This window comes from Jaculus jaculus, chromosome 2, assembly GCF_020740685.1.
Source record: "Jaculus jaculus isolate mJacJac1 chromosome 2, mJacJac1.mat.Y.cur, whole genome shotgun sequence".
Lineage (NCBI taxonomy): Eukaryota > Metazoa > Chordata > Mammalia > Rodentia > Dipodidae > Jaculus > Jaculus jaculus.
In genome coordinates, this window is record NC_059103.1 from 161,959,012 (window position 1) to 162,031,100 (window position 72,089).

Sequence of the window (72,089 nt, forward strand, 5' to 3'; positions counted from 1 at the left end):
TTTTCAGTGTTAGGGCACAGGACTCGGCAATCTCATACTCCATAAACACGCTAAGCAGGGAGCGTTAGGCAGAACTAAATCAGCACCAAGGACAGCACCAAATGCATCGCCTACTCTTGGCTACCAGAAGGTTTTATAATCCTTTCAAGTTATCAGGTCAGGACTGGCTATAATGTAAATCTGCAAACGTTAGATGATTCTAACTGGATCAAGAGTGTTGATCATGTGTGGGCTTTTCAAACAGTTTGCACATTACACCTCAGTTCTTTCAAAACTGGGTAAAAATACCAGAACATTTTTCTATTTTTTTAAAGTTTTTTTTTTTTTTTTTTTTGGTGTTGTTTTGTTTTTTGAGGTAGGGGCTTGCTAGAGATTGAACCTAGAACTTTGTGCATGAAAAGCAGCTTCTCTACTAATGAGCCTCAAGCTCATACCCTAAGTACAATTTTTATTTCATAAAATGTCCAGATGCTTCTGTTGCACAGGAAGCACTTCATTCTATGATTCTCAACCCTGAATGTATATCAGTCACAGGACTAAATTGGTATATTTGTATTCCCTGGTCACTCTTACACAATTTCTGCTCTAGATACATGCTAGTGGGATCTGAGAATTTGCAATTACAGTAAGCTATGAGGTCTGTCTTCCCAAAGGAAGAAATCTGTTTTTTTTTTTTTTTTTTTCTTTTTGGTGGCTGTGTGAAACTTTACCTGAGAGTTTTTTTTAGTAAAGATGTGAGTACAATGTCCTTGTTTTCCTCTTGCCCAATTTTTGCTTCTGATGAGCAATTTTACAAGTGAAGTGGATTTGATTTGTGCTGTTAGGTTCTTAGAGATAAGGAGGCTAAAAGTTATCTGCTAAATTGAAGCAAGCCAATTATCTTGGCATAGCTCTCAGCTTCCCACAACTCTTAGGCATAATTTTAACTGACAGTTTTTGAGGGCTGGTTGTAGGTATGTGTATAATGTGGTACGCATGTGTATGTGTAGGTGTTGGGGTCTAAACTCAGGTTCTCATGCTGGTGTGGCAGGGACTTGACTGACTGAACCATCTACTCAGGCCTTAGAGATAGAGACTTTCTTCACATTGATAGTCCTTTCATACTTGGTGTGTTAGACATCAGTAAGGGTGGTTGCACCATGAGGTTGCACATAGTACAGCAGCAAGAAAAATCTAAAGTTAAAAGATTGTCATCACCTATCTCTAGAAACCAGCTCATCACTTTAAACCCAGACTCAGAGGAATGAGCATGGTGTAATAAATCAAAGAAACCCATGCTTCCATTGTATACCTCCCCAGGTATCATAACAAAATGTTACTATTTCAACATTTAAAGATCTATGAGTTTGCAGCTAAGGTCTTTGATGGCCTGAGATGAAGCATTAAAGACCTGCCTGTAATCCTAGCAGTTAGGAGGCAGAGACAAGGGGAATGTGATATTGAGACCAGGTTGGGCTATATCATGACACCCTGTCTCAGCAACAAACTTAGCAGATGCCTTGCATTTCTAAAAATATTTTTGTATGTGAATAAGAACACACCCAAAATGATATACCACCCTATGATTCCTTGGGTGGAAAAGACCAAGAAAGAAATATCACCATAAATGAGACCAAAGCCTGACAGGTCACTAAAGAATGTGTCATTTGAAACTTACAAATAACATTCAAAGCATTCAAGGACTATTTCTCTATACATGAAATGGTGTGACTTAAGCATGGTAATGATTGGGTTGCTTCAAAAGCAGAAGACCAGCAATGAGAGACTGACATTTTGAAAATGAAGAAATGCAATGAACTTTATAGTGAAAACACTCCACATTCTTTCTCTGCTAGTTTTATGTAATACACAGATTATTATCATTGCTACATTGCAATAGCCCACCAAAACTGCTTACCCTTGTCTAGACAATAAGTGTAAAGATAGATATATTTATTCTGACTTAAACTATGCATTCATTTAATAGAATATCATGTGATCCCTATAATGTACAACTCTAATGCTTCAGCATATCAGTTAAAATAACTTTAAATATAAATTAGATAATAAATTAGTATTAATTTGCAAATGGGTTAGCTTTTGATGTACAGTTTCTAAATAATCTCCAACACAAACTCTAGGCACAGTGGCAGAGGGAATAGATTGTTAACTACTGTGCTGAGTAAAACAATGTTCTTAGCAATCATTTCATTATTTCTTTTTTAATATTTTTATTTATTTATTTGAGAGACAGAAAGAGGGAGAGAAAGAGACAGAGAGAATAGGTGAACCATGGCCTCCAACCACTGCAATCGAACTCCAGAAGTATGTACCACTTTGTGCATCTGGCTTATGTGCGTCTTGGGAAATCCAACCAAGATCCTTTGGCTTTGCAGGCAAGCACCTTAACTGCTAAGCCAACTTAACTGCTAAGCCATCTTTCCAGCCTCTCTTACATTATTTCTGAGGGTTTAGGATAGCTTTTATATGAAACTCTAATTTTAATGAATCTGTATTCTTTGATTATTTCAGCTCCATGTTTACATGTGTGTGTGTTACATTGTGTACTCATGTTAGTGCATATGGTTATATATGTGTATGCATATGCAAATGTGTCTGCATGTGTGTGTGTGTGTGTGTGTGTGTGTGTGTGTGTGTATTTCTACATGTGAAGGCCTGCAGTCAATATTAGTTATCTCCCTCCATTGCTTTTTTACTTTTTTTCTTTCTGGTTTTTCAAGGTAGGGTCTCATTCTAGCTCAGGATGACCTAGAACTCACTCTGTAGTCTCAGGGTGGCCTTGAACTCATGGTGATCCCCCTGCCTCTGCCTCCCACATGCTCTTTGCTTCAGGTTTCTCCTGTAAACTTAGGTGTTCTGAATGCTAGGTTCCCAAATGATGGAGATTTGGGAATTAACATCTCCTAGAAGCAGTGTATTGTTGGGGGCAGGCTTATGGGTATTATAGCCAGTCTCCCCTTGCCAGTGTTTGGCACACCCTTCTGTTGCCGTGGTCTACCTTATGTTGGCCAGGTGGTGATGTCCACCTTCTAACCATGCCATCATTTTCCCCTGCCATCATGGAGCTTCCCCTTGAGTCTGTAAGCCAAAATAAACCTTTTTTTTTTTTTTTTTTTCCACAAGCTGCTCTTGGTTGGGTGATTTCTGCCAGCAATGTGAACCTGACTGTAACATCTTCCTTCCTATTTTCTGTTTCAAACCAAGGTCTCTCACAGATGTAGCTAGACTATTGGCCAGCAAGTCGCAGGAATTCTCCTGTCTTTGCAGCACTGGGATTACAGGCATATACCACCAAGCCCAGCTTTGATTAAGCTGGTGGGTGTCAGAAATCAAGTTCTCTTGTTTGGATAACAAGTAATTTATTCACTAATCCATCTCCTTACAGCTTATGCTCCCACTTATCAACAAATCATTTCACTTTTACAAAAAATTTTTGGTCATTTTTTCCAGTGTTTTACTGTACATTTACAAAACAAGTTATTGGCGAAAAGTAATATGACCTTTAATCTTTCTGTTTTATATAACATTACCATATACCTCCTCAAAAATACACTTCAGTATATTTCTGGAACAGTCTACATAGTAACATATCATAACTCTAAAATATTCTACTAAATTATGTCTTTATATTTTTCATGTGTGTGTGCAGCATATGTAGAATGTATGCACATGAGTGCATGGGGGCCAGAGGAGAACTTGGGGTGCCCCCTCTTATTGTTTTTCCATGTTCCTTCCTTGACCCAGTTTCTCACTAAACCCAGAACTGCTGGTCAGGCAGTGGGTCCTGACACTGTGATCTCTGTCCCTGACAGGTCTAAGGAGACACATGTAGGTGACAAGGCCTAGCCTTTTTACTTAAGTTCTGGAGGTTGAATTTGGGTCCTCTCAATCCTCTCATGTTTATGGACAAGTGCTGTTATCTGCTGAGCCATTTTTCTAGCTCTTGATGTTTTTTTTGAGTCCTGTATTTTTTTTTTAAATAATGTGAAAAACAAACAATGAAATAAATAAAGGAAATAATGTTGTGTTGAAGGAGGCTTGGGCATAAATGACACTGTTAGCAATCTTGAGGAAGCTCTTGAATAAGTAGGTCAAGTGGGCAAGTTTACAGAATATTGATAAGTATTGCTAAATTAATGTCAAAAACCTGTAATACTTACATTTCCAAACACTAAGGGCATATGAACATAATTATTATTAAAAGACTTAGACATAAATACATACATAAAGAACAAAGAAACTCCTTATTTTTATTTTTTTGAAACTCATTTTTAATATGAACCTTTTTGATGAAATGAACTTTCTTCTAGATGAGAAATTCACAGATTTTACATTTCTTTCTACCTATGAAAAAAACTGTGAGCAGACATGTCAGATATTCTGCTAAAACTCACACTACAGTAAGAGGCAGGGTCAGGACATGTGTCATCTGGTATGGTATCTGCTCTGACTCACTGCAGTGCTCTCCAGTCATTATAAGCATGTTGCCTGTAATTATCACCCATTTAAGTCGTCTTAATGAGGATCTCTAAACCCAAATTAGCATTTTTAACTATTCATGGCATATTTTTCCTCAAATGATATGAATAATTTACAAAATTACTTCAGGAATAGATGCATTGCATTGTATTCCATATAAAAAGTGCTTCACATAGGTGGTGGGCTTGGTTTTAAGAAAGGTACATAGCTCCCAAGCATTCAAAAAGAATCAGTGAGAATAAGGTGCTGTTCAGGTCTGTCTCTGGGATACTTCCCAGTGCTGCACGCCAAAGCCACTGCTGCCTGTGATCCAGGGCCACGCTTTGCTGAGGCTACTCCAGTCCAAGACTGAGTGAGGCATGAAGGGTAAGTCTAATCTAAGTTTCCAGAGAGATAGGGAGTTCTTTCAGTGGGTGGAGAGCCTGATGTTCCTGACTGATCTTTCCTGAAAATCTGCTGCTTCCATCCTATGGATATCGGTCCCAGACATCAGTTCTGTAGAATGTTCTAAAGAGGCCCTGCATTCACCTCCTCCTCCCATCAACTTCCACCATCCCAGGTGCTCTTTATTGCGTCTAATACCATCTTGGACTTTGCTACTCAGGGGCCCTGAACTAATGCAGAAAGCACCAAGTGCAGAGAGCAATTGAATCCATTCATAAACCTGGGTTTTCTGAGAAATACATAGATACTACTTCATTTTAAAAGGGGGCCTCACAGCATGTATAGAATATCCTCATTGTTAATGTCTAAACTGGATTTGATGTTCCAGAAAAGATTTTCTAATTTTTCTTTTGCCTTATTTTTACTTAGTCATCCTTTCATCCCTAGACAACTTGGCAATATTCATTTAAAACAATGGAGGCAATTATGCACCTCTGTTGTCAAAATGGGCAAATGGTTTAATGAGTGTTATCTTGTCAATAGGTTTACTTAAAATACTTCAGAATGCAAAGCATATGTGTGTGCTTAATTTAACTTTACACCCTGAGGACAATTAGTTGTACACTAATCAGAAATCGAGAGGTGGCGACAGGAAGTGTTTTATCTAAATCTGCACAAAGAGTCTGTTAATTAGCATAATGGGAGTTAGACACATTTTTTTTCATTATTGAAGTGAGTGTTGTTTTTTAAAGACATAGAGCTGACAAGATTTTGCAAACTCCACTCTCCTTGACTGAATCTTTAAGCAGATAACCAGATCTAACTTCACTTGATGGTACACACACATACACACACACACACACACACACACATACACACACACACACACACACAGAGAGAGAGAGAGAGAGAGAGAGAGAGAGACAGTGCACAAATGCAAAAATCTAACTGAAGAGAAGATTGATAAGTCAGACATCAGTCTACCATCAGCCTCAGAGGAAACCTTCCTTGTCAGCATGTCTGAAGGAACAGTACAAGTGAAGCCTAAGCCAACCTTACAAGATCAGATAAAGGATGTGTGCCTCTTCATGTGTAGGCATGTATGTGTGTGAATGTCTACAATATACATGCAGAGTCATATGTGCCTTAATTAAAGTCTGGTTATTAATAAATATTTGAACATATGGCAAAATTTAGGCCAAGATCCAATAGTGAGGTTGGAGTGAAGAACTCCTATCTATATCTGGGTCAGTTCACAGAAATGAGGAGTATGTTTTAGGCCAGAGAGTTGAAAGTAAAGTGTTTCTGTAAATCTTGAGAAAAATGATTGAGGAATTCCTGAGCTTGTTTTCTCCAGTATATGTTTCAAGGTTTCATTTAGTGCTATTGGGATTTATTTGTACATTGGTAGTCTTACAGATTTTTAGAGACACAGGAGCTGCAATTTAGTCATTAATTTAATGGTCAGGATTTGTTCTCACTGTGTTTTCATAGCATAAAAAAAAAAGAAAAAAAACAAACTGAAAACAGGAATTTTTTTTTTAACTTTAAAAATAACTCACTCAAAATCTAGCCGTACCTGTTACACTCAATCACCTGTGCTATGAGCATTTTGTTTTTAGAAATGTTTCCCAGAATACTCTATCATAACTTATTTCCTCCAAAGTAGTACTAAACCCAACTCAGTTTTCTGGTTCTTGGAGAACTATTCATGTGACAAAAAAATTTTGATCCAAGCTGTGCCTTTAATTGAAGCACTCCAGAGGCAGGGACAGGAGGATCACTTTGAGTTTGAGGCTGCTCTGAAACTGCATAGTGAATTCCAGGTCATCCTGGGCTAGAGCAAGGCCTTACCTTGGAAAACCAAAAGAAAAAAAATTGTTCTAATCATTGGAGAAAATCTCCTCATTGGAGAAAAGCATAGAAGGATGAAGCAATGAAAGCTCCCATTTTTCATTCACATGTCTCTTCAGCAAAGTGGACTTAAACCTTACAAGATGAAGTGCACCAAACTAGGATCACACAGATGATATCTCAAAATTGCTGTACTACAAATCTCACAAGACAAAATCTAGTGTCTATGCTAGTTTAGTTTGGATAAAACAAAACGTTTTTACTGGGACAGGTAAAAGGAAAAAGTAAACAGTATGATAACATAAACTCTGCCTTACATACATGTCTATCTAGAGCTGTTTATAGCCCTGAAACAAGGGGATGATACATTATGGTTATGTACATATGATTACCACAGAAACTAGATTTGAAAGATTATGAATATTAAGTACTTTTTCTAAATTATTAAAATCTAATCTCTAGGTAAACTAATAACATTTAAAACTGTACATTCCCATTCCCTTGGGAATTACTAAAACCTCCAGAAAATAGATATAGTTTAAAAATCCAATAAATGAATTAAAGTGAAATAATTCTAAAGCGTTTTAATCTAAAAATTGACTGCAGAAGCAAAATAAAACAGATAGGATATAAAACATGAAGCAAATACTAAATGGCACACCAAAACCCAATCACATTAAAATTATATTAAATATTAAAAGATTTAGTACTTTAATTGAAAAGTAGATTTTGTAATTATGAATAAAAGAAACAAAACTAAACTATTACAAAGAAATATACTTTCAAGATTAAGGTGTAGACAAGTTAAAAATGAATGCATGTATAAAATATATCATAGTGTGAACTCAAGGGGACAAAGGCAATCTGATGGTGAAAGACTCAACACATCTGGAAAAACAGTATGTGTAAAACCAGATAGTGGAGCAACAAAACATAGGAAGGAAATAGTAACAGACTATAATAAAGAAATAATTTTTTGTACAGAAGCAGAAAATTTTATAAACATAGTGGGGGATTTAAGCAACCTCTTCCACCAATTGACAGGATGACACATATATACATTCCCATGCAATAATGAAGACCCAGGTGTTTACCACATACACCCAGCTGATGATACGCATGGAACATTACATCAAATAGGATAAAAGTAAGATTCTCTTCAAATACACATAAAGCAATCACCTAGAAAATACTCTGGGCTATGTAAGAAGTCTCAGTTAGCCGGGCATGGTGGCACACGCCTTTAATCCCAGCACTTGGGAGGTAGAGGTAGGAGGATTGCCTTAAGTTTGAGGCCATCCTGCAACTCCATAGTGAATTCTAGGTCGGCCTGGGCTAGAGTGAGACCCTACCTCGAAAAACCAAACACACACACACACACACACACACACACACACACACACACACACAAACACAAAGAAGTCTCAGTGATTGCAAAACTGTTTAAATAACACAGAATTTCTCCCTAGCAAAAGTTACATTAGAAATTAATAAGAAAAACCATCTAGAAAATAATTCTATTCCCAAGTTCTTATGTAAGCCAAATGCACAAGGTTATGCATGCATCTGGAGTTCATTTGCAGCAGCTGAGACTCTGGTGTGCCCATTTGCTCGCTCTTTCTCACTCTCTCTCTCATAAATGAATAAATCTTTTAACAAATAAAAATAAAAAAGTTGATAGTTGGGCTGAGGAGATGACTTACAGTGTTAAATTTTTCTACATGAGAGCTTCAATTCAGATTCCCAGAACTGACATGAAATTCTGGGCACAGTAGCACAAGCCTGTAATCCCAGATAGGTGGAGATAAGGGGCCTGAGACTTTTTGGGTAACTAGTTCAGTCCAATCAGTGAACTTTAGGACCAGTGTGATCCTAGGTTAAGAATAAAGTGGGGGCTGGGTATATGGCATAGCAGGTAAAGGCTCTTACTTACAAATTCTGACAGCCCAAGATTTGATTCCTTTGTACCGACATGAAGCCAGATACACAAAGTAGCACATGCGTCTGGAGTTCATTTGCAGTGGCAGGAAGCCCTGGCACACCCATTTTTTCACTTTCTCTGTCTCTTTCTCTTTATATAAATAAATAAATAAGTAAATTAAAAAAAATAAGAACATATAGCCACTGTTGTGGCATACACCTTTAAACCTAGCTCTCAGGAGGCAGGGGTTAGGAGGATGTCTGTGAATTCAAGGGCAGCCTGGGACTACAGAGTAAGTTCCAGGTCAGCCTGGAAAAAAGTCAAAATAATAATAACAATTATGATGATCATCATCATAATAATAATAATTAGTTTTTTTAAAAAAGATTAGACCACTGACATTTTTCTTTGGTCTCCATATTCACAGTAACATATGTTCATGCACAACTATACAAAAATGTGTACCCCTACAGATCTGAACATACACACAAATGTGAATACATCAAGGTACACATAAGTAAGAAAAACAAATAGTCTCTAGATTAAAGGAGGAATGGTTGTAAAAGGAGAAGATATTTTAAGTTGAATGTATGAGAATACTAAGTAATGAACAAAAGATGCAGGTAAGTCAATGGTACAGAGAAATTTGCAGATACAATTGCTTATATTCAACAACAATAAAGTTGCAAAATAAACAATGACCTTAAAGTGAGTAGGAGACGGTAAATGTTAGAATGAATAGTGGAAATGACAGAGAAAAAAAAATGTTCTTTAAAATGAGTAAATCAGTTAGCCAAAATCTTAACTTTATGAAGAAAGGGGGCACCAACTACTATCAGACATGAGTGTATTTTTCTATTAAGCTTAAAATAAAATGTATATGGGGGATGGAGAGATTGTTCAGTGGTTAAGGCATTTTCCAGATACACAAAGGGGCACATGAATCTGGAGTTTGTTTGCAGTGGCTGGAGGCCTTGGCACACTCTCATTCTCTCTCTCTTTCTCTCGCTCTCTCTCTTACTCTCTCTCTCTCTCCTGTGTGCGTTTATCTTTCTGTGCTCACAAATAAATTAATTAATAAAAAATAAAATATTACCAAGGTATCTGTCAAAAGCCTACAAAAAACATGTTAATATTAAAATGATGAATATTTTTGAAACAAAGCAAGAAAATTGATGTTCATCACTTCTATTTAGTACTGTCCTGAAAGTTCTAGAAATGGAAGTAAGGAAAGAAGACTTTAAAAGATTGGGAAAGCGTAAGAAAATAATCCCTATTTGCATATAGAAGTTTTATTTTCATAGAAAAATTCTAAAGTATCCTTTAAAAACCCTACTAGAGACAGTTTATGAATTTACCAATATCATTTGGTACAACAAAAATAGAAGCATGCAACCTTCAAAAATATTGGAAAATGGGCTGGGATAGCTAAGTGGTTAGAGGTGCTGCTATGAAAGCCTGCTGTCTCAGGCTTGGTTCCCCAGTAACCGCATAAAGCCTGATGCGCGATGCTGCACACACATCTGGAGTTTGTTTGCAGTGACAACAGGCCCTGGATTCTCCATACTCTCTTTCTCGCTCACTTGCTGTCTGTCTATCTATCTATCTATCTATCTATCTATCTATCTATCTATCTATCTATCTATCTCTGCTTGTAATATGCATCTGGGATTCCTTTGCAGTAGCAGGAGGACACATACTCACTCCCTCCATTTCTCTCGCTTCCTCTTTTCACTCTCAAATAAATCAAAATTTTAAAAAGAATTATTGTTCTAAATGTGCTCAATAAAACATAAACATGGGATAAGGTCCAAAAAAAAAAAAAAAAAAGACCTGAATAGAAGTGACACAGATGACAACAAAGAAAATTCACAGCAGCTAGCACACTGCAAGATAAAAGATCAATGAATTTGATGGCATAAACTTGAAGCAAACAAAACCTAGACTGAGAAAAAGACAAGAGTTTAAATGACATATAAGATCAAGCTGTCTAAATTGAAACTTACTCAAGGAGAGGTTCAACATAAAAAGGAATTCTTTCATTAAATAGATGATGAAATATTTTCTAATTTTATAAACATTTATTGACAATTTCCATTCATATATACAATGAACCCTGAATCTAATCCTCTCTCACCATCTTCATTTGTCTTCTTCCTCTATTCCCCCTCCACTGTACCTAATTCTTACAATTTTGGTGAAATCTTTCAATGCACAAACCCAAGAAACTCAATAAACTGCCAAACAGAAAAAGCATGAAGAAAGTTTCATGCAAACATATAACAATTAAACTGGGTAACAGACAAATACTTAAAGCTTCTGAATGGGACATTGTAAACTTGTAAACAGAGATAGGCATGACAACAGACTTCTGGTCACAGCACGCCAGCCTGAGAATGAAGGAATGCTCTGCACTAATGACACATTTCTTTCACATTCCCTAAAGCTCAGGGAACATTACAAAAAGGCAGGAGGAAGGAATATAGGAGCCAAAAGATGGGGACAAATGCTTTGTAACACTGTCTTCTGGATATAAAGTGGCCATTGCATTCATGTCCTCAGAGCCACTGCACAAGAACTGCAGTATTGATTGAAACCATCAATAATGAGTAATGGATGGTGAAGGAGGGCAAATATGTAGATAGATAGATAGATTGGGGAAGGCATAAAAAACCCAAAGGACTAGTTGGGGAAAAGGAGACAAGTAAGGTTCTGGGTGGTGTGTGATCAAAATGCATTATGCATAGGTATGAAAATTGTCAATAAAAAACATTTAAAAAACATGAAAGACAGAACAAAGTGGATAGATTGTCTTTTAAAGCACTGAAAGCAAAAACAATCCTGCCACTTGAATTCCTTACACATTAAAACCATTTCCCAAAATTAAACATTAAAAAATCCATCATTTACAAACAGACATGAAGGAGTTATTGCCCAAAGGTCTTAATTATCATTAAATAAATGGTTAAAAAAAATTCTACCGGCAAAGGAAAATGATCTAAGGTAGAAAGATACAGCCAGACACACAAAGGAATTAAAGAGATAATAGTATATCATAAGAAAAGGTGAATTTTGTTTTCTTATTGTTGACATTTCTTTTTTGCTGTTTTGCTTTTTTTTTTTTTTTTTTTTTTTGAGGTAGGGTTTTGCTAGTCTGGGGTTAACCTGGAACTTACTCTGTAGGCCCACCTCCCCTTGAACTCACAGCTATCCTATTACCTCTGCATTTTGCTCCTGTCTCTTCTTCTTCTCCTTTCCACTAAAATCCTTATTCCCGTTAGATCATATCCACTTCCATGGCTTGTTCATTTTATTTTTAGACACACTGATTCAAATGAAGATGGCTTATATAGCAATGGGTGAGAAATAGTTTACTAGACAATAGGCAATCCTCCAAAGGCTACACCACTCCTAGAAATCACCTATCACCACTATTGACTCTGAGAAATGTGAGGTCTCATGGCCACCTCCCTCTTCTCTGATTAATAACAAAAAAAATCTACCAAATTGATCTTGATCAGGAATCCCCATCTGTGGTGAACCTCTGAGTGTATAGGATTTGTCAAGTACAGAAGACAGCATTCCACAACTCTGCTTGAATCTTCCACTCTTACGATTCTTTCTACCCCATCTTCTCTTAGTTTCCCTAAGCATTAGAGGGTGTGGTTTACATGATGATGAACCAGTTACTTATTCTTGGTAACTTTGTCATCTGTGGATTTCAGTAATCCCTCCTATCCTTCACATAAAGAAATTTCTGTGTCCCAGGCTGTGAGTAGTAGCAACCTATTGGAATAAACATAGGTATTTAGAAGGTAGTTTGATATGCTGTCCAATTAGCCTAACCATGGCATTGGGTTCACTCTAGAACCTATGCCCCTACCTACAAATTAGGCCAGATTCATAGTATCAGGCATGGTTTCCTTCCTGTAGAGTGGATCTCAAATTCAATCATCAAGCAACTAATTACTTCCATATAATTCTGACCCTTATTATGTTATCTTTTAATTTCATTTTTATTTCAACATATGCTTCTAAAGAAATCCCTCCAAAGAGAAAATTTACATAGGTAAAACATAAGCACTAAGCAAGACATCCTGGAGTGACCATCTTGACATCAGATAAAGTAGACTTGAAACAAGAAATATGATGTGGGAGAGTCCTATCACATAATTATAGAAGTAAAAATATCATAAAGAATAAATGACAATCTTCATGACTTATGTTCATAAGAGCATAGTTGCAAAATACATGAAAGAAATCCTGTAAAATTGAAAGGTAAAACACAAATCCACAAGCACAGTTAGTACATTAACATTCTTTTATCAGTAATTAGTACAACAAGCAGACAGAAAATCAATAGTGATATAAAAGACCTGAATAACATCATTAACCAGAGTGACCTAGTTGACATAGTATAGATTTTTTAATTGCTAAAAGCTGGAAATATACAAAGTATGTTCATTAACAACAACAAAATGAACCTAAAAATCAACAAAAAATATGGAACCTTCATATGTTTGTAAATTAAATGACACATTTCTAAATAACCTTAGGTTAGAAAAGAAATTAAATGAAAACTAGGAAATTATTGCAAATATGGTAATATATATTTTGTGAGATTCATCTATAGCTATGCTGAGACAGATTCTTTGTTACATAAGAATGTAACTTTCAAGACAATAATCAATTTCCATCCAATAATCAAGAAAAAAATGATAAGAACATAAATCTAAAAATGTTTAAATGAACACAAAAATTAATAATTTTAAAAACTATGTCTATGAAGGCACATAAAAAGTGGAAAAATCATTAACCTAAAATCATGGGGCTGTCTGGTAATTCCCAGGGCCAGAATTTCACCCCCTCCACAGTGAGCTGTTGGTCAAGGACACATTAGGACCACAAAATAATACAGGCCATTACCAAAACACTTTACATGAAAGAGCTAAAAAGTAACTCCCTATTGCTAAAGACACCACAGCCTGCAGCCACAGGATGTCAAATGATCATGCTGGAACTGAGAAGGAATCCAGTTCCCTCCTAGCCAGCCCTCATAGTGCTACAAAGTGCTATGAGATCAGCTGCAGAATAAAAGTTGCCAATGGATTAAGTAAGCAGGAGATCTTGCAAGTTACAAAATCAACCAGAAAAGCAAGAAGTGTACACCTGAGCAATGTAGGTAACCAACTGACTATGATTTGGGCATGAGGCTGGCGCAGTGGGGGTTTAACCTAAATCTGGCTCTCAGAATCAAGCCAGATTCCCTAAACAGGAAACCAATAGCTCCAGAGAGAACCTCTACTTCTCTCTAACTAAGAAAAATGAATGCATGCATCAAGATATCTTTTATAATTACTAGGCTTATCACCTTTTTAAAATTAATTTTCATTAGTTATGGACATACTTAGTATGTAAACACCATATGTTGGTACCATCCTTTACCTCAACCCTGTCCCTTTTCTATAAAAGCCAGCCTCACTGTAGATATAGGTAAATCCCATGGTGCTTATAGGTCATACATTCTTGGAAGAAGCAGTCAGTTATGGGGGATAAGCAATATCTCCATGCATAATGTCCTGACTTGTGGATCTAACAATCTTTCTGCCCCCTCTTCAGAAAAATTCCATAAATCATGCTGGTTGTGTTTTAAATCTACTTTAGTGATGGCTTATTAGAGTCTCTTATTAGGGTCTCTGGATCTTTGGTTTGGTAGGAGTTCAGTGTCTTCAATGTCTATATCCTTCACCCTTGTGCTGATATCAGGTTCATTGAGAAGGTAGCACTCTTGTTCATAACCCCAGTTCCTCTTTGGTTTTATCAGGGGCTGGAGTGAATTGCAATAGGTTGTTTATCTCCTCAGTTCCTGTTCTCTTCTGAAAAAGAGAAGCAGATTCTCCAGCAGATAGTGACATCAGCACTGGTTGAATGTAATAACCATTATTAATTTAGAGAGAATTTAATGGATGTAGACCCTCTTATAGCCCAAGATTAGTTGAAACTTGATATTGGAAAGCAAAATAAATATCTGAGTATGATTCTGACTTGTTTCTGATCTGTTAGCCAATCCAAGAGCAGTTTGTTATCCACCATGGCTATGTGCCACTATTGCACTTGTGTGAGCATCACATGAGATCATTTACTTCTGAGTACCTTAGACCCTGAGTTGCTCAGAGAGCTCTTGACCACTTTCCCCCAGTAGCTCATATAGTGCCATCTACCACTAGATGGACTATTGGTCTGGGGACTGGCTCTCTTCCAGATTCCATCCAGGTCTCTCCATGTTCTGTACCAACAGCACATGGTGTCTTCAGCAGTAGAGTCTTACCGTTAACCTCTGGTGGGTAATCAAGTGTTCTAACAGAAGTCTGTCTTGTGTTGGGAGACCTTGTTGGTCTCTCTGATCAATAGTTCATTGTTGGCATTAACTTCATCCTGGTATTGGGAGTTGTAGGCCTGTGCCAAGAGCAAAGAAAGAAGAAAAAGAAAGAAAGAAAACAGAAAAATGACAAAAAGAACCAGGTGAAATTTAAGGTTAGGCTTTATCTCACCCTCTCCAGGGCCCTTTGATTCAGGTGCTTCCCTTAGGTCTTAAGGTCTTCCCTTAAGGTCTTCTTGGGGTTCAACCATTTTGTCTATTTTCTGGATATAGGTTTCTATGGTACCCATTCAATTTGTGTTCAGATTTGTGTCCCCCTCCACCTTTTAGCTCCTGTCACATCCTACCCTCCCTGTTGTCCAGACCTCAAGATACCCATCAGGTATGCCATCAACTTGGGCTGATCCAGGTTAGGAAATGCAGATGAGTGAGAACATACAACAATTGTCTTTCTGTGATTCTGTGAGTTCACTGTGTAAGATCTGTTTCAAGTTCTACCATTTCTCTACAAATTTTATTGTGTCATTTTTTCCTAATTTTGAGTAGAATTCCATTGTGGAGATATACCACATCTTGGTTATCCATTTGTGCAATGATGGGTATATGGATTGATTCCAGTTCTTAGCTATTATGAATTGAACATCCATAAACCTGTTTGAGTGAATATCTCTGAACCAAGGCATGGAGCTTTTAGGGTAAATGACCAGTGAGGGAATAACTGGGTCTGTTGATAACTCTATATTCATGCTTTTCAGGAGTCTCCACATTGATTTCCCACTGACAATGAATACGAGTTCCTATATCTTGATATCCTCATGAACATTTGTTTTCATTTGATTTTTTAAAAAAAATGTTTATTTTTATTTGTTTATTTGAGGGCAACAGAGAGAGAGAGAGAGAGAGAGAGACAGAGACAGAGAGACAGAGAGACAGAGAGAAAGAGAGAGGATGGGCATGGCATGGCTTCCAGCCACTGCAAACAAACTCCAGATGTGTGCACCCCCTTGTACATCTGGCTAACGTGGTCCTGGGGAATCGAGCCTCGGACAGGGGTCCTTAGGCTTCATGGGCAAGTGCTTAACTGCTAAGCCATCTCTCCAGCCCCTCATTTGATTTTTAATGTTTGCTATCCTTACTGGGGCAAAATGGAATCTCATAGGTGTTTTGATTTGAATTTCCCTGCCAGATAAGGATGTTGAAATTTGTGGTTGTTGTTGCTTTGTGTTTGTCTTTGGTTTTGTTTTTCAGGTAGGGTCTCTGTATCCCAGGCTGACCTGGAATTCACTATGTAGTCTCAGGGTAGCCTTGAACTCATGGTGATTCTCCTATCTTTGCCTTCCAAGTTCTGGGATTAAAGGTATATGCCACTATACCTGGCCAAATATTTTCTTAAGTGTGCATTTCATTAAATCTATATATTGCTTTAATAGGATTGCCATTTTTACAACATTAATTTTGCCTATCCAGGAGCATGGGAGGTCTTTCCATCTTCTCAAGTCCTCCTCAATCTCTTTTATGAGTGTTTTGTTTTTATGTTTTCATTATGCCTATCTTTCACATCCTTGATTAATGTTATTTCAAGGTATTTTTTTCTTGCTGTTGTTACTACTGGAAATAGGACAATGTTGTTAATTTATTTCTCTGTATCTTTTGCCTTTGCATACAGAAAGGCTACTGACTTTTGATTGTTGATTTTGTATCCTGCTACTTTTCTGAAGGAATTAACATTTAGGAGTTTTGAGATGGAGGAACCCAGGTCACTTATGTATAGGATCATGCTGTCTGCAAATAGGACTAATTTACCTTCTTCCTCTCCAATTTGTATTCCTTTTATTTATTTCCCCTATCTTATTGCTTAGGCTAGGACTTCTAGAACTATGTTGAAGAGTAGAAGTGAGAGTGGGCACCTCTGTCTTTTTCCTGATCTCAATGGGAATTCCAATGTGTCTTTCCCCATTAAGTATTATTTGGGCTTTTAGTGCTTTAAATATATCCTTTATTATGTTGAGATATAAATCATTTATGCCTATTTTCTCCAATGTTTTAATTATGAAGTGATGTTTTATTTTCTGCAAGGCTTTTTCTGTATCTATTGAAATTATCATGTGATTTTTGTGATTAAATTTATCTATGTGGTGTATTTTGTTGACAGATTTCCATATGTTGAGACACCCTGCATTCCTGGGATATGCCCTACTTGATCAAGATAAGTAATGCTTTTGGTGTGTTGTTGAATTCTGTTTGTAAGGATCTTGTTCAGGATCTTTGCATCTAAATTCATCAGGAATATAGGCCTATAGTTTTCTTTTCTTGTAGATCTGTCTGATTTTCGTATCAGGGTGATACTAACTTCATAAAAGGAGTTGTGGAGCTTTCCATGTTCTCCAGTTATGTGGAGCATTTTGAGGAAAGTTGGTTTCAGTTCTTCCATGAAGGTTTGACATAATTCAGCTAAGAAGAAATCTTGTACTGGAATCTTTTTTGGGGGGGGAGGATTTTTAATTACCTTTTCAATCTCAAAGGGTGTGATTGCCAGGGTCCAGCCCTGGCTTGAAGGAGGGTCCCCGAAGAGAGGTGTGAAAGGGAGTGGCGAAATAATGACTCGAAGTCAAGATCTGGTGCAAGCTGACAGGCAAATGCTGAAGGCAACTGAGTTTTTCCATCTTTCTCTCTCTTCCTCCTTCTCTGTTTCTATTTTGTTTTCTTTTTCTATTTTTTGTTGATTTTTATTTTTTTGTCTTTTTCTGTGTTTTTCCCTGTTTCTATGCTTCCATGCTTCTATGTTTCTCTGCTTTTCCTGCTGTCACAGCTCTTGGCCTCAGTCTTCTATTTTCTGATCACATCATGCAAGAACAAACTTTAAGAAAGGTACAATTTCACAGAACTCATAGAAACTTTTTGTTATTCCTTTACCTCAAACAATCCCTTCATTATTCACCTCAAGTAAAGTTGTCAGGCCCCTATAATGATAAACTATTTTCACACTTTTCCCATGTGTGTGCGGTCAAGCATCTGTGATTTCCTGAACTTCTACTTTTAATTACTATATTAAAGATGAGAGGCAAAACAACCACAAATGGGGCTTCCCATCATTAATCACTGATCCAGTAGATCATTTATCCTTTAATTATTTTTCTTTTAATGTCCCTCTAATACTTAGACTTTGGTCCCCCCGATTGTACTCTTTTTGACTTTGGTTGTTTTCTGTAAGGATTTTTGGTAAAAAGTCAATTGCAATTGCCACCATTTAGAAAAATTAGTCATAGAACAATTTTTATATTGTTCCAAGAGGTTCATTGTTTCCTCCTAAGTGGACTGTACTCCATGCCTGACTTTATTTAAGGCCTTTAAGGAAAACAATTATCTCCGACCCATTTTCTTGTTTTTCTAATTCTATACCAGAGCATCTTTCAGATACATTGACAACACTTCACCAACACCAAGTTTTACTGGAAAAGTAAACTTAAGAGATTGAGACACCAAGTGAAAGACAAAGAAAGACAAACATACAAAAAAACACAGATCTCTGTGGTGTAGAGAGCCAAAGATTTTTCTATAGAGTGTCCATATTGGACTTCAAGGAAGAGACAGCTGTGCTGGAACTGTGTCAAGCAGCTTTTCAGTGCTTGATTCCTTGTGATCCTGAAGTGACATGCTTGCCATCTCCAGCATGTGATAGGTTTAGGATATTAATCTGCTCTGAGTTTAGTTTTGGTAGGTGGTATATGTCTAAGAATTTATCCATTTCTTCCAGATTGTCCAGTTTTATGTAGTAGAGGTTTCAGAAGTAAGTCCTGATGATTCTTCCAATATCACTTATGTCTGTTGTGACATCTCCTTTTTCATTATTAATTTTGTTAATTTGAAGCATCTCTTTTTTTTTTTCCTCAGTTGATCAAATTGGCCAGTGGTTTATCAGTCTTGTTTATTTTTCAAATAACCAGCTCTAAAGTCAATATAATTTCATGCAGGATTTCAGATCACAATGTTGTAAATTCAGAAATTAACAACAAGAGATGTGCCAGGAACTCCATCAGCTCCTGGAGACTAAATAACATTCTTTTAAATAAAAAATTGGTAGTGTATGAAATAAAAAAGAAAATTGTAAAATTTCTGGAATTGAATTATGAGAACCCATCATACCAAATCTTACGGGATACAATAAAGGCAGTCCTTAGGGGAAAATTCATAGCACTAAATGCCTTCATAACAAAGACAGAGAGATCCCAAACCAATAACCTAACCATCCATTTAAAGGCATTGGAAAGGCAAGAGGAATCCAACCCAAAAATCTCCATCTGGAAAGAAATAATCAATATTGGAGCAGAAATTAATGAATTAGAAACAAAAAAAAACAAGAAAGAAGGATGAAAGATAGGCTTATCACTTTTTAGTCAAACTGTTCTCACTTTTGGTTAAATAATCTGTTCTATTTTACAGCCAGAGGAGGATATGGGTGAGAACAAGGATACATTAATACATCAAGAACTGAGAGCCATCTGTCTACCAGGGGATGGGTTACCTCTGACTCATCTGCTTGGACCCAGAAGTCATTACAGGGGAAGTGGTGACACCAATACAACTCTCATGGCTAGCCTGAAAACCAGTTCCAGGCAATGGTGACAGACACTGTGGTCACTCAAACCTCATAAAAACAGAGATCTAGACTCTACAGAGAAAGCAACACTAAATCAGATCTCTACCTTGCCCAACAAGGGAAGAGGGGGCAGAAAAATTGTAAGAGCCTCAAGGTGGGTGAGAATAGCCTGAGACACCATGTTTCCCCCACCCCTTAGAGAATAACTGAGGTGTCTTGGTCTCCATAATGAATACCAATAACCCCACTGAAGACCCTCAGAAGAATTGGGGTGGGGGAAAAGGGTCTACATGTGCAACATTTTTATAAAAATAACAGTGAATTGAAAAAAGCTACTTCTATGAAAAGACTGCTAACATTTGTGAAACCTTAGAATGATAAAGGACAGCAAAAGAAAGAAAGAAAAATATTACTTTGAAAGAAATAAAATAGGAGAAATCATCTCAGATTCCAACAATATTAAAAGGATAATGGAATATTATAAAGAATATCATGAAAACAAATCTGTTAACATGAGTGATAAAGATTGAAAAATATACAAACAAATCAAATTCAAGATGAATTACATAGAATGCATGCTGAATTTTTGCTACTATCCAGCCCACTTCCCTTTGTATTGTACTAAAGAAACTTACTTTCTTTCAAAAAAATAGTAAAAGAAATATATAACCTGTTAAATTGAATATGTAGTTATAATCCTTCCTATAGAGAAATTGAAGCTCTGCTTTAGAGGCCTTAGTGGGTGACTACTGTGAAATACATTAAAAGGAAGGCTTGTACATCTTATACAAATCCTTCCAGAAAGTGGAGCAGGAATGTCCTCAAAGATTTGCAAGGTTTACTTTACCCTAGTGCAAAACATCCCAATAAATTGGACAACACTAAAAGCATTTTATTGTATGTACTCACTGTACAAAATGATGGGTTTGATAATGGCGTGGTCACTCAAATTAATCATGTTCTTTTACCATAGTCACACCTACTACCTTTTTACTGTCCTCCATTCCCTTTCCTCTCATTGCTTCTTTTCCATAACATACAATATTTGTCTGAGTCTGTATTACTTCACTCAATATGCGATAACTATAGGGCAACATTCCTTATAAACATGTGCACAAATAAATAAATTTTACAGAACTTAACAAAAGTTAAGTACATAAATATGTCATGACACAGTGAGGATTATTACAGGAATGCAAGTTTAGTCCAATAATAAAATACCATACAATGTAACCCATTAAATCTGTAACTAATGAACAAAGCCATATTACCTCAATAGACAAAGAAAAGGCAACTGACAAACTAGACAACAGTCACTAGTAAACACATCAAATCAAGAAACATGTTGAGGTGCCAGGCAATGAAAACTAGAGCTACTACTCACCCAATGGAATGGCTAAGATGGTAAAGAAATCCTGAAAGAGAAAATATATGGAGCAATTCTTTGCTAACAAGAAAATAAATAAATAACTTCATATGCTAAGAATGAATACCAAACTGTTATAGTGTTTCTATTCAGCATCTTACAGAAGTGCTAAACATTCTACTAAAGAAGAGAAGTTTAAAGGCATACAGTTTAGAAAAGAAGATGGAAAATTGCTATTTTTTCCAGAGGTGCCATGAATGTGAAAAATTTTAAGTTTTTTTTCCAAAAATGTTATTAATACTATTTAGTGATTAGCTGGACTGGATGGCCTATAATCTCAGATGCTTGGAAGATTTATCACAGGTATAAGACCTGACTGAGGTACAGAGAGTCAACACCAATGAAACCCTTTCTCCAGTTGAAAAGTAAAAAGAGGGCTGGGGTCATAGCCCAGTGGCAGAATGCTTGCCTAGAATGCCATGGGCTCAGTCTTCATCAGTGGGAAAACTGGAAGAAGGCAGGAGGAGTCAATCGTGTATATTGGAAACAAACATTTGGGCATTGAAACAGTTTAAAAACATAATTTTCAACAGTGTCAAAATGACTAATATTTAGACAGAAATCTAACAAGAACCATACAGTAAAAATTACAAAACATTGAAAGGAAAAAAAATTAAAGAAGATTCAAGTATAATGGGGTAAAAAAAAACCAAAAAACTATTCTCAGATGTAGCTAATTAACTATTGCTAACATTCAATTTTGCCCAGGGAAATATAGAGTGAATGTAACCAAATAATAAACTTCAATCAAAATTTTTGTAAAAATTTAATACATTTATTTTAAAATCTGCATGAAAATTCATTAGAATGTTTCAATTTTTAGGTAATGAAATAAAGCTCAATAAAAATATAAAATGGGAAACATTTCACAAAAAAGAATGCGAGTTAGTAAACACATCAAATCAAGAAACATCTTGAGGTGCCAGGCAATGAAAACTAGTGCTACTATTCACCCAATGGAATGGCTAAGACGGTAAAGAAATTCTGCAAAGGAAAATATATGAAGAGGATTTAAAGCAACTCAAATGCCCATACATTAGTATTAACAATGAAAATTACTAGAACAATTTTGAAACAATTTAACAATGGTTTATGACATGCTCATATGCAACCTATCAACTCATTTCTATGTATATTTTTAATGGCTGAGGATGCAGCTCAATGGGTAGAGTACTTATATAGCCTGCAGAAAGCCTGGGAATCAATTCTTAGAATGGGATGTTGACATAATCTGTAATTTATCACTCGGAAGGGGCAGGCAGGAGAATTAGAAGCTCAAAGTCATCCTCAACTCCATACCGTGTTTGACACTGGCCTGGGCTACATGAGAACTTGTGTTAATAAATAAATAAAGGAGTAAAGCCCAAAGATAAATAAATATACAAGGTCCACAAAAGAATATTAATATGTTTTCTGTATCATAGGGTCTGCAATAATATTTATAAGCTATATTAAAATATTTGGCATTGGACTTCCTGGTAAGATGGAGGCACAGGAGCCATGCCAAAACAGCCTATGGAAGGATTTAAGAAAAAACACATAAAAATACACTATATTTCTGAAAAGTTAATAAGTACAGGTTATTCTTACACATAGCAGGGAAGCAAGACAGACCAAGATACAGTAGAAAGGGGGAAAATGGCCAGAATCCCACTGAATCGCTTGTGGCTGCTGATTTGTACACCCACTGGTTACCACCCTGCCAGGCTTGCCAAGCTGCAGCAGCAGCAGAGACCAAACAATGGGATTTTCCAACCTCATCCTATTCCTTGCAAAGTCAATAAATCTTAAGGAAAGACAGTCACTGAAAGGGATTAGGTGGGACTATGTGAGCAACTCCAGGATTTCTATACTCTCCCACACCCTAGCCACCAGAACCACGAAGCATTCAGCCCCTGTGGCAGTGCATCAAGCAAAGCTGATCAGTACTACAGCTCCACAGTGCAGCACAGAAGGATTGGTGGATTGGTGAGAAGCATTGGTGAGATTGGAAGCCACCCCAAAAGGTAACAAGGCTGACTGAAAAAAAAAAAAAGGTATATAAACCTGCATTGGACAAGCTAATCTCTCTTTCCATGTCAGGGAAGGGAAGGTCATCATTTACAAATTCTTGGTTGGCTTTACCATTTTTGAATAAGCTGTACTTGGGGGTTGAATAATGTTGTCTTTAATACTTTCAGATTTATAGGGCCTCTGTCTTTTGCTTTTGTCATTATTTGGAGAAGGGTCTGATTCAGATCCAGGCTGACCTGGAACCCAATTTAGAACAGAAATCTCTACCTCCCAGCTGAAAATATTAAGGTTGTAGAGCAACACACACCCTTAGGGATTTCGGCCTTATAAGACTATCTGTTTTAATCTCCACAATTACATACTCTGTGCTAGTTGTAATTTGATAGGTATATTGTTCAGTTGAAACTTAGAATTTTCCAGTAAATTAGTCCACCCAGTCCACTGAATACTTGCTTACCAAGCTAACTCAACACTTGGATTACTTCTGCAGCTGGATTGGGGTATGAGAGCTATACCTGGCACCTTAAACTCATATCCTAAAAGTATATAAAGGTGAAAAACCCTGGAGTATAAGCACACATATGTACACACACACACACACACACACACACACACACCTTTTGCAAAGAGAGAGAAATGTAGTTTCTAATGACAGAAAGTAGATCAGTATTTTCCAAGGATGAGGGACATAAAGATGATGAAGTGCAAAGAGGCAAGAGAGGACTGATTGAGGGTTAATTTCCACACTGGATGCTTGTTATACACAAGTGTATGCCTTTGCCCAACCCCTTCCACTAAATTATGTGCCTAAAATTTGGAATAGATTGGTTAAAAATAGATATAACATTTATTTCAAAATGAGTTTTTAATGCTCATAAAGTTGTTCAGTTGGTTAAGTATTTCTGTCCAGGCATGAGAACCAAACTTTGATCCCAAAAGCCCAAGTAAAAACTATGGGCATGGCAGTATGTATCTGTAATCCCAGCACTGGGGAAGCAGAGACACAAGCCTGCCCACTTAGTGAGATCCTGGCCAATAAAACTCTGTCTCAAAAAAAAAAAAAAAAAAAAAAAAAAAAAAGGCAGATGGTGCTCCTGAGGAATGATACCTAAGGTTATGTTCCACCCTTCTACCCTTCACTTACATCTGAACATACTTGTACCTGCTCACTCACTTACACGAACACACACGTGCATGAATAAACACATGAACATGCACAAGTGTGTGCGTGTATGTGTGTGTGTGTGTGTGTGTGTCCTGAAAGCAAAGGAAAACTTTCCTATTGGTTAACATAATATCAAAGAAGTAGGAAAAATATGATTTAACGTTAAGAGTATTATCTGAACATCTTGAAACCCTGTTTTCTTACTTCAGGTTTCTTTAAAATTTGTATATCCAAAAAGACAGAAAGAGTACAAGTTGTACTATGTAGTATAATAGATACAGGATGAAATAACATTTAATAAATACTTATAAAGATATTGTTCAGTAGAGATGTGGATAGGGGTAGAGAACCAAGGAAGGAATCAGAATTAAAAACAAGTTAAAATTTGCTAGAATGGAGCAGCTCTGATCTGTGAACCTGCCTGGTAGGTGGCACAGGTGGCAGGAACAGAAACAAGGTGAAGGGATTTAACACTCACATCTGCCTCCTCAAAAAGAAAAGAAACCTGAAAGGGAAGATACCAGTGGCCAGCTGAGCAGCTGCTAAAGGACATACAAACAGGACCAGCTGAGCAGCTGCAGTAGGACTTCAGGCATCCTGCAAAGTCTTCCATCCCCCAACCATGAGAATGCTGAAGAGAACTCATTCACCCCTGACTGCCCAGAATGGAGAGGGATTGAGGTTGGCACTCAGCATTGGTGAGGTTGGAAGCCATCCCAAAAGGAAACAGGGCCCAGTTATGCAGAGCCAGATACATAGGCTTGCCCTGCGCTGGAAGTGTTAAGTCTCTCTTTCAGTGTCAGGAAAGGTTATATATTACATTTGACTGACATAATCTTGGTACTTTACCCTTCTTAAATATGCTGTATTTTGGTGTTGACTATTGGTGCCTTTGACATTTCCTGATTTTTAGGGCTTTTGTCTTTTTCTTAAGTCATTATTGGGGACAGGGACTGACTGGCCCCAGGCTGAATTGGAACAAGTTTCAAGACTAGAAATCGAAACCTCCCAGTTGACAGGATTAAGGGTGTTGGGCAACACATACCCTTAGGGACTTTGGCTTTACTAGATTATCTGCTTAGTTTAATCCCCATGCTTTTATATATACTCTGTGCTGGTTGTGATTGAATGTCTATATTGCTTGGTTGAGTTTTAGAATTTGCCAGTAATTTGCTTCACCCAGTCTACTATAATACTTAAATAGCAGGCAAATTCAACACCTAGGGTCACATCTAATATTTCTCTTGGAGAATGAAAGCTATACCTGACACATTAAACTCATACTCTGAAGATATGTAAAGTTGGACTTACATGGCTAAGAATACTGCAGATAACTAGAAAACAGAAGCACCAAATTAACTCAAGATGCAAAAATCTCTACACTATAATACAAAAACCACAAAAGATCAAGACAATACAATCCCACCAAAAATTATAAATCCATCAGAAATTACCTTCAGTGAGACTGCTTTAGATGAAATGCTTGACAAAGATTTCAAAAAAAAAAAAAAAAAGATGGTATCTGTACTCAAAGAAATCAAAGGAATCCAAGAAGAAAACCAACTCCTTAAAGAATCCCAAGAGAATACAGGAAGCCAACTTAATGAAATAAGTAGGTCAATGTAAAACATGAGTACAGAAAAAGAAAAATGAAAAAAAAATACAAATCAGAAACACTAGAAATGAATAAAAAAGTAAGCCAAATAGAAAACTCCATAGAAAGTCTCACCAGTAGAAGAGATCAAGGAGAGGACAGAATACCTAAGCTAGAAGACCAGGTGGCAGATCTAACACAGTCCAACATAGAGTAAAACAAACTAATAGGAAGACATGAATGGGAATTTCAAGACATTCAAGATACTATGAAGATATCAAACATAAGAATTCAGGGAATAGTAGAAAGAGAAGAAATTCACTCCAAAGACATAGCATATATTTTCAACAAAATCATAAAAGAAAACTTCCCCCAAGCAAGGGAAGGGATGCCAGTACAGACACAGAAAGCCTATAGAATGCCCAACAGATGAAATCAGGAAAGAACCTCTCACCGTCATATAATAATCAAACTACAAAACACACAAACCACAGAAAATATATTGAAAGCAGTTAGAAGAATCACATACAAAGGCAAGCCTATCAGGATAAGAATAGATTACTCACACAAACTCTAAAAGCCAGAAGGGCTTGGAATGATGCATTCCAAATTCTGAAATATAACAACTGTAAACCAAGATTATTTTATCCTGTAAAGCTATCCATTCAAATAATTGGAGAAATAAGGACATTCCACAACAAAAGCAGACCAAAGGAGTATATGAAGACCAAAATAGCTCTACAGAAAATATTTGAAAGGATCCTCTATGCTGAAGAGAAAGAAATGAACACACATAAGGAACATGGGAAAAAAAACAAACCATATTCAAATACTACTTAAAGAAGAGAGCAAAGGTAAAACTTGAGAAATTACAAAACAAGAAAAATGGCAAAAATAAATACACATCTTTCAATAAAAACTCTTAATATCAATGGCCTCAATGCACCAACCAAAAAACACAGGTTTTCAGACTGTGGTAAAAAGCAGGATCCTTCAATTTGTTGCCTCCAAGAAACTCACCTTTCCACAAAAGATGTACACTATTTTAGGGCAAAAGGATGGAAAATGTTGTTTCAAGCAAATGGGCCTAGTAAACAAATAGGTGTGGTTATCCTAATATCTTACAGGGTGGACTTCGGACCAACATTACTTAGGAAAGATAAGGAAGGTCACTTTATATTGATTAAAAGAACACTCAAACAGGCCCAGATGGATGCACTGGTGAATTTCATGAGGCATTCACGGAAGAACAAAACCAATGCTTCTCAAACTTTTCCATAAAATAGAAAATAAAGGAATCCTAACAAACTTGCCAGCATAACCCTCATCCCAAAACCAGACAAAGACTGAACAAAATAAGAAAATTACAGACCAATCTCTGTTATGAACATAGATACAAAAATTCTGAAGAAACTATTAGCAAGTAGAATACAAGAATATATAAGAATTATCATTCACTCTGATCAGGTAGGCTTTATCCCAGAGATGCAGGAATGGTTCAACATATGCATATTGATAAATATAATACACCATAAAAATGGACTGAAGGACCAAAATCACATGATCATCTCAATAGATGCAGAAAAAAAAAAACATTTGACAAAAGAAAATCCATTCATGATAAAAGTCCTACAGAATCTGAGAATAAAAGGAACACACCTCAACATAATAAAGGCTATTAATGACAAAACTACAGCCAACATTATACTAAATGGAGAAAATCTTGAAGCATTTCCACTAAAATCAGGAACAAGACAAAGGTGTCCACTGTTCCCACTTTTATTTAATATAGTACTGGAAGTCTTAGCCATAACAATAAGGTAAGAGAAGCACATAAAAGGGATAAAAATTGGAAAGGAAGAGATCAAATTATCATTATTTGCAGATGATATGATTCTGTACATAAGGGACACTAAAGACTCTACAAGCAAATGGTTAGAGCTGATAAACCCTTATAGCAATGGAGCAGGATACAAAATAAACACACAGAAATGAGTAGCCTTCCTATATGCTAACAACAAACAAACAGAGGATGAAATCAGAGAATCACTCCCACTTGCAATTGCAGCAAAATATATAAATAAGGTACCTTACTATAAACCTAAACAAGGAAGTGAAGGATCTGTACAATGAAAACTTGAAAACACTAAAGACAGAAAATGCATAAGACAGTAAGAAATGGAAAGACATCCCTTGTTCTTGGATTGGAAGAATCAATATTGTGAAAATGGCAATTTTGCCAAAAGCAATATACATATTTAATACAATCCCTATCAAAATTACAATGACATTCTTCACGGAAATATAAAAAAAATAACTCCTAAAATTCTAAAATTCATTTGAAAGCACAAAAAGCTTCAAATATCTAAGATAATTGTGAGCAACAATAATAAGTTAGGTGGTATCACCATACCTGACTTTAACCTATATTACAGGGCCATAGTAACAAAAACAGCATGGTAATGGCACAATAATAGATATATAGATCAATGGAACAGAATAGAGGACCCAGATGTAAGTCCAGGTAACTACAAACACCTGATCTTCAACAAAAATGCCAAAAATACTCGTGGGAGAAAAGACAGCCTCTTCAACAAATGGTGCTAAGGATGAAAATAGATCCTTATCCTTCCCCATGCACAAGTATTAAGTCCAAATGGATCAAAGACCTTAATATCAGACCTGAAACTCTGAAATGCTACAGGAAAAAGTGGGGAAAATCCTTCAACATATTGGTATAGACAAAGACTTTCTGAATATAACCCCAGTTTCTTAGGAAATAAAACCACTGATCAACCACTCAGGCCTCATGAAATTGCAAAGCTTTTGTTCAGCAAAGGACAATGTGGATAGAGCAAAGAGGCAATGTACAGAATGGGAGCAAATATTTTCCAGCTATACATCTGATAGAGGATTAATATATTGGATACACAAAGAACTAAAAAAAAAAAAAAACCAGAAGAATAAGAAATCAAACAACTCAGTTAATAAATTGTCAATGTAACTAGAGAGTTCTCAAAAGAAGAAATATAGGTGGCATATAAACATCTAAAAAAAATGTTCTATACCCCTAGCCATCAGGACAATGAAAATTAAAACTACTTTGAGATTCCATCCCACTCCTGTCAGAATGGCTACCATAATGAAAACATATGACCATAAATGCTGGTGAGGATGCAGGAAATGTGGAACCCTTCCTCTCCTGATGGGAATGCAATCTGGTCCAGCCATTGTGGAAATCAGTGTGGAGGTTCCTGAGCCAGCTAAAAATAGCTTTACCATATGACCCAGTTATACCACTACTAGGTATATATCCTAAGGACTTGTCTCACTACCTTAGAGATACTTGTTGAACCATGTATATTGCCACTCTATTCACAATAGCTGGGAAATGGAACCAGCCTAGAAGTCCCTCAACTGATGAGTGGATAATGAAGATGTAGCACATTTATACAATGAAGTTCTACTCAGTGGTAAAGAAAAGTGAAATTATAAAATTTTCAAGAAAATGGATGGGTCTGGAAAGGATTATACTTAGTGAGGTGGTAGCCCAGGACCCAAAAGCCATATGTTACATGTTCTCTCCTATATGTGGATCCTAACTACAAATGATTGGACTTCTATGTGAGTTGGAATAAGACTCAGTAACAGAGGCCCATAAGCTAAAAAGGGATCTAAAGGGAATAGAAAGGAAGGGGGAGGCTTAATAGGATGATATTGTATTGTAGGTAAAAGAACAGATTAATGGGGGTGGAAAGGCCTATTTGAGGTCAGGGGAAGAGACTAAGTAAAGGAAATTACCTTTCTCCTGGGGAAGGGTAATAAAAATCTAAGAGGGTATGAATAAGTCATATGGACACCCACTTATTTGGACAATGGTGCATCTAGAAGCCATAGATTGTTACTAGAAAATTTTTAGTGCCAGGGATGGGAAACCTTGCAGTGAGTTGTTGGTCAGGGAGGTCCCTAATGCCCCACAACAATATTGGCCACTGCCAAAGCTCTTGGTTTCCCACTAGGAATAGATTGTAAGACCCTATTGCTGAAAACTCCCATACTTGGGCAGCAAGGTCACTGAGAAATCCTGCTGCATCTGAGCTGAAACCTCCTCCATATAGACCAGCTGACATAAGGCTGGAAAAAGCTATGTAGCATGGAGATCAAAGTAGAGAGAAATCACCAGTGGAGATACTCAACAGTGGACACTGCAAGCCTAAATTTGGCCAGCCAGGCCAAATGAGCCGAAGTGTGCAATAGTGGTATGTCTGTTATGGGGAAAAATCTTCTTTCTAATTGGACTTGAAGATCATTCCATAGGAGGGAATACATGCTTGATACCAAAAACCTATGATGGGGTAGTCATGAGCCCTGTGATGTAATGTCTGCTGATGTCTGGCTAAATGTATATAACATGCTCATCAAACTGCCTAGTAAGCACTTCTCTTAATGTTCATACCCATATATTAATGCTAGTGTCACTTTTGGCTAGAGAAGCTTCCCTTTGCAAATGGTGGTGACCTTGGGATGACTCAGAAGGCACCTTGGTGCTGAGAAGAAGTGTCAGAGGAGTGCTCAGCACGGAATTATCTCTATCACACCTTCCAAGGCTCAGGGTACATTGCAGAAGAGGTGGTGGAAAGAATGTAAAAGCCAAATGGGATATAGGACTCTTCACAAAGCACTCTTCCAGATACAAAATGGCCTGAATATCCATGACCCCACAGTGCCTGACACTACCTACACAAGACTATCATACTAGGAGGAAAATATGATTACATCAAAATGAAAGAGAGACTGATTGAGAGGGGCAATCAGTAGGATGGAGAGTGGAGTTTCAAAGGGTAAAGTGGGGGAAAGGAGAGAATTACCATGAGTTGTTGTCTATAATTATGAAAGTTGTCAATAAAAAGTAAATTTAAAAAATTGCTAGCATAGCTAAGAAATATTGCTGATTTAATTGCCTGGAAACTCAAAGCTTTCTAACATAAGCATACCAGCCAGTCTTTCCATAAACCAGAGGGCAAGGTATCATCTTAAAGAGAGAGTTTGAGAACACAGAAATCATTTGCAGACTTTGGCTTTGATTTCATTGGATGTACACTTCTCAGGGGTCTGAATTCCTACTTTCTTTTTTCTAACCCATTTCTGTGTCATGCTCTAAAATCAAGTTAAGATATGACCAGTTATTTACAGAAACAGATTTATGGGACAGAATTTATGTCTTTAGGAAGAATGCCCTAAGAATGAAAAAAAAAAAAGGATATATAGGTAGACCCTACTTATATACTGATAAGCAATTATATATATATATAGAATGATTGCAAATCATATTTGTTTAATACACTGTGGGATGTACATGCCTATATTCCTACCTAGGATAAGTATAGGTACAAAAAATAAGAACATCATTATATTCTAGAAATGGATATAAACTCTTGGAAATCACTGTCAATATTTAATAGAAATAGGGCTTCTAATGTTCTGGAGTCCAGTGTATAATTTCTTTCCAGGTTTCATAAAGAAAAGTATTGATATATTCTGCAACTTTTATCTTATTTATGAGAGTATCATATTAATCCAAGCTTACTGAACCGAACAGAAGTATGTCATAAAAATAGATTAATTTTGAGTAGATTAAGTATAATATTATTTCCGCATTAATAAACTTATTTCCTCAACAATAATTATGTTTGATAAATAGAGAAGTTCCATATGCTCTATGCATATGTATGAAAACCATTTGGTTTAAAATGTTAAAGGATGGAGGAAAAGGAGGGACAAAAGGATGATAAGGGAGAGAGGGAGGAAGGAAGGTTTTCTTTGGAGTTACTTAATTTACAAAGCTTAGCCAAGCAAAAGTTAAAAATAAAATATATAAGACCCATGTCTTCAATGGGAGGGAAGATACATGTGGAAGAACAAGACCAAGATATACACAATTTAGAGCATTTCTATTAAAGGAAAATGCTAAAGCTGCTGTACTCATTTTCAGATATTTGATTTAATGGGAACTACTCTGCTAGTAATCTGCAAGCAATCTGAGGCTAGAGAGTAGGCTCTCAAATCAGAACACTTACATCGAATCCTGACAGGTCCCTTCACTCATGTTGCTTTGGACAGGTTTTTGCCTCTGCCCTGTGGAAGCTCCCTAGATTTTTATGTGGCATAAAATGAGAAAAGGCATGGAGAATACTGGCCATGAAATAACATGATAAGCACTTGGTTAATGGAAAGTATTGGTTTCTCATTCATTTCCTTAAGAACTCTTTCATTACAAATAAGGATAGACCATTTCTAAATTAATAGATGTGATTAAAGAAAGTGAAAATAAATTGGAATCATTTTTTCCCAACAACTAATTTAGCAAGGTAATTGGAAAGCATTTCACATATTTTGCTATAGTGAATAATCTCTGCATTTAGCACATGTACTGAAACATTTTGAATGATATAAAGGAAAAATCTACTTTCTTACTTTCAAGGTGCAGAAGTAGTTCTATAAGTTATCCAAATTCCAGTGGGAGTGAGACAAGAAAATCTAAAACATTAATGCATATAAGGGGTCATCTACATAGCAGACCATGAATTACCTGAAAGAAAGTGGTTAGATCAGGTTACTACCTTTATGCTATATTTCATTTGACTCCTGTATCTTTCAGCAATTACATGTATCCCTTGGGGAAGCTGCAATGATAATGTCTCTCCACAGACTAAAGTGGCAGATTAGAATGTGAAATTGCTTGGGACATCTCCTGTCACTCTATTCTTGATGATGTTCTGGCAAGACATTTCTCCACTGGCTGCTGGCTTGTGTACTAAAAAGCACTTTGCCCACTAACCAGAAGGAAGTTTGTACATCTTGACTCTCACAGGTCTGGGAAGAGGAACATGAGAATGCCATATGCAAGACATGGCTCATCTTAATACAGTGCAGGCTTTTGACAATATTTATAGAAGAGGGTTGCACCAATGTTTCAGAGAATGCAGATGACCAGAACTTATAAATAACCCTTCTTCCTAGTTAGATCCTTGACATTTTCAGGAGATCCACAGCTGTCTTCTTCAGGTTATATCCCATGGAGAAAGAAAGGAGCACAGTAGATAATAAGAAGCAAGCTCTACAAGGCTGTCTTGTCATTCAGCTCTTCTTATGACCTAGTCTTTTCTGCTGTAATTATTGAGAACATTCAGTGGCTTCCTCATAAATATTGGACTCAACATTTTTGATCTAATGGTGATGGATAAAGGAGTAATAAGGTTGAAAGGTAATATTAGGCCTTGGTGGCATAGAATTATGTTCTGTTTTTAGACAATCATTTTTTTTTTTTTTACTGTGTCAGAAAAGAAACAGTTTCCTGAAGAGCTACTTTATCTAAATTAAACATCATGACAGACCAGTAATTAATTGGACATTAAAATTATATTCTGCCAGGACAATTGCTGTGGAGTTTACCCTCCTACCTGTCTACTAGCAATTAGGGATTAACATGCAGCAAAGACAGAAAATAAATTTAATGTGGACTCACAGGTCATGTTTTCCCTGACTATACTTTATTTGTTCCACCTGGAAGTTCAGGACCTTAATTGCTGAACTATTCACTTTGTAAGAGATCTCAGATACTTTTCCAGTGCTATAACAAGAGAAGTTATTGGAGATTCACACAGTGACATTTTGTTAGCAGGGCCTTTCAAAGAAACTTAAAAACAAACACAATGTATGGAGGAGCATAAAAATTAGATGCCAATGAGAAGCCTGGGACAATAACACCCTGGAATGTGACATGTGGAATAATGAGGAAATAAATTTATCCAAGTTTTACTGCTAACAAGACCGATGTCTTATATGTGTGGCATATACTTTCTGTGCTTCTTAAATCCGCCAAAGCCAGGGACTTTTTGGAAGGTTAGGAAAGCAGTGTGTACTGTCACAACAAAGGGGTGGATAAAATCTCATATGGAAATTATGTGAATATATATAGGTAGGTAGATAGATAGATAGATAGATAGGTAGATAGATAGAGAGAGAGAGGGAGAGAGAGAGAGATATCCAAATTAAATCTACTTTAAGATAAGTGTTATCTAGAAAGTTGTGACTTTTCATAGGACTTTCCACAAAGGGAAGCCTTTGTTATAGGGATTTATATATCCATGTTCAGAAAAGTATTATTCACAATAGCTAAAATATCAAAACAATTTAAAGATGTATTGATGATAGAATAAAGAAAATGACATGTGTATACAGTGGAACATCATTAAACATTAGAGAGGAATAATATCCCAATACATTCTACAATATGTATGAATGTTGAAAATACTATGCTAAGTGAAGTAAGTCTGACTCAAAAGGGCAAAATTGTATACCACTAATGTGGAGTTCCCAAAAGTTGTCATGTTCATAGAGAGAAAATAAAATAGCAGTTAACAATTACACAATCAGTGTTTAATGTGTATGCACTTCTCAATTCCACATGATGAAAAAGTTCTTTAAGTTGGTGGTGATGACAACTTACAACAGTGTGAACTCAAGTGAAATAGATCTTTACACTCAAAATTCTTTAGATGGTAAAGGTTAGATTATGTATATTTTATGAAGATTTTTTCAAAAGATAAATATCCTAAGAACATTCTCTATAGTGGAATAGGTAGTGAAAAGAATGTAAAAGCCATGCTTTCTTGGGATGTAATGCTTGGGAAACTGCTATCTCCTAGATACAAAATGGTCATTGTACTCATGAACTCAAAGTGGCTGTTGTTATCTGCTCAAGACCCGTATAATAATGGGCTCACCAACAGATGGTCAAGTGTGATGGAACAAAATAAATAGGTAAAAGATATCAGTACAGAAGTGAAAACAGTAAGAAAGAAAGAGAGTTTCAGTGGAGGGGGTAAACAAGAGAATGCAGTAGGAGGGTATTATGTATATTTTAAAGTTTTTTCTTTAATTAAAAAAATAGAGGAAGCAGCCAACACAAAAAAGGATGATTCTCAATCTGATCCAAATATGTAAACAAAAATGGAATATTTCTTGAATTTGCCTTGTTTATTCAAGAAATGATTCTTTTAAGACACTTAATCAAGCAGATTTGATTATATCTTTCACTAAAACAAAAGAAAAAGTGTTTGAAATAGAAATTAGCTGAATTCCTTTTGAATCTCCGAAGCCCATTATTTGTTCTTGTGCCCACTAAAGGGACCAACAAATTGTATGAACAGAGCTACAAAGCTGCTGATCTCTTCAAGTGCTGTTTGAGGATTGGGGATACACACTTACTATGCACCTATCCACTCCCTCTGTTATTCTTTCTACTACTTCTTATTATGCTTTCCATAGATTACACATCTTTTGAGAAGATCATTTACTAGTAACTTGTAACACAGGTTTTCAAATATATGTGTCCTGCTTCCTTATAATATAAATTTGTAAAGCCAAATCTATAAGCATCATTAAACTTCATCCATCATATATAGAAAGAAGTGGTAGTGAGAATTACAGAGCAGTGTATAGCAGAACCTATAGGTGTGCTGTTACAGACACATAGGTATTTGTGGGCCCCTAGATCCTTGGGGCCACGGTTCCCCAAAGGTGTCCAGGCAACCGTGGAGAGCAGGGTCTTGAGTGGCCATGAGTGTGACAGGACATACACACCTGGGAGTCAACTTCAGAGGGTAGTTTCATTTATTAAATAGGGAAATGGGTTTATAAGCAGTTGAGAGTGGGAAGAGGGCCCTAGAGGGATTGGTGGGTTCAAAGGTTGCAAGCCAATGACTAGGAACATTCATTCCAGCCTATAGGGAGAGAGTCAGGTGGTCTACATAGTGGTGGGAAGAGGGTCACAGGGGGATGGACTGTGTGAAGGCTGCTGGCTGGTACCATATAAGAAGTTTCCTAGGCAACTGGCCAAAGGTCACAGGGCTATGGGAGAAGCCTAAATTAAGATGTGCCAAGCTTGGAGAGGGTGTGGCCTCCTGTAGCCCAAGGGTCCTTAGCCATGCCTGGCAGCTCAAGCCTGTTTTAACCCTCAATGGCCCAGGGCCCTAACCTATGCCCAACAGGTATTAAGTTGATTTCTGTCCTTTTCCCCTTTCATTAATCACAACTAATCCTTCTATAACACACTCTTCTTGTCATGTTCTACAATATAAAGTTATCATTTAATTCTTAGAATTTTCCAGGCAATTCCTAACATTGAAAATCTCTTCACCCCACTGACTCTGTTTCAGTTCTCACCTGAGAAAAGCTCTGAAATGCCTGCACTTGCTAATTGTCCTTTTTTCTCCCTGTGCAATTATTTAATAGTTAACTTGGCAGATTCACTTACCTCCAAAGTTATAAAGTATACAATATGAGCTTATAGCAGTAATTAAATTTAGTTTGTTAAACATAAAAGGAACCTAACTTACAAGGAAGAGTATTATTCCTCTCTTGAAAATGTTCTCCAGGGCTGGAGAGATGGCTTAGCTGTTAAGCGCTTGCCTGTGAAGCCTAAGGAACCAGGTTCGAGGCTTGATTTCCTAGGACCCACATTAGCCAGATGCACAAGGGGGCACACACATCTGGAGTTCATTTGCAATGGCTGGAGGCTCTGGCGCGCCCATTCTCTCTCTCTGCCTGTAGAAGTCAGAGAAAATTTATAGCATCCTTTTACATTTTGTCTCAAATATCTATCTATCTATCTATCTTTCAACCTATCTATCAACTATCTTTCTAATATATGTGTAGTTTTGATCTTTGAAATTCCATTATGCCTAATTTCACAATGAAATCCCAAAGTATATGGATAATATTTAAAATTTTTTTGTTCATTTTTATTTATTTATTTGAGAGCAACAGACACAGAGAGAAAGAGAGAGATGGGGGCAGAGAGAGAGAATGGGCGTGCCATAAATTATCCAGAATAAGAAGTCCGTGTGATGGGTGTCAGATAATATCCATGTACTCAAAGATGAGGGTTGTCTTATGCTGGACCTAGAAAAAGAGAGATGGGATGAGACATCATATGCAAACACACAGAAATGGGTCAAATATAGAGATATGTACATTTAAAGTTTGAGATTAAGAGAATGACTATGTGATCTTAAGAACACAAGGCAAAGAAAATCTAGTAAATAATGAAAAATAAATACCACCCAGTAAAATCAAACAAGTTATATAGTTTCAACACATAATGGCACAGAGTAAACATTTTCAACTGCTATAAGGCATAGCAAAGAGAGACTAGAATAATAATCCAATAATAATGCAAACTCAACAAGCATCAAACAAAAATCAAGCTTTTGTAATATAAATCCAATATAACCAGTGACTAACAGTCTCTGGACTTTTTAATTCTGCCCATCCAGCTGGGCTGAGTAGCTAGGATAAACTTCTATCACTAGGCAACAGCCTCCATGGCAGCTCTTGTATATACCTGGTATATCCAAAACATCTTTGAGTCTCCATATAAACCATGGTCTATCATTTAATGGCTTTGTAAGTCTACCAGGGTAATCACATCCTGCCTCATGTTGCATCTCAGCAGTGGCTCGTGTAATCGTGTGTAATTCATGGTTATTCCATGCTTTTTTTTTTATGTTTCTGAAACCAATATCAGGTGTATAGGACACAGTCATATTTTTAATTCAGGGATTAAATAATATCATGACCTTGAAGAGCACGTTTCTTTGCTAGTTAACTCTTTCCAAAAGAGTTTTGAGATTTTTCAACTTAAAATCTTAAATCTTTAGTCATAATATCTTTAGCTAAGTACATCAGTCCATTACAAATTTAACTTTGATCAAACTCTCTGGGTCTGGGCAGCAGAATGCAGCCAGCCTTTATGTCAGTAGCTCAGTTTCAACCAAGTTCTTTTTTAATTTTTATTTATTTGTTAGAGACAGAGAGAGTGCAAGAGAGAGAGAGAAAGAGAGAGAGAGAGAGAGAGAGAGAGAGAGAGAGAATGGGAGCTCCAGGGCCTCTAGCCACTGCCACCTTGTGCATCTGATTTACATGGTACCTGGAGAATTGAACTGAGGGTCCTTAGCCTTTGCAGGCATGTGCCTTAACAGCTGAGCCATCTCTCTAGCCCCTCTGTGGTCTTTTCTTTACCTTAGAAAGTTCATAAGCCAAGCTTCTAAATATATTTCTCTCTGCACTTAGCATTTTCAAACTCTCCCACACATGGTAACATTTAAAAATTTATCCTTTTTTTTGTAAACTAAAATAGGTTTCTGTTGACATATGAGATCGCAACATATTTTTTGTCAGTAATGGGATCAAGTATTAGTAAGTCAACAATATTACAAATATTTTAAAATTATTTAACATGGTCAGTGTGTTTTTTTGATTTAGGGTAATGATTTTTCCCAGTATCCTCCTGCATTCACTTCCATTGTGGAAGCAGTTTTTTCTACTTCCTTCTTTTGATACCTCCCTGTTTTCAACTTGGGAAGGAGAAACCATGTATTTAATGGTTAATTTGAGAGATGAATTGCTTGCTTGGTTCTTTCCTTTCCCCTTTCTTCTTGGAAAGTAGCTGCATGGAGGAAGCACATATTCTTCTTTACCCCTTCTTTTTTTCAAGGAACACAGGGCAGACGCCCTTGGAGGAGTCCACAAGTTGCCTATGATACTTCTGTGTGGGAAGCTATACCTGGTCCTTTAAATTATAAAACATTTCGTTGCAAAAACCCAAACCAGCTCAAACAAGCATGCCTGTCTATCTGATATGCCCTTGTCTCTTCTTTCAAATGAGTCAGAAAGTACGCAAGAGAAACAAATGATACAATCAGTGTGTCTTCAGAATTCCAACAGTTCAGAGCCTCTTGTTTTGCTTTTCAATATTGTTTCAGCAGGACAGAGTGATTCAAATAAATATTCCTTTATAGATGATGTAATTATTATTACTGTTATTATTATTATCAACAACATATTTCATGTGGCTACATTATTTGTTGGTACCTTCTTTTCTTTTGTCCCAGACCCCATTCCATTGGGGGCAGTACTCAGGGTTGCAGGTATACACCATAACATTGTGGTTTATGCATTGTGGGTAACAGCAGCAGTTATTTTTGGGGGGGAGAGAAATGCTTCTGAGCATGATGTCTCAAACTATGGCTCTTACAATCCTTCTGTCCCCTCAAAGAGGTATTTCTATTACCAAGTACATAAATAAAATTTAGGAATATAAAATAAAATAAGTTGAAAAAGATTAGAAATTCACTTTTAGAACCAAATTCACTAGGGACATAGAATTTGATTTGAGATTTACTGAAAGAAATCAATATACATATACTTATTAAACAGCCAGTAAACACTCACTTGTATGTAAAGGAAATACATTTGCTATTTAAGTACACTGGTTTCAAACATATATATTTTTACTAGAAGTTCATTTATCCTTTAAAAAATATCTATCAAACATTTTAACAATTAAATACCAGTGATTATCAATTGTTCATTAAAACCCATTAGAAAAATTACCATATTTTTTTCACAAGAAAATCTATTTCAGTTACAAAAGCAAAAAGGTCAGTCTTTTCTCTGATGAAATGAACACAGGAACTTGACTGGAAAGGCCAAAGACAGTCACAGAGGGAGACTGCCAGCCACTCTGTGCATATTTATGGACTTGTTGTTCTTGTGGTAAGTACTCTCCTGACAGCTAGTTCTAAATCTAATCAATCATTCCTTAAAGACATCATAGTGTAGATTCACCTCACTCCTTCATTAGCATTCATTAGCAATTAATCAACACAGCAGGAGTCTCTAGAAAGTTCAACAATCCATAAGGCACATTTACATTAAAGATGAGCAAACACGAGGAGAGATCACAAGAAACAGGAGATGAGCAGTGTCAAATCTCTGAGAGAAAAGGACAGTTTGATTTGATGATCACAAAAACAAAAATCAACAGAATTTTGGTTATTCAGCCTAAGACTTAAACTTTTGATTAACAAGCAGTAGCCTGCGTAACTCTATTACAGTTGTCACAGGCAGATTTATGCTCCCATCAGCCTGCTGAGCCCATTTGTTCCACTTCAAGTAAGCCTTCTGTATTGTCATTATATCTTCAAAAAGAACGAAAAGACGTTGCATCCAATCTTTTGCAATTGTGGGCAATAGCTTAATTCAGTCCTTAACTGTGTTCTTGCGGGGAGTTGAGGGTTATAATGGAAGCCTATTTCCCTGCAGGATGAAAAGGAGTCCTGCTGTGGAGTATAATACCCTGAACCCATGGCTGAGAGCTGTATTGTGCCCACTGAAGTGTCTCTCTTAAAAATGAGAGCAATAAGGAGGGGGTGTCCTTGGCTGGTCAGAACACCAGCATAGTATCAAGAAGCATTGAGTCCTTTCCTGCCTCACCTCACTGACTTCCTCTGAGCTGAGGCAACCTCACCTTGGTTTGTCCATCAGAAAAGTGTAAAAAAATGTGTTATTGAGAATATTATTTTATTGTTTTGATTTAATTATTCTGAATTATCATCTGATTAAAGTCAGAGGTAACTCAAAATCACTGTGCTAGTGTGAGATTTTAATAGTGGGATGATTTCTAAGCTTCCAAATAATGGTAACTAATATATATATATATATATATATATATATATATATATATATATATATATGGTATATATGGTATATGTGTGTGTGTGTGTGTGTATGTCTAAAGGTACCATCAACTAGTAACTGCTGAAGCCAGTCTGAACTAATATACATATCAAACTAAAATGTATTTGCCAAAAGAGCATTGGTATATGTTAATTTTAGTCAAATAAAAGTGTGTGCACATGTGTGATTATAAGGGGGTGATAACATTTACATGGTCCACATACATTGACCTATGTACTGAAAATGCATTGAATATATTTTTCCCAAACAAATACATCAAACCTCAGTATAATCCAAACGCCCTACATCAGCAAATTTATCCCAGCAAGCAGGAGCACCCAATTGCTACCAGGATTGCTTTATTTTAGGAATAGTAAATAGCCCTGAAAGATTCTGGTCTCATGTTACAGGAGAAAGAAAGGCCTAGATTTTGCTTTTTCCTTTATAGAAAATGTTACAAATGTCACAGTTTGTTGCATTGGTCCAGGCTGGTTCTCTGTGGTTATAATTCAGAATGTGAGTGCAGTGGCTGGCAGCCCAGCATGGCTCATCACTGGAGCCTCAGAATAGACGTCTGAGCTCTTCTGAGCCATTGTCACCCCAATCTTCTTGAACTGTTCTGGAAGCTTTATCAAAGCAGCCTGTCTTCTGGACTACCTTTAAAGAAAAATAGTTCATTTGAAATATTGTCTTCATAACTTTTCTTTGATTTTGCAAATGTATTTGAGAACCGTCCATTTCAGAATTTAAGCTCATTTTTATTACACATTTCTGAAGCTCATAGAGTTATGCCTAAAATATTTTGTCTTGTGCTGCTGTCCATTTTATCCCAACAGCCTACTGCATTGAAGGAAAATAATACACAATAGAAACTGAATTAGCTGATAAAAGTATTAAATTAGAGTCATGTTAAAATGCCACTCAGGCCACTGAAGACACTCTAGTGCTCTACTTAAGTCCACAAACAACTCAGATCCTCCTGGACAGAGCCTCTGACTGCAGTCATCAGCAGTGACTGACAGGTCCACATCAAGAGGCATCAAATCTTCATGCATTTTTAAATACCCCAAATGATCCTAATGGAGAATTTAAAACAATTCAGGAATTCAATATTAGGGAAATGCCTTCAAATGCAAGATCAGACAAACATATTAGCCAGTACTCTTAGTATTAATGGACCATAGAACTAAATCTATCCAACTGAAGATAATTCATAGAGCCTTCTGGACACCAGGGATGGTCTTCAGAGAGGGGGAAGGGATAACACATTCAGGAAATAGGCATAAGAGGTGACTGAATAAGAGGAGGAGAGGTCAGCACCACTGGAACACACAGAGAAGTGACTGGTTTTCTACCTTCTGTTTTTCAGACAGACCAAATTATACATTACCACTTTGAGGCTTTCAAGGTGGATGAGTTAGCATTCTCAGTCTCATAAAGTCAAGGGGTTAAATATTTTTTTTCATATGATCAACAGATTCATAGTCATATGGCAAGTAGTTGCCACATCTTTAGAACATACTAGAAAGTCTTAAACACATGGAAACAAAACTAGTTTTGATTTCTTCAAACTGTTGGTAGTCTTTTCTTAGTGACAACATGGAAATAGTTCCATCTTGATCTGATTGCTCTTTCCTATGAGGCACAGGAAGAGAAATTAGAGGGCTGGAGAGATAACTTAGGAGTTAAGGTGCTTGCCTGCAAAGGTTCAATTCCCAGTACCCACAAGGCAGATGCACAAGGTGATGCCTGCATCTGGAATTCCTTTGTAGTGGCTAGAAGCCCTGACATGCCCATTTTTTCTCTCTCTTTTTCTCTCTCATAAATAAATTAATAAATAAAGTATCCTTTAAATAAAGAAAGAGAAATTAAGAAGTTTTAAAATGAGAATTTTAATTGCATCGTTATGGAAGCTTTGCTCCAAAGAAAACTGTTAACAGGTTTCAGCATGAAAATGTGATGTTGGGGACAAGGACAAGAGTACTCACCTTCTGACTTCTGTGATTCTGGGATAATAAATTAGTTTCTTTACTTTAACAAGATGTTTTTGTATGAATTAAATATTAGTGGATAATTTAAGCTCATGGTTCAATACCTGGGTCTCATTAAATTATAGACATGAATTTGTTACCATGACATTTATTACTAGTAAATTAGGACAAGAGCCTAGAGATAAGATGCAAGAATGCAACTCACAAACACCTGCAAGATACAGAGGAGCAGATTTTTATTTTAGAAAAGAAATAATGAATGCTCCTGTATCTGTCTTTCTCTGCAGTCTAAAATTTATGGATGAGTTTATCAAAGTAATAGGCTGCTGGGACTCTTCATCTCAACTTACTGTGCTAGCCAACACATTCTCAAGAAGACCTGAAAAGAAGGCAACATGTCTAATGAACTTCTGATAAAGCAGGTTCCATGTCTGACTATGGTTGCACAAGCAGTGAAAATGTAAACATTGCTGTATTATACATTAAATATTTCAAATATCTCCAGTAGGCTACTTGGAGTTCTCTCATCCACCAAATGTGACACAAAAGTGAGGGACTTTCTACCAAGAACTCTTCACCAGTGACCAAGACTCATCACCACCTGGACAGCACGGCCAGCCAAAAAATAAATAAATAAATAAATAAGGCCTTGATTATTCCTCATCTATGATAGTGGGGAATGGACTAAGGGAGGTCATTTTGTGGAACTTACGCCTTTTAAAGTTCAAATCAGTTAATCTTTTACAGTAAGGCAGGTACACAGATATGAGTTCAAGGGAAGTCCACAAAACGGACATGAAAAAGTACTTCATCATCATAAAGTTACTCCTACCTAGTGGGAAACTCAAAAGGGTTAAGTATGTAGTAAACCGGTGTGAAAAAAAAATATATATATATGTATATATATATATATACATATATGTATATATATATATATACAAACACACATACATATATCTGTTTTTCAGAAGTGTAACCAAATGTCGCACAGAACTTGCCAACATAGAGCCTGGAACATAAAACAAAAGGACTTCAGACACATGGTAGGCACAGAGGGAGCCAAAGACAAAACAGAGCCCATTTTTTTCAGCAAATAGAGCACCAACTTTTACCCAGCCCTGAATCACTGTCCACCTATTCAGAAGCCCTGGCTATGCTCTAGACCTGAGGCATAGCCAGCCCTGGTCTGGTAATTAATATCCTAACTTGAAAGTAAGAATGAAGGGCCAGCTATAGAACCATTCTATGGATGAGCAAGCTCCTCCAGCTTAGCTTCTCTGACTTCTTTGTACCTGATACCTGATAAAGGCTCTCTTCCTGCTTAATATATACATTTTTCATATTAATATGGTCAGTTGGATAAAATCACAGATATGCAGGTTGGATCTAAAAAAAATAGAGCTAGAGAGATGGCTTAATAGTTAAAGTGCTTGCCTGCAAAGCCTAAGAACCCATGTTTGATTCCCTGGTAGCCATGTAAAGCCAGATGCACAAGGTGGCATGTGCCTCTAGAATCTGCAGATTCATTTGTAGTGCCTTGAGGTCCTGGCATGCCTATTCTCTCTCTCTCTCTTAAATAAATTATATATATTCTCTTTTAAATGAAAGGAATCAGGAAAATTGCTGTTCTTCCAGAAGCAAACATGCTCCCTGTTTGAATAGAATGATACTCGGTCCTCAGTATCCTCCACATTCTCAAAGACCTTGCTTATTCTCTGTGCTCATTGTTATTTACTCAATTTTTATTTTCACAAGAAAAAAAAGGGCTTTGTAGATAACACCTTGATTTAAGGACAATAAAGCCTTTCTAAATTCTTCACATATAAGTTATAAATTAAAAAGTCTAACCAAGTGTTATAAACAAAGCAGGACATTGAAAAATGGAGAGAAACCACCATAAAAGGAAACAGGAAGAAATATTTGAGCTTTGTGGATTTTTTTGTTTGGCTTCACGTTTGTTCTGGTAGAGTTCTAAAAGGGTAAAATAATGATTAATAACACATATTAACTTATTTGCTATCAATACAAAGATATAAACTGATTCTAGAAATGCAGAATATTTATTTCTCCTAAATTCTGTTGCTGTTTTCTCAAAAATGTTAGTTTGTTTGTTTGTTTGGTCAGTTTCACCACAGTTTTGCATATAACCAAAACTATTCACACCTAAATCTAGTCATTAAAGAATACAAAAATGCACAATTGAACATTTAGAATGTACATTGAGTAATAGTCACATCTTAAATCAATATTTATATGTTACTTATGAACATAAAAACATGTAAGCTCAATGGGAACCTTTTCTTTACAAATAGCAGAAATCTAGTTCAAAGCACTTGTAGTCATTAATGACTTTAAAATGGCAAGATACACTGTCATGAGAAATGAATACTGTGGTGGTTGGGAGTGTTAGGAATATTCTCTACAAGAAGAAACTATTAACCAGACAGATTTGATTTTAGTTCCATGTCCTGAAAGACAAATAGGAAATTGGTTGAGATTAGTTGTGGAGTATCACACTTACTAGAAATGTTTTTCCTTTTGAATTTTACTTTCTTAATTTTTTTGTTCATTTTTATTTATTTATTTGAGAGCGACAGACAGGGAGAAGGAGGGAGAGAGGGGGAGGGAGGGAGGGAGGGAGGGAGGGAGGGAGGGAGGGAGGGAGGGAGGGAGGAGGGAGGGAGGGAGGGAGATGAATGTGTGCTCCAGTACTTCCAGCCCCTGCAAAGGAACTCCAGACGCCTGCGCCCCCTTATGCATCTGGCTAACGTGGGTCCTGGGGAATTGAGCCTGGAACTGGGGTCCTCAGGCTTCACAGGCAAGCACTTAACCACTAAGCAATCTCTGCAACCCTTGACTTTTTTTTTTTTTTTTCCCCCGAGGTAGGGTTTTACTCTAGTCCAGTCTAACCTGGAATTCACTATGTAATCTCAGGGTGGGCTTGAACTCATGGGATCCTCCTACTTCTGCCATCTGAGTACTGGGACTAAAGGTATGTGCCACCATGCCAAGTTTTCATTTTGACTTTTAATAAGACTAGGCTAGGATGAATAGATCTTAGTGAGAGATTATATAATTATTTTACATAACCCAGAGTAGTGCTTGATTTTACTTTAGAAAATCCAGAAATAATGCTTAATGCATGTGGACTGGGAAAACTGTATACCAAATAGTAATCTTAAACAGAGTCTGGATATTCTCAAACACAGAACAAAATTAAGCCCAGCATGGTCACAGAAAGGAGTTCCAAAGCAAAATTAGGAGCGATTGCATTCACCTTGCCATCTGATACCTATTTGCATGTGGACTTCTCAGTGTATAGAAGAGACTGTTACATGGAATATATAGGCAATGATAATTATATCCATTTAGGGAATTGCTTTGATTAAAAAAAAAGTCCCTAAAACTTGTCAATTGTGATTCAATGTATAAAGTTCAACTTGTCCAGAATTATCAATTAGTATATTCATTGTGACCATTTTATCAGCATGTTCTTGTAGATATCATGTAAAAATGGAATCAATATAATAGACTTGATAAGCTTTAGAAATAACATCAGGGATTAAACCGCAGGGAGATTAATTTTAAAGTATTCATTGAACTTTAAAGATGAATCCATAAACAGTAACTAGATTTGCTTTTGATCTCATAAAAGTATTCTTATTAATTGCATTGCTTTTATCCTCCAAATACTTTATAAAATAATTATTTTCCACTTCCTGCTTTGCTTTTTACTGTAGGCTCCAAGTGAATACATACCCTAAGTCCCTACTTAACTGGGAAAATTGTTTCATTTTTGCATAAGAATCTTGCTGCACTCACTCTGGCCATTCATTAGCTCCAGGAACAAACATCAAAAGAGTATTTACTCTCAAGATGTTTCTGTTCAAATGGGCCCACATTTTTGTGTCTTGTATCATTTCCTTAATATGTTATTTTCTGTTTCCTCCTGAGATGAAATTTGGGGCTTACATGAAAGTGCAACAATGAAATCACCATGTTATATGACTGTTTGTTACATGTTGTTTGTTAGGAAGACCCCCCCCCCAATAGTTGCATTTTATATGCTTCATAGCACACACACACACACACACACACACACATGCGTGCGCACAATTGTAAGAGAATGCATCTGGTATATGTATTTAAATTCTATGATGAAGCACATGTTTTCAACTATGTCAATTCCAGATTTTCTGGTTTGCTAGAAGTTTCATGAAAACTTAAATTGCAACTTCCCCTGAAACTACTCTACAAATTAATGCCAACTATGTGTAGTGGTCAGAAATGGGGAAGAAAACATATAATAATCTAGGTTTTCCATTTCCATCATTGGTTGCATAAGTACCATTAGGCTTGGCCCCCTTTTTCCAAAGTCCAATTAGGAGAAAGCCTACCCCCACCACACATAGACCTGGAGCCAATTCCAATTATTTGGGGCATGTGTGCTAATGATTCTCACATGAGATGAAAATGAGTCCCAATGTTTTTGTCTTTCAAGGTATGGTGCCAAGTACAGGCCTAGAAATGGGCAATGGGTATGAGAGGGGAGAGTCCTTTCAGAGGCCTGCTCTTTTGTACCCACTCTATGTGTTAAAGACTTAAATCAGTCTAACAAAATTAGCTCCAGCAGACTTGGTGGTTCTGGCATAGCACATTAAAGATCAACACTGGAATTCCCGACTTTGCATTTGAATTTTTTTTGATTGACTTCTTTATCATTTTCTAGACAACTGAAGTTCAGTGTATATGATAGTGTCATGAATTAATGAATGCATGAATCTTAAAATATAAGAAAGGTGGGGATGGAGGGATTGCTTAGCAGTGAAAGTGTTTGGCTGAAAATCCAAAGGACCCAGGTTCAATTCTCCAGAACCAACAATAGCCAGATGCACAAGTGGGCACATGAGTCTAGAGTTCATTTGCAGTTGCTAAAGGACCTGGCCCCTCCCCCCTTCTCTGTCTCGTTCTCTGTCAAATAATTAAATAAAAATTTTAAACTTCAAAATAAATAAAGAAAGAAAAGAAAAGAAGAAAGGCATTTTAAATATACTTCTGGGCTGAATATGACTCCTTGTGCTGCAGGGACCCAGTAAACAAAACAGGAAAGAAATCAGCAATGGCTGAAATAAAAAAGTTTTGTGAAGAAAAGTGAATTGCAATAGCCTTCAGAAGGTTTGATAAGAAGAAAAATGTGGAAGGCTCTTAAGTTTAAGTGGCTCTATGTAGTACACTGTGACTGCAGTAACTCAACTTAGTGAGTTTCATAAAAACAAAGAAAAAAAAATCAATGAAACTCAGCTACTGTAATGCCAGAAATTCAATAAGAAGCCTTCTTCAGACAATGCTTACTTTGTTTTCATTGAAATACGGGTCAATGTTATTTATTACTCCATTTTGCTTAGGTATTTACTCAATTAAAATTCATTAAACATTTTCAACATAGGAGGTTCTGGGCTAAAATCCAGAGGTTCAAATAAAAACTTGCTCCAGTCCTTAAGTGCTGAGCCATCTGATTGATGAACTTACAAATGAACATAATGTTACACTGAGTAACCACACTCTGATCTCATCTCATCCCTCAAAAAGGCCAACAGAGTCTTGTTTCCTTTAAAGATCAATTTCTGAATGAGCTGATGTATACCTTATTTCATTAGATTTAGGCAACGAATCAATTTTCTTTTTCCTCCTTTTCTGGATTTGCAGCTAATGCTATACTATTAATTCAGTAGAGTCTCATATTAGAGACTTAAGAATAGGGTTTGCGTTTAGGGTCGTTTGCTATAAGCCATTTTTCTTAAACTTCCCATAATGTTCTGGTGTTAAGAACAAAGAGTCCTGTGAATCTCACCTCATTCAATCCAAACATCTCTTGTTGGACAAGGATATCAAATTATTGTTATCATTGGACAGTCTATATTTTCAAGTCCATGTAATAAAAATCTGTTGATTATTCATCTTCCTTTATTTATTTATTTTTATGGAAAACTTCCATAATTGCAAACAATATCCGATGGTAATTCCTTCCCTCCCCCCACTTTCCCCTTTGAAACTCCACTCTCCATCATAACCCCTCCCCCTCTCAATCAGTCTCTCTTTTATTTTGATGTCATGATATATTCCTCCTATTATGATGGACTTGTGCAGGTAGTATCAGGCACTGTGAGGTCATGGATATTCCAGGCCATTTTGTGTCTGGAGGAGTACATTGTAAGGAGTCCTACCCTTCCTTTGGCTTTTACATTCTTTCCACCACCTCTTCCACAATGAACTCTGAGTCATGGAAGGTATGATTGAGATATTTCAGTGCTGAGCACTCCTCTGTCACTTCTTCTCAGCACCATGGTGCCTCCTGAGACATCCCAAGGTCACTGCCATCTAAAAAGAGAAGGTTCTCTAGCCAAAAGTGAGAGTGACATTAATATATGGATATGAAAGTTAAGAGAAGTGCTTACTGGACAGTTTGGTGAGCATATTATATACTTTTAGAGAGACAGCAGTAGATGTTACACTCCTAGGGCTCATGCTACCCCTGTTTTACATTTTCAGTATCAGAGATATATTCCCTCCCCTGGAGTGGGCCTCCTGTCAAATTAGAGGGCAGCTGGTTTCCCCCATAACAGATGTGCCACTATTACACCTGTTGGCTTATTTGGCCTGGCTGGCCAGATAATAAGGCTTGCTGTGTCCACTGTTGGTTATCTTCACTGGTGATTTCTCTCTCTTCCATTGAACTGCAGGCAGTGTTGCTTTTTCAAGTTTTCTGTCAGCTGGTCTGCATGGAGGAGGTTTTCAGCTCAGCAGCAGCAGGGTTTCTCAGTGATCTTGCAGCCCAAGTATGTGGAGTCTTCAGCAATAGGGTCATACCATCTAATCCTGGTGGGAAACTGAGAGCCTCGGCAAAGGCCTGTAATATTTGGGGGGCATCAGTGACTTCCCTGGCCAACAACTCACTGGAAGGTATCCCATCCCTGGCACTGAAAATTTTCTATTAACAATCTATGGCTCCTTGAACGTTCCATTGTCCAAAAAAGTAGGTTTCCATATGACTTATTTACATCCTCTTAGGTTTTGATTAGCCTTTCCTCCACCTTTCCTGACTCAATCTCTTCCCCTGATCTCCCAATGGTTCTCAAAGTCATTGCTTTTATATTTCTTCTGAGATTCAGTTTATTGTGGATTAGAGGTAAAGAAGAAAATACTTTACCTCCCTATAGCCATCTATAAATTTAAAATACCATGTATTATTAAATCACAGTGGTCTAACTGTAAGCTTCCTTGACTTGGTTAAAGATGTAGGTATGAGGGAATTCTGCTGAGCTCTGGGATGGGGGGCTACTAGAACATTGCTGGCATTTTCTGCCACCTGCTAAGCAGTTACTTCATGTGGAAGAACTCTTTGCTTAGTGCCTTCATCCCCAAACAATCCTTTGAGATTAATTTTTATCTTCACTATTCTTAAAATAGTCAAATATGGACTCATGAAATTCATTCATTTGCTCAACTTTCAGAGCTACTAGGTGGAAGAATGGAATTTAGCCCATTTCCTCCCTTTCACTAGGCCTATGAGAAGTGGGAGCTAGTTCAGTATATTCCTAGGGGCTTGCTCGATAAATAGTCATTCTCTTGCTGCTGGAAGAATTGAGCTTGCTTTCTAGGTCATGGATGTGTTTCCCAGTTGTCATCCCATAGGTCTGGAAGTAGGCTTTGCTTGCTGCCATGCTAAATCCATGATTGCCCGTAAGCTGTTAACTAATATTGATTATATTTGAAATAGTAAAAGTATTCACATAGCTAGACTCTTATGGCTAGGAAACTATAAACAAATGCTTATTGAATACCATTGCTTCCCTGATGACAGATGACAACTTCAGCAACATGACTTTCACCATTTTACCATTTCAATTTTATTTCTCTTTGGACTACAGATGTGATGTCAAGAGAAAGTACAATTGTTTTTCAACTGAGTACCAATGGTTCTCAGTAGATGATGGTACCTACTGGGCCCTGACTGAATCACTTGAGAAGACAGATGGACCTGAAATTCTTTCCTTCCTTCCCTCCTATTTTCCTCTTTCTTAGTAAATTTATATATTTATACATTACACAGAAAATTTTCTGTAATAAATCTTAGCTATTACCTGTACTAATAAGCACATGTAGCTATGAATCTCAAGCTTTCTCTTGAATATCTCATTGTCAAAATTTTGGACAGATAGGCTTTTATTCAGTTTTCCTCCCTTTAGATTGGAATTACTCACTGGAATAGGTAGTCTATTCCATGACTTAATGTAAGAATGTGTTAAAATATGTAAAGTTATACTAGAAGAATGGAACTATTTGCATATAAAATGAAATCATTAGTAATACATTAATAGTTTGCTCTGATTACTGCCTGGCATTTTAAATTTGTTAAATGTTCTTCCAATATGACAAATGTTATGAAAAATTGTAATGAATTATTGGGCTAAAGGAGATGGCTCAATGGATAAAAATCTTAATGAATTATGAGTTCATCTCCTTCAGAACATGGAATTTCTTTTTATGAATACAAATGCAATCAGTGGGTTTCTTCAGTCACCAGAATCAAGCCAAATTAGACCAAAAACTCAACTTTAGAAATGGGATAAAATTGAAAAGTAAGAAAATTGTGGGAACAAAGAAAATGATTTTTTTAGAGAAATTCTGTTTTAGAGGAATTATTGGCCTTTCAAGAACAGATCTCACTCAAGTAAAAATCATCACTGTGTGGATAATGTTATCATGAATATAATACCAAAACTTGTCTAATTTTTTTAATCAATGCTTTAAAGCTATTTGACAAAGAAAATTTAAACAAGGAAATGAGCTTAAAACAATCTAAATTTAAGAAGCCCCATATCTTACACATTGTTGTTCAATAAACATTAATATTTCTTTTCCAATTAAAAATAAAAATACTTAATCCAAGTCTGTGAATAATCACACCATTATTTTTAAAAAGAAGGAAGACTGGAAATGAAAACATGATATATCAATACTTCTCATGGATTTTTTGACATAAATTATAATTTATACATAAAAGCCAAGAAAATATTAAAACTATAATCTTGACTTTGAAATTTTGCTTTCAATTAACCAATAGATTGGGAGGCAAAAAAAGTGTGGTCACGTGAATATGGACTTAGGAGAATGGTCATAAATAATAGGTGATGATAAATAGCAAGATTCAGGGTGTAGAGCTATCTTTTATGGAGGGCCACAGGGGTTGGCATGAAGCTCTTGTCTTCTCTAACATCTGGGTTATTGATGGTTAGCCTTAATGATCTGAAAGACAGAACACACTGCATGCTAATAAAATTTGCAGATGTTACAAATTTGGAAGCTGTTGCACACACCAGGAGACTAAGAATTAATACAAATGGATCTAATGAGATTACAAATGCAGGGAGAAAAAAGGAGAATTAGATTCTGTTTAGAAAAGTGCAAGTAATCAATCTGGGGGGAGGTAATTGTAAACATGTTCACTCAGCAGGTCTGAGGACAAACCTGGAAAGTAATCAATTTAAACAAAAATGCAAAGCACAATAGTGAGGCTGCTGAGATGAGAGGGGTACTACTCCAAGTTCACTTAGTAGTTCCAGTTACAGACCTTTCCTGATCTGAACTTCGGCCTTTAAAAAATAGGCCTAAAAGCAAGGGATTGTTAGGACAAAAGTTAAGAGTTAAGGACTCCTGCTGCAACAACAGCACCAGCAAACACTTCCTAGTTCTAGGTTGGTGTGGACATGTGCACACTATCTTATTCCACTATTGGAATGGACAGTAGAACCAGTAAGGATTCTGCCTTCCCTATCTTAATGCCGTTCAGGTTTGTGCTCTAGGCAGCTCTTTCTAGTGCCAAAATAACTAAAAAGAGTTCAGGAAATGTCAAAATTGTAAGATAGTATCAATCTTAGTGAAACCTATAAATACAGAGAAATAAAACAGGTAGTCACAAAAGTAAGGAACTTTTGAGTCAGCACCATCACTTATGAACTATGTAATTTTGGGTAAATGACTTACTTTATGCTATTATTTGGATGCCATGAGTCTGTTTTCTCACTTATAAAATAAGTATAAACAGTACTTGATTTTCAGAACTGTGAAGCAGAAGGAAAAATGTCCATAGATGAGTACACTCAGGCCTGGGAGCTATCATATGCAATGGTATTTCTGAAGGAATTAATTAATCGTCATTCTATGAACCTTCAAATTTCTATGTAATCAGAATGTTAAGTGGAAGTTCTGAACTAGCTGTGTTGACACTATAATATTCTGAAATTTGAATTATTTGAGCCCCCATAAAGATAGGCTATACTAGGTGTTGTGATAGTCAGACTAGGAACCCCAGAAAACATATCCCTAAGGTTGAAGAATGAAAAAAGTCAAGTGTAATTGAGGCCATTCAGGTGATGGTTGTGACTCAAGTCCAAAAAGTCCAAAGTCATAGAAGCTGAAATAGAAATGAGGCAAATGTTCAACTGCTAGGAAAAAAAAAAAAAAAACTAGGACAAGACCTACAAGACCTGCAACAGTGAGGCCTAGCAGATTGTTTTCTGTCACCACTGTAAAAGCACCAAAGGGCTTTTTTCCCCCCACAGATTTCTGTTGAATTGGGTCAGCAAAAGAGGACAAAGTGCAGCAGGAATCCCATAAATTTGTCATCAAGAAAGATGCAAGGCGTAATGACCAGAGGTCAGATTAAAAGGCCAAGAGATATCGAGAGGAGTATACAAGAACTAGTTTCCAAGGAGGTTGAGATGGTCATGATGAACTGGCCACATAGCAACTAGTTGAATTTCAGAAGCCCAAGAACTAAAATTGTTCTCAGTATGTATATCTCAGTCACCTACCACCACCTACCCTCCCGCCATGTGACTCCTAATGAGTCCTTCCATTGAAGCTGAAGGACCAACCTGTTACATAATTCTCAGTGTGGTCAGTTTTCATCCATGTGCACCCCCACAACCAAAATCCAAAGCTACCTAACATCTACAGAAGCCTGCCAGAAGCTATTTATTTCTACTGATACCACCTTCCACATTCTCCAAACTGTAACCCTAGCTGTCTTTGTAATAGACAGATAGAGTTAGGCATACAATCTCCATTTGGGGACCATGCATATGTGCATTCCATGCATATAAGAAGATCTAAGTAACGAATGTGGTTGACAGCCCTCATGTGCTTTGGTTCTGCCTGCTCTACTTTCATCACAGACAATACCCTTCACAACTTCAATGCTTTTTTCTGTTTAACTCTGTTGCTGTATTGACCATAGTGATTGCACGCCCCATCTCCCTTGCTTTATTCTCCTCTGGCATAATGCCCTTTTATATCTCAGCTTCCTTAGGAAAAAGATTCACTGGGTTCTGTTTTAGATGCCAAATGCAGTAACAGTTATCTTTCTTACTGTTGTAACACAATATCTGGCCAAAATAGGTTTAAGGAATGAAAGGTTTATTTAGACTTACACTTAGAGGTTATGGTCTGTCATGGCAGGGAAGGCATGGCAACAGGAGCATGAAGCAACTGGTCGTGATGTTCCACAATCAGAATGGGTAGCAAGGAATGCTCGTGCTCAGCCAGCTTTCTCCAGCCTGTGGAATGATACCACCCACAGTTAAGATCTTCCCACCTCAACTACTCTAATCCCGATAGTCCCCACAGGAATTACCAAAGATTTGTTTTCATGGTAATTGTAAATCTTATCAACCTGACAAGAGATTAACACTGTAGCACTTAGCATCATTGAAATTTTATATCTCCTGTTAGACCCTGTGATTAAAGTCTATTCCTTCCCATTTCTTCCTAGCACTCAGCACACTGAGGCAAAATCCACCTATCTTTAGATTTCCAAAGTATGTCTACATCAGGTCATTATTCAGAAGTCTTTATTAATTGCCTGGCATATTCATCCAAAACTTCTAGCTCCTGCACTAGCTAGCCTTCTTGATGGGCATTTCTTTTCTTTTCAGTGAGATCCATATGGAAAGACTAGTGTGGTAGACAGAAGGATTGCCTCCAAAGACACCCACTATCTCACCCCAAATCCTCCAGATATAAAGCTAAATAACAAAAGGACCAATAGGTTTAAGATGAAACCAAGCTTGGTTATTAGTCTCCACATAACCCCAAGAATTCTTATGAAACCACTGTGAAAGAGGGAGAACAGATTCAAAGTCAGAGAGATGTTATAAAAGATAAAATTGTGAGAACACAGCTCATTAAGGTTGGCTTGAGTCTCCATGGAAGAAGGAGAATGAGAGCAGGTAAGACTTCAGAGCTCAAAGACAAAGACTTAAAATTTTCAAAAAACCTCTTTAGTTAACATGGCTTTGCCAACTCTACTTTCCTCTTTTTATTTTTTAATTAATTAATTTTTTTAAGTTTTGTTTTCTTTTTTTTTTTTTGTTTACTTGAGAGAGTCATTGAGAGAGAGAGAGACAGAGAGAGAGAGCCAGGCAGACAGACAGACAGACAGACAGAGAATGAGTGTGCCAGGGCCTCCAGCCACTGCAACTGAACTCCAAGCGCATGTACCCTCTTGTGCATCTCTGGCTTATGTGGGTCTTGGGGAGTCGAACTTGGGTCCTATGGCTTTGCAGGTAGCTGCCTTAGCTGCTAAGCCACCCCTCTAGCCCTCTTCTTTTAACCACTGTTATGGCGTGAATATGACAATGACACCCCCTAGCCCCATAGGCTTATGTTGAAGGCTTCATTTCCAACTAGTGGTGTTATTTTTGGAGGTTCTGGAATGTTTAGGAGGTGAGGTGAGGCCTAACTAAAGGAAGTAGGTCAATGGGAATGTACCCTGACCAACCATTCACAATAACACACTATAGGCTGTTTTGAGAGCAAATATAGCTTCCCAATGGGCAGATGCTGCCCACTGCCATTAGAAGATTCTCCTTTTTCTAGCTAGTGGTGCCTAAAGTTCCCAGAGGCTTCTAAAGTCTTCAGCTGGGTATGGTGGTACACACTTTTAACCCCAGAACGCTGGAGGCTAAGAGGATCACCTTGAGTTCAAGGCAAGTCTAGGGTTACAGAGTGTGTTCGAGGTCAGTCAAAAAAATATATTTTTTAAATAACCAATACAATAAAACAATAATAAAAACAATAGTAATAAATCAAATAGTGACATACTATGGTTTCTCACCAGATCGTATAAATCTTTTGGCTATTTCTAAAGTCTTGCTGATTTCTACCACAGCTCATATTAGTGGGTTTTTAAAAAATTCCTTATTTTCTAACTGTCCTTGAGCATTATTCATATTCTACAGGGATTAAATAGATCAGGATTGTCTCCTCCAGGGTGGTGCTCCTACCTGTCTGTTCATTTTGAATTTAAGTCTCTTTCTATTCTTTGTGAAACACAGGGCCGAGAAACATGAGCAGCCTTGCACACAGCAGGCCCTCATTGCCCTCTCCTGTGTTTCGTTTTGCTTTTCTTAAAGACAAGAAAGGAACACTAAGTCTCATCCCATCTAAGACTAACATCTTAATAGTGGAGAGAGTTTCTCAGGGAATCACCAGAAGCATTTACCACTAAAGTACCTGGAAATTATGGCATGTCACCAAATCCTTCTATATGTACCTATCCTCCAGAGTTTAGTGAGATAATAAATGTAGATCTCCATCACGAAAGCCTGAGTTATCCCTAGTTAGATGAGGTTGATATAGAAATTATACACTGATAACTATTGGATTGCTTGTCTCAACCAAAAGGACACATTTTAAGAAACTTACCAATTCAGGTACAAAGCCAACTTCCAATATTCAAGCATTATGAAAAGGGGCCTATAGAGTGTGACGCTAGGTAGATGGGTATCAAGAAGCACACTACGATCAGGATTAGGCGTGTCTGGCTTTAAACACTATCTCAGCTAGTTACCAGTGATGTAAATTTGGAAACTACTTAAAATCCAAGAGCCTCAGTTTTCTTATCTGTAAAACTGGTGAGAATATTTTGTAGTTTTCAGAATTAAAGAGCAAACGAAATGTAACATACTTGTCAAAATGTTGACATTCAAAAAAACAAAACAAAACTGTGTTTGGTGCATCTAGAATAAAGAAGATATTGTCAATGAATTCTTCCTAAACTACAAAACTATTTATTAGAAAAAAATCCACTTGTGGACTGTCATAAACAGAATTGGTACTTGAAGCCTGGTGTTGGAGTTCCTCAATTTGGCCAGATCACATCTTCCCAACAAATTCCCCTTTCTTTTTCTTTGATATTTGACCAGTATGATTAAGGATGTCAAGTCTTTGGGCCAAACATGATCCTCCAAGGGCTCTGTCTGGCCCTTTCCTCCTGTGGTCAATTTATTTTACCATGATGCTAACATATCAAAGAAATTCAGTGGGCTATTTATAATATAGTCCCCTTCTTTTACCTAACATAACTATCCTACTCACAGATATGTACATCTATTCAAAAGCTCAAGGTTACTATGGACACTGAGCTCAATACAGCACTTCCCATAAGCCCCTAAAATCAATGTTCTTGTTGTGTGCTTAAGCATATAGTCTGATTCAGTCCAGTCATTCAAATACTAATTAAGACTAGCATTTATTTAGCATTTCATGTGTGGCAGCCACTGTGGCATGTGCCATCTTGTCCAGTCTTTGTCATAGTCATATGAGCAAAATTTCAGCATTATCTTCATTTCACAGATGAGAAAAATAAGGTATAAAATACTTACTCAGCTTGACTTAGTTCCTTACAAGGTAAAGCCACATGTTTATCAAAACTTCCCATTATGGAATCATCCACATAGATTTTCTTAGCTTCTATGCATGTAAGTTAAACACAGTTTCTTCTAATGATACCTTAAAATGAAATCACTCATTTCATTTCAATCAGAGCCCCACAAACTCAGAACTTAGATGGTTAAGAGCAAAATGAGAACCATAAAAAACCAATGACCGTGACTATTATCCCAATTGTAAAGCTTTCAGTGTTTTATATTTTCATATTTATTCCTCACTTTTAACTACTATATTTACTTTTTATTTAAACACTGAAATGTGTCAATATAAATTCTTGCTATGTGCAATGAACTGGCAGAAGTAATTCAACTTTAAAACATTGTAAAAAAAAATCATAAGGAAAAAACTTTTTACATTTTTAGAAACTTTGAAGGACTATTTTTGCTGAGTGACAGTCGAGGGGCGCCGACAAGCCCAGCAGCGATGAGACGACCACCAACAGAAGGAACCGCTGCGCTTCTCAACCCCGTGGGCAACAGAAATGGCAGAGCAGATTTTTGGGAAATTTTACACATTAGTACATAAACAGTCTGTCAAGAAATCACACTTTTCAGATGTCTACCTCCTACGGTCTTCAAGACATTACAAACTATCACAAATGTAATTTGCAAGGGAGATGTTTCCTAGCCTCATTCTAAAATGATTGTCATCACTCACACAGTCAAGGAATATGAAGTGAAGAATAATGAGTCCCTTTAAAAACTGATCTGGCGGTGGGTCATGGACCATCTCGGGTAAGAAAATAACTCAGGGGAAAAAATGGTTTTTGAAGAGTTAATATAGTGCCAACAAGAGCAGATTTGAGCTATGTTGAGTTGAAACCCAAATTTGAAAATGGACATACTAAAAAGAAAAAAAAAAAAGTATGTGCATGTAAAGCAGACTTGGGAATACATATAAAAGCAAAAAAAAAAAAAATCTACTTGGCAACAGTTTGCAAAACTGGATGCATCAAAAACCAATTAGGAGATCAAAATATATGGAGCCAGTAGCATAAAAGTGGGGGTGACAATATAGGCAGCTTGGAAGCTAATTAGAATGGAGAGGTGATAATTGTATGCACTGGGGGAAGGCAAACTGTAGAGTGTTGAATGGAAATGAGGCAGAGATTGAGAAGGAAAAGATCTCAAACACTTCTGCAGTGTGGTAGTAAATAGTCAAAAACAAAACTGCGAGAAAATGCGAGAAATGAGCCCCTTGCTGAGGTGAAGAAAACCTCACCAGTAACCTTAAGGTTTGTGTTGTGATCTGCAATAAAACCGTGCTCTTTCAAAGTTGTGGGCTTACTCCTGACCCCACTGGAAAGGATGCTTTCCAGGCTTCCGTGGGTCTCTTCTGCTTGTGGGGTGGGCTTAACGGAGTTTAAGAATAGGGTTAGAACTCAACTTCAGGTCTCAACTGTTAACCTGGGCTTGGGGCCAACTTGTTTGTGGTGGTTGTCTTACTCAATCTTCATGCTTCCTTTTCCACTAAAGTTTGATCCCAGACTAACTTATTGCTGTTCAGCTTCTCTGTATATTAATAGACTTTCCCAGAATTTCAGTGAACTCTTCTTTTAGCTCCCTCCCAGATGACAACCTATATGGGCTGAAGTTTCCTTCCAGATGGCCAATGGAGTAAGAAAAATAAAATGTTGCTGAGGTGACATTTCTCAGATAATGCATGGACAGCACCTTGATGCTGGATGAGACTGACCATGTTCTTGTTTTCCTAAGTCTCTGAACATATAAGTTCATAGCAGTCAGCCTCGCATAGCCTTTATCAAAGTAGAAATCTACTTACATAAACACTTTTGCAAGTCAGACTCTTCCAAGTGGTAGCCACAAGCTCTGTCTTTCTAGAACATCCTTGGAGGGATGGTTACCAGCTGAAGCAAAGGTTAGATTCCTCTTTGTCTACTTTGATTCTTGCCTAGTGAAATAGGGTTATAGGTGAGCATCTAAAAGTATTAATAAAAGGAGAAGTATGAAAGCCATATTTTGTCATTTTTAAAGCAAATGGAGTGTCAAAATGTTTTTTAAACTGAGTAATAGACTAGCTGTGATTCTAGAAAATAAACTTTTTATATCCTCTTTTGCACATTTTTGTGTCTGTGTGGTATGTGAGTGTGTGTGTGTGTGTGTGTGTGTGTGTGCGCGCTTGTGTTTGTATGTTGGCAAGATTAGAGATCATACATGCAACAGAGGCAGGAAATATCAAAGGATAGGACCAGGAAAGCTAGATGCCTGGAAGATTAGTAGTCAAGGAATTATTATACACATGGCAGACCCAGGGTTCAGAGGAAAACTATACATTTGCCAAAGGGAAAAAGGCATCTGAGAACAGTCTGCATGTGGGGAGTGAATAGAAAAGTATCCAGGCAGATAACAAGGGCCCTCCCTTCCTGCAGCCAGGCTGGGAGTGGTGAGACACTCACTAGTATATAGACAAAAGAACCACAGCTCAGTTAGGTCACCAAAATGGAAGAAGAGTATGCTCCAGCATGCAACAAACCCTTTCTGGTTAATTACAATGAATATTGTCATCAGACTCTGATATGTAAGGGAGAGACCTGATTGGTTCATGGTTTCAGGGCTCTGATGCAGAGGCTAGCCCACCTAGGCGGTGTGTTAGATTGGGGAAGCAGTAGGGGGCACTACAGACTGGATCAGCCACGAATTCTAGTTCTGTCATGATATGTAGGGTGACATCTCTTTTTTCTCTCTTTGGCCTTTGCTCCTGACTAACTGACTGAAAGAAGATTTCTCCTGTCTCTCCTTCAACATCAGCAGTCTCCCTGAACCATTTTCCACCATATATAATTTTTTTAAGACAGGGTCTCTTACTGAATCTGCAGCTCATTAATGAGGCTAGATGAGCTACCTAGCAAGCCCCTAGGATCCTCCTGTCCCCTCCCCAGCTATGGGATTATAGGCCTACATTACCATGCCTGGCTTTAGGTCCATGCTAAGAACCCAAATTCAGGTCCTCATACACGTGTGGTAGACCCTTCACTGACTGAACCATTTTTTCCTATCTCCTCAAATGAAATTTTAAGCTAATTGATTGTACAAACAATATTTGTAATAGATTCAGAAATTAATTTAGTGATAGACTGGGATGAGATGAAACATGATTATTTTGTCCAAAAGATGAATTCCTTTAGAGTATAGACAATCTCCACCACACACAGTAAACTATATAACCTGCTATTTCTCTTAAGTGTATGCATTCTGACACTTCAGAAAATGTTAACTAGAATTATTGCCTGCTGCAGTTGGCTCTTGTATGCCCCTTAGATGCCCAGGTGATTAAGGTTTGGTCTCTGGCTTAAGGCAACTGATAAGTGGTGCAACATTAATAGATGAGGCAAGATTTTTAGTTATAAGATTTAGGCCACTGGGATTAGCACTCAGAGAATAATGGGACCCCAGCCTCTTCCATTTCCCCTCTTTCCATTCTCTGCCACCCCTTTCCCATCACAGCCACTAAGCATCCTCCAGACGCTGGGTGGTGGATCTGCCTTACCCTGCCGAACTTCCGAAGCTGTGAGCCAGAATAAACCTGTCCTTTGTTTTCTCAAGTATTGTTATTTTTTAACAGAGAGCCAACTCTATCTTAATATGATTTTTTTAATGAGCAAAATTACGAAATAAAATGCGCCACTCTGCTAATGATCACTTCTAATCAAGATGAATTAAAACAAAACTGAACAGAACTGGAGGAAACATTGTCAGCTTTAACCATCTTGTGCAATGACATTGTATATCTTTTAAAAACTACAGAAAAAAAAATGAATAAGTTGAGATATGGAAGACAAAAACATTCAAGTTAAACTTCAATATGTGCTAATAGACAACAGAAATATGTAACTATTTTTTGAAGCTATTGTGAATTATGTGCTAAAGGTGGGTGATTATTACACATAAGAAAGAAGACAGCTCAATACTATGATTGTTGCCATAGGATGGGAGAGACACATGCCTTAGGAAAACTTCCAGGACAGGACAAGAAAATGTGAGCCAGCAGGAGCCTGGCAGACTCCTTGAGGTGTGGCAAAGCTGAGAAGACAAGGGAACCAAGGAGGCCACTGTCCACAAAGGAGTAGTTAGGAGAGATCTGCACACAAAAGGCACTTTGAAGATCTATGGACAGGACTCAAACAGCCAGAGAGCTAACAGGACAACAAAGAAAGTACTCCAAATAGCCTTGTCTTAGGCGGGTGTGTGTGTGGGGGGGGGGGGATGCCACTAATTATCCCTAGAAAAAAATAAAGCTATGGTCCCACACACCAAATCTTTTAAAAAGATCTGAAAATCCAACATCTTTAAATGACTTAATTGCTTCCTAAAACAAAGTTTTGGAGTATTTTTTATGAGAATACATAATGTCCAACACATGCAACACAATAAAATTTAGCATGTCTGAGGCTGGGGAGATGGCTCATTGGCTGAAGGTACTGGATTACAAGGTCTGCTTGCCTGGAAGTGAAATGCTTCAATCCATATGCACAAAGTAGCACATGTCTAGAGTTTGTTTGCAGTAGCAAGAGGCCCTGACATTTCCATTCTCTTAATCTCACATCCACTCTCTGAAATAAATAAATAATAAAAATATAGTTTTTAATTTACCCTGTTGGGCATCCAATTAAAGATTACTCCAATACTCAAAGAACAAGCATATGGCCCACAATGAAGAGAAACAAAAAACAATGAAATAATCAAAACTATGTAGGGTCAGAGTTGATTTAAACTGTGGCAGCCTAGAGCCTTATCAAAATTATAATACATATCTTCAAGAGGCTATGGCCAAGATTGTTCCCTGATGCAAAGAAAAACTGCAATATAAGGAATAAAATACACTGGATAGAGAGGTAAAAACAGCTTTAACATTTAAATAGAAAAAATGAATTAACTTGAATATATAGTCAGTGACATACAGGAAATAAAAAAGATAAAAATAGAGTATCAGGGGCTAGCTGGGTAGCATCCATACCTATATGAACAGAAGTCTTTGATTTGGGAGAAGGAACACCTTGCTAACCCCGTTTGCAACTAGATGCAGATATGTGATGAGTTCCCATTGACAGAATGTGAATATAGTTATGCCAAGCACTTCTGGCCACCCCTTCTCTTTGATGGTCTCCTCCCTCTCCCTTCTCTTTCTTCCATGGCAACACTGGAAGTCACCTGTTGATAGAACAAGGCACTATAGAGTAAGCCTGTGTCGCAGCAAGTTGGATTAGGCTTTGATTGTGGTGTCTTAGGGATAGCTTCTATGGTATTGGAATTTCCTGAGTGATGAGTATTTTTGCTATTTGTGGTGGGACACCAGATAGTTCATGCCAATGAGGACTCAAAATGGTGGATAGTCATGCTAGAAATAGCAGACATGTAATTAGAGAGTTAAAGCTATGATTCATGTTATACCAATCTAAACTTCAGAAACAGACTGGAGGGATGGCTTAGTAGTTAAGACGTTTGTTAACAAAACCAGAGGACCCAGGTTCAATTCCCCAGCACCCAAGTAAGCCAGAAGTACAAAGTGGTGCATGTATCTGGAATTCATCTGCAGCGGCTGGCACATCCATTCTTTCTCTCTGCATGTCAAATAAACAAACAAATAAATAAATCCATTAAAGTTCAGAAAAGGAGCAAATAAAGCATGAAGACTGAGTAATGTGGACAATGGTTCAATCAATGTAATAAAATCTATGTAGTAAAACCCTAATAAAAACTGCACGTAGCTGGGTGTGGTAGCACACACCTTTAATCCCAGCACTCGGGAGGCAGAGGTAGGAGGATTGCCGTGAGTTTGAGGCCACTCTGAGACTACATAGTGAATTCCAGGTCAGCCTGGGCTAGAGTGAGACCCTACCTTGGAAAACCAAAAAAAAGTATATAGATAGATAGATAATAGATAGATATAGATATAGATTAGATATAGATAGATATAGATAGATATAGATATAGATAGATATAGATATAGATATAGATATAGATATAGATATAGATATAGATATAGATATAGATAGATATATATATCAATATAGATAGATAGATAGATAGATAGATAGATAGATAGATAGATAGATAGATATGTATATATATGTGTGTATATATACAGGCACTAACACTATAATGTATGTTGTCATATATGGTGGCGCTGGTATCCTCACACCTTGCCCATTGTCCCTCTCTCTGTGATTGGTTCATGGCTTTATCATTTGTTTTGATAAAATGCTAGTAGTAAATTTAATACTTTCCCGAATTTTCCTACTGAATTATCAAAACTGAAAGGACAGTGGGAAGTTCTAAATGTTTATCCAGCTACTCAAAATTAGCTTTGCTTAGAGACCCTCAAACCTGAATGCATTTGTTTAGTTAGTAATCATAGAGAAGAAATAACCCCAACAGTTGGGACAAAACTCCTTACAGACCTTGTATCTTAATCACCAAGTAGAAAGTGGCAAGCTATAAAGTAAATTATGCATATTTTTAAAGAGTAAGGCAATGGCTTTGGTTGATTTGTATATGATAGCAAATATATTTGCCCCAACTTCATACAGCTATCAGCCTGCTTCCTTCTGGTATTTTCTCAAATTCATCTCTGACGAGACTGTCCCCATTTACTCAATCTAAACACCTGAAATCCATCATACATTATCATTCCCCCCAATATTTACTATGATAGTAGTCCATGGAATTTATGTATTTATCTCCTTTATATTCTGCCTTCCTTTATAGAATGAAACTCCAAATGGGCACAGATTCTTGTCTCCATTGTTCACAGCTCTGTTTGGAACAGTGCTGGCATGTAGCAAAATTCTGAATTGATATGCAGAATGGATTAGATAAGAAGCAGATTTCAAAGGGAACAGCTAATAAATTTTTAAATTGCAATCATCTAAAGGATAGAAAATAACAACTGTTAAGTGGACTAGTGACAGGAAAATTGAAAATAGATGGTAAATGCTCAATTCATGTAGAGATTAAAGCCACAGAGCTTGGAACCTACTGAGGAAAAAGATGATGAAGAAGATGTTAATGAAATATTCATCATCAGCAACAAACGTGACTAGGGAAATTAGAGGAGCAGTTAACAAAATTAATAAAAAGTAGAAATAAAGGTTGGAGCTTGCTGTTTCTGAGTTTAGATGATCAGAATCCACTTAAGATGTTGTACACATCTGGGCTGGAGACATGGTTTAGCAGTTAAGGCACTTGCCTATGAAGCCAGATTTGATTGCCCTGTACCCATATAAGCCAGATGTACAATTGTGCCTGCTTTTGGAGATCGTTTGCAGTGGGTAGGAGCCCTGGCACACCCATTTTCCTTGTCTGTCTCTCTTCTCTCTTTCTCTCTCTCTCCTTGCAAATAAATATTTTAAAAAATGTTGGAGACAACGGCATGGGCTCCCAGCCCCAGCACCAGGGAGGTAGAGAGAAGGGAATCCCTGAGGCTCATTGGCTAGTTATACTAGTTATACTAGCCAAATCACTGGACTCCAGGTTCAGTGACAGACTCTACCTCAAAGACCCTGCAGTTGAGGAAGACACCTGACATGGAATTCTGACCAGGCACACACACGTTCACGTGCGCACATTCTCATTTACTCCCACACACATGAACCTATACATACATATATGAACACATACTTATATATGTCATACACATATACACATAAAAAAACACCAAAAAAATGAAGAACTCTAGATTAGAAGAGATAATAACCTTAATTTTGGAGATAGCATTTAAATATGTTCCAATATCATGCAACTCAATTACAGAGTCATGAACCAGTCCTAAGAATGAAACATAAGGGTTAGAGGTAAAAGAGAGTTTCTGAATTAAGCAGAAATATTATAGCTTTTTCTTAATGAGATATATTATTTAGCTCCATGGAATAATAGTTTTGTAGACACTAAATAGTTTGTTATAAGTTTATTTCTCTATTTAGTTTATATCATTTAGAGATTATAATTGCACAGTTAGTGATGGTACTGAAGTTATTATATTAGAAAATATTCAACATATAACATTCATTTATTACAGACCAGCAGAGATATTTACTACCTTCAGCATCTTCAAAACTCTTGAGAATTGAGTGGATCTTATCTTCAAGGCTGAAAATAAACCTGGAGTACTTCATTACTGCTTCTGAATAACAAAGCCCTTCTGCAAACAAGCAGGCCATGAGCAGAGCGTAAGAGGAGTAATCACATCTGAACAGTTTAGATGATCAATCATCTTATATATGCATAAAATATTAAACATAATGAACATGTTAGGGAGATATTGATCTATTCTAGCCCAAGTCACAACAAAACATGATTGTTCTCTTAGTGATGGAGAGCATTTATTAGACCCTGGGGCTTATCATCGTGAATATGTAGGAGGCCTTCAATGTATGACTTCCAGTAGCTGCTCAGGCAGCTGAACTCCTAACGTATCCAAATGCTCAGCAAACTCTAGTTCTTGAATTAGTATGGAAAGACTGTTATAAAATAAGCCATTTATATGTAGCTGTCCTATTTGCAATGTCAATGTTATAGCTGCAAGTTTTATTCCATTCACAAGTATCAATGATCATGAAAATTCTGCATAGCTTCCATTATACAAAAGTCTATGTCATCCACAGACTCTCCTCTTTTGCTGCATTCCTCTTTTCACCTTTATCTTTTCCTCCATCCATGTTGCTCCTCCCTTCAAAGTCACCAGGCTACATTCACATTTATTCATGCTCCATCCTTGTCCTTTGTTGTAGTTTCCTCACATTGCTGCACAAAGCACCTGACCAAAGCAGCTTGGAGGAAGAAAAGGTTTATCTTGGCTTATAATTTTGAGGAGAAGCTTTGTGATGGCAGGGGAAAAGGTGGCATGAGCAGAGACTTGACATCACCTCCTGTCCAATATAAGGTAGACAACAGCATTGGAAGAATGTGCCAAATACTAGCAAGAGAAAGCTGGCTACAATATCCATACGCCTAACACCAAAAATACACCTCCTCCAACAAGGCTTTGATTCCCAAATTGCTATTAACTGGGAACCTAGTATTCAGAACACATGAGTCTATGGGGACACCTAATTCAAACTACCACATCCCTCCAAGGGGCAAGCCTGTCCTTTCTCACCCAGAGAATTCAACTCATGATTGAAGATAGGATTTCTTCAGGTGTATACAACATAATGTAAAGCACCTGCATTACAATGAGTTTGGATAAGTCCCAAGTTCACCAAAATATATTCTTTTGGAGTGGAGTATGTATACTGTATGTATACAGTGTGTGGTGTGTAGGATGCTTAGTGCATGTGTGTGCAAGCACATAGTATATGTATGTGCAGATGCATGCACCCCATGTGCACATATATGAGGGCTACAGGAGAATGTCGGGCATCCTTCTCTATCACTCTTCTATCTCACTTGCTTGAGACAAGGTCTCCAATTGAACCTAGAGTCCCTGTTGGGTTTCTTGTGTTGTGTTAGACTGGCTGCCAAAGTAGCCTAAGCAATCCGCCTGTCCACCACCCATCAGTGCTGGGGTTACAGCCATACACAGTCATGCATAGCTTTTTTGTAATGCCATTAAAAATATTTATTTAGTCGCAAGAGGGGAGAGAGAGGAAGAGTGTGGCATTCCAGGGCCTCTAGCCAGTGCAATGGATCTCCAGACACATGTGCCACTTTGCCATGCACATGCATGCATGGGGGCTAGGGGCTGTAGCTCTCTGATCCTCATACCTAGGCAACATGTGCTGTTGCCCACTGAGCCACAGTTGAGGCCCCAAGAATGTTCACTTTGTTGTAATCTCCTTTCAAACCCCTCTCTTGGGTTGTACTGATAACTTCCATTCTGCCACTGTCTTTTAGTAGATATGCAGTTGTTCATAGCAGTTCTTTCAACTGCTCAGTTAAGGCCCTAGACATAAAAATGAGCTAATTCTGGAAAGATAATCCAACATATCTGATTTATTCCATGAAAGAACCACACAACCAATGCATAGATATTGATGTATTAAATGTTCATTGTTTTAAACCATTATATTTTGGGGTGGTATGTTAAAGAGTAAAAATAAAGCAACCCAAGGCTTAGTTCAAATAATTTGATTTCTTCACTTTCCCTCCATCAGAACACACCCACCCTTTGTCTTGTGTTCTTCAAAACTTCATAATCATAATCTTAATGTAAGAAATCACTGTCCTGTATATTAATTTCTAGATATAATACAACATACATCAAAGTTGCAGGGAAAACAATGGCATTCTCATTTTATGAATATGGGAAGTGAGGCTTAAAGAGATTATGTAAATTGTTCAGGGTCACACAGCACTAACATAATGGATGTAGTATTTGAAACCAGGACATGTATTAGTCACTCAGATTAGTGTTGAGTCATATCTCATGCATTTAGCTATTAAGCTATACAAAATGGACCTGCAATAATGAAATATGAATGTAAGTTCACCTCTCTCCACTGTAGATTCCAAGGACCTTAACATTCAAAACAACTTTACATTTATCATCTTAACCAGATACTTGGCATAATGCCTATGATAACAAAAAGGTTTATTTATTTATTTATGAGAGAGAGAGTGAGAGGCAGATAAAGAAAGAGAGACAAAGAGTGGCTGTACCAGGGCCTCTATCCAGTACAAACACCAGATGCATGCACCACCTTGTGCATATGGCTTTAAGTAAGTACTGGGGAATCAAAACTGACAGCATTGGCTTTGCAAGCAAGTGCCTTAACCACTAAGCAATTCCTCCTGCCCACAAAGACTTTCAATTCCTTATTTATTGAACTGAATTCATTTTTAACATAGTACTTACCTTCCATATCCCTGTTTCTGGCTTGTCTAAGTTCCCATCTCTGCCTATCACCTCATCTAAACAAAAGAAAACAGATCAAATGCAAAATTCCTTTTTAATATTCCTCAATATTTTGTACTTCAGCATTCTTTGACATAACTTTCCACCACATTTTAATTTTTTGACCTTTGTTTTATGCTATTTTATGATAGTTAAATCACTTAGTAAGCAGATAATTCAATAGCTCATGGCCTCTACTAACGAGGGACATGTGCAAAACAAGGTGGAGACAAGAACCTAGATACCGGTGTAATGCTTTACCTAGGAATAGTCTTTACTAAAATGTTAATCCTGATTCATCTTCTATATCCACATCAAATAAGCCAATCATGTGCATTCATGTTTTGTTGTTGATTTTGTTGTGTTCATTCATTTAAATGAGGACTGTGACACTGTCTGGCTTAAGTAAACAGTAGCACATTTAAGGCTTTTTCTCTACATGTGCACTGCTGATGTGTGGAATCTAGTGAATCCCCCCCCCCCCTCTCTCTCTCTCTCTCTCTCTCTCTCTTTCTGTGTGTGGGTAGGGGGTGGATGGAGGACAGGAACAAATTATGGTCCTCATGTAAAACATAGCAACAAGAATTGAGCAAAGCTCTGGGATTTTTGTAATTGTTCTTTCTACTTGTCCTCCTGGCACATGGGCAATGAAATGGGGCAAAAATCACAACTCTAGTAACTTCAGTCTTGTTTCTTCTCCTGGATGCTTGGACTTATTTAAGATTATCAAGACCCTCCAACTTTCCCCAAGGGATTTGGAGTTTTCAAAAAACTGATCTTGTTCTCGGGCAGTCTTTCCTTCATTTTAGGAAAATTTTAAATAAATCCAGAATTTCATATTCAAGTAAGTTTAAATCAGTTTTAAAAAAATAAAACATACTTGATTCCCAAAACTGTTTAAGAATTTTAATCTGTCTTTTGTCCCATTTCTGAGCATTACTTTTCAAATGGTTTGGATTTAGCCAAACCTAAAATAGATTTTTGCCAAGAGTCTCCCTCCCACCCTTAATTTTTAAGCCCATGTGTATTTTAAGGGAAATTTAATACATATGCTTCTAATTCATGTGCACTTAACTCATCAGAATGTTGTTTTGTAAGACCTGTTTGAAGTCTTAGAAGTCTTCTCAGAGCCTTCCTTTAATAAGTCTTTTCAAGCCTTTATTCTTAGAAGCAGGAAGTCACATTTTGCCAGGAGTAAATGAATTTCAACCCCCAAAGGTTCACATTTAGTCCAAAACTGACAGCCATGAGACTGTGAACAACTTGCAAAAAAAAAAAAAAAAATTGTTCTCCCTTAAGATAAAGTTGCTCTGTTTTTTTTTAAGCCCTAAACTCAGAAAACTTAGACCTGTCTTTACCTTTCTTGCTTGAATATCCGAAAGTTGTCAATGATATTTGCTGAAGAACAAAATTTTAAAAAAATCTTCAAAGGCACCTAAAAATTTCTAAATATTTACTAATTTTTTTTTTTTTTTTTTTTTTTTTTTTTTACTGAGAAGCTGAAGTTTCCTCAAAACAAGAAACAATAAAAGTATTAGATATTGAACCGGAAGTCCATGATGATGGGGGGGGGTGAGACGTGCAGCTACCATTTACATAGTAACAGGCGACAGCAGCTCTGTGTATACAAGCACAGTACAGCAAGGACTCTGATGGCTTTTTATCACAGGTTCATGTGTCAGAGAATCTGACGTATATGAAATATGAGCATTAGAGAACAAAGGGGCTCAAAGCAAGATGCTGAAAAAAAATGCCACTAATGAATTACGAGGACCGGAAAGACAATAGAGAAATCTCAGAGGTAAAAACAAACAATGTCTGCTTGGGGTAGGATAATTTCCCATCAGATTTACTTATTTATTTATTTACTTACTTCCTGCCGATGGCCACAGCTGCTCTAAGTCCTCCCGGGTTAGAATACTTGCTGGTGGGAGGGTGCTGAAAGACTAGTCATGGCTCTGGTTGGCCTAAAGAAGGCTAGTGGATCCTGCAAAGTAGAGATAATCATACTTATCTTAGTTTCTTTGAAGTTAGTAATCTGCCCTGTTAAACAGAGCTAGTCATGGAAGCAGCACTATAAACCCTGCAACTTTGACCTGTTGCTTGCTTCTGGCAGAATGGGTGCGGCCTGGCCATTAGCATGAACAAGCGTGGATGCTGTTAGGCATGGGAGAATAAACAGGGGTTGAGAATTATTTACTTATAAAGACTTATGCTTGCTCTAAACACATTTTGCTTGACATGAAGGAAGGTGTTGGTTTATTTTGGAGAAACCAGAGAGTGACAGGGTCCTACCAGAATCAGCACAAGCCCAAAGGAGAAGGAGCCCCTCTGGAGTGACCTGCATTCGGGGTTGGGGAGGTGAAAGCCTATGCATCAGTCAATATTATCTGCTGTCCTTACCTGAGAAACAAGATCCCTGGGGAGAGTCTAAAGTACCTCCTTATAAACTGTGTTTGTTCCTCCTTTGCTTTGATTTCCTTTCTATTATCCTCCAATTTTATCCACTTCCTTTGTTCGATTTCACCATTTTATTTTCCCTTCCACCATTTCCTGACTGCCCTGACTTTGAATTTACTTCATTCTATTGTGTTTTGCCTAAGTCTGTTTCTCAGTGCCTTCATCACATTCCATCTGTTCTTTGGCCCTGGGTTCATCTCTTCCCCTGCCTTTAGCTGGTCTGCTCTGGTCTGCTTTTTGTCTGTGCAGAGAAGCACACAGGTAGAAAAAAACTTTCAGTTTTATTCCTCTTCCTGACATTCACTCAGTCCCAGGCTTCAGCTCTGAAGAAAATTGGCAATGGCAATAGGAAAAAAAAAATCCACATTAATCCTTAATTGATACCAAAGAAGACAAAGTGAAACTGTGTAAGAACTGGCCCCATGCATAGGCACAGATCTACTTAACAACCTAGTGGGTTGATGGTGACATTAAACACCAGGATCTCACCTACTAAAGAGGAATTGATGGAGAAGTCTCTAGCCTTCCTATCAAGAGATGGGCTTGAGGCAGCAGGTCACCATGTTCAGCTCCCCAACCTAGGTAGGAAATAAGCATGGCTCTTCTGACTGAATACTTCTAACGATGACATTACTGTTTCAGGAAGTCCCTGTTCTTTGCTTGGAAACTACATTTACAGAGATAAGCTCAAATCACCCTGACTGTGTGTTACAAGCTGAATATTTATTCCTCTCAAGTTCATATGTTGAAATCCAGTCCCTGATGTGTTGGTAGAGGCAGTAGGAGGTGATCAGGTCATGAGAGTGGAGCTCTCAGTGAATGACACTGCTGCCCACAGCAGGCGCTGAAGAGATGAGAATTCTCCTAAGATGAGATTATAGCAATAAGATGACCAACTATGAACTAAAGTGTCCATAGACCCTTGCTAGATTCTGATGACTTCACATAGTCATCCCAGCTTCCAAAGTTCTGAGAAGAACATTTCTGTTGCATAGTAACCACTTAGCTTATAATGCTTTTGTAATAGCATCAATGGTCTAAGAGAGACACTGTCTCCCCTTTCTAATCACTGGTGTTATCTGTTGTGCACTGGTATAGTTCATCTTTATTTTCAACTTGACTGGATTTAGAGTCACATAGAAGTCATACCTCTCAGTGTGACGTTAAGGACATTTCTAGACAAGTTTAACTGAGGAGGGAAGACTCACCTTAAATGTAGTTGTCATCATGCCATGGGCTGGTATCTCATACTGAATAAAAAGATGAAAAGAATTCCTTTGGGTGTTTCCTGATATCCACAGAAGTGAACAAGTCCTGAGTGTCACAGCTGCAAGCTGCTCCTCAAAGCATGCTTTTCCCCTGTATGATGGATTCGATTCTTCTGAACTGTAAGCCAAAAATAAACCCTTCTTAAGTTGCTTTTTGTTATGTATTTAGTCACAGCAACAGGAAACGTGATTAATACTGTGTGGCAATCTCTTGACAATCAATCAAATCCAAGCACTCTCAAAGCAAAGGTAGGAGGATTACCATGAGTTCGAGGCCACCCTGAGACTACATAGTGAATTCCAAGTTACCCTGGGATAGAGAGAGACCCTA